Consider the following 72,089-nt stretch of genomic DNA (forward strand, 5'->3'; position numbering starts at 1 on the left):
TCCCTTATCCTAAAGGCTCTCTCATCCACAGAGAAACACATGAAACCCAAGTGCATGGGTTCACCTTCACTGCCTGACTCGGTACCAGGAGGCATGGGAGGTGAGGGAGGCACGGGTGGGACTGCAAAGCTCGAAAACAAACATACAGGAGGCTTCCGCAAGAGCTCCTTAAAAGAGAGTCTTTCTCTGAGTCTGGAGTCAATGAGGATGGCAAACGTGATCAACTTCTCCAGCTCAGTGGATATATCTCGGGCTGCTATCTCATCCTTGATGGAATCTGAGTGACCATGAAAAAAAGCAGCCACAAGGGCCTCATTGTTCCAAGCAACCTCTGCTGCCAGAGTACGGAATTTAATGGCGTAGTAGGCAACAGTTCTCGTACTCTGTTTGATGGACATAAGGCACTTGGCAGCAGAAGTGGAGCATGCGGGAATGTTAAATACCCTTTTAAAGGAAGCCACAAACTCAGAGTAACTCAAGACAACAGGTTTTTGCATCTCCCATAGAGGGTTTGCCCAGGCCAAGGCTCTCTCAGAAAGCAAAGATATCATGAAACCTGCTTTGCTTCTGTGGGAAACGCCTGGGGCAGCATCTCAAAGTATATCTCAAACTGGTTGAGAAACCCTCTGCATTGAACTGGATTGCCCCCAAATCGCTTATAGAGGTAATACTCGAGGCGGGTGCCTGCACAGAGACTGGCGCAACAGCAGGGACGGCCTGCAACTCAGGTCGTTCCGGAGCAGCCACAGTGGGAGATTCCAGGTGAGCCGTGTAACTCAGGAATGTTTGTAACACTATGGCAAACTGATCCATGCGGTGATCTTGCTCATCCAATCTGGAAAAATTATTACCAACAAGTGGATTGACTGTATCTTCTGAATTCATGGCCTTCGCCTACTGTCAGAAACCATGAAATCAGACCGAGACAGAAGTACAGTTAAATCACACTTGTTTAATAATAAAAGTAAAAGAACAAACGTAGTCAAAACATAGCCAAAGTTCAGTAACCAGAAGGGATCATCAACCAAGCCAGGAGTCAGGGATCAAAGTAGTGGAACAGCAAGCAGGATCTGTAGCCAAAAGGGATTTCAGCAAAGCCAGTCATTAAACAGGAACGCAGGAGATAGTTTTTTGTGATGTAACCAAGGCGAAGGAAGGGCTCCTCTGGACTGAACGGCTTAAGTAGGCAGGACTGACAAGCAGGATTAACAACAGCTGGGTAACTGTGGAGAGAGATGGGAGCTGGCAATTAGCCAACAGCTGAGCGGCCAGCTCAGAGAAGGAAGGGCTGAGCCTCAACAATGGTGGGATGGCTTCTTTTAAGAACAGTACCTCCTCCATAGGATAAAACCCAGAGGCCTCAGAGTCCTCAAACAGTGTTCTTTCTTAGACCCAGACCTAATCAAAGAATGGGTATATGTGTCCAAATTTTGCACGGAAAAATGGATCAAAATCATCATCACCCAAAGGAAAAAGAAATTTGAGACCTTGACTGTCAGGATAAGAGAACTGTGTGGTGACATCTCCCAATGTATCATGCAGATCCCTCATATTTGGCTTAGAACCCTTAAGAGAAATACCATAAGGCAAGAGAATGTTCTCATTGCGAACAAATTAGGGACATTTAGGAGAGAGATAGGTGATTACACCAACAATAAGGTTTTCTTTGGAAGAAAAAAACATATAATACACCATCACCACCACAGACCCCAACACCCCTACTACCCTGGCACCACAGACCCCAGCCACACTTGAATGGCAATAAGTATGTGTGAGTCACAATAATTCTATTGTGTTTTGAAATTAAAGTTATAAATCGGTTGCTGCAATCAAAAAAATCCACCAGTAATGGGAAAAATAAAAATAAAAATAATGTTGACTGCGCTACCCCAATACCTTAGTCAGATACACCACTTTTTAAATCATATATATAACAAAATTATTCCCCCAAAAAATATATATATATATATATATATATAACAAAATTATTCCCCCCAAAAATATTAAAAAATGTATATGTAAATATATAAATTATACAATGATATATGAATGTTCTTTCATTTTATCCGTGGTACTAAACAAACCCTAATTATATTCCAGCATAATATCAATATATACATCCAAAAATATCAAGCTTATAATATCCAATTATTATTATTGTGCAATGTGCAATGTTCCAATTTATACAAAGATTTTGTTGGAAACTGTCCTTAGTGAATATATTATTCTTGTGCTTTTAAATTAATCATCCGTGATTCCTTGTGACAAGTTCACCACTTCAGTGACAACACCACCACCACATGGATTGGCCACACACCAGATGCTGGTATAAATGTGCCTTTGGTTCATTTAGAAGGGATAACCACTCCACCTGCAACGTCTATCCTTGCTGACCCCAATGTTCTATGGGCATAAAGTATCCATTCTCATAGAGAAATCCTCATAGAAAAACAAACAGAAATTATTGCGCAGTATATCAATGCTGTTTATTTAAATAGATTAAAAAAGAGACTATGCACTCACATTTTTTGGTGTCCGTAAGCCAACATCAAGCTTTTCCAGCAATTTAAATGGGTGTAGAAATGTAATAATTGGATATTATAAGCTTGATATTTTTGGATGTATATATTGATATTATGCTGGAATATAATTAGGGTTTGTTTAGTACCACGGATAAGATGAAAGAACGTTAATATAACATTGTATAATTTATATATTTACATATACATTTTTTAATATTTTTTGGGGGAATAATTTTGTTATATATATATATATATATATATATATATATATATATATATATATATATATATATATGATTTAAATAGTGGTGTATCTGACTTTAAGGTGTTGGGGTAGTGCAGTCAACATTATTTTTATTTTTACACTTGAATGGCAGACCCATTGCTGTACCACCCTTACAGTCCAGTTCTAACCTGCCATATCTGGTCCCTCTCCACTCACCCCCAAACCCAAATGACCCACCAAAAAAACACAAGTCCCCCATCCCAACAGTAAGAATAGGGAGGCCTCAACACCACAGTTGATTACTCATACAGTCGCTGACCCCCATTACATTTATCCCCAGCATCTGGTCTGGTGAGAGACATCAGCATTGTAGTACGCTGCTCTAGCATCACCCCTAGCACAGGGGTTGAATCAGACACTCAGCCCAATACATACCATCCCTCCAGCATGGGCCCCAACTCTACCGGGATCAATCCCCCAACTATCAATTTCGATTTTTTAGATCTAGCCCCCCTATCCAGCGCAACCAAAAGAAAGCACGCAGGAGAGGAAGGAGGGGGTAGAGGTAGACATACAAAAATGAAAGGTACAGAAACTGTAAAGATTTTCAACCTTTCCAACCACACATTCTCACCCCAAGACATATCGCTCTTGAGTAAAGGCCTAACATTTGCACCCACCATTCACCCGAACCCTTTTACTTTGTTCAAAGATCTTAATAAATTCATTAGGGACCTTACAGTTAAGAGAATTTATAACATCAAATCTTCCCTTAATCCACCTTCTTCGGTGGAACCAGTTGAGGTCCCAAGCTCAAGTACCACTATTATGGTCAATCTTTAGCCTGGTACATAAAAAAGGTCCTTACCAACTTTATAATATTATTATCAAAGCCGCAGATAAGGGGGGTGGTATTGTGGTGCAAAACAGTTCCGATTACATTACAGAATCCCTTAGACTGCTATCAAATACCCATACATACTCCAGACTCATCCATGACCCCTTGCCAGAATATACACAAGATTGGCAAACAGTGCCTTCCAAGATAATATCATCTCTAGAAACAGAACTATCCTTCTTTGTCAGGGATTTTTACAAAACTCCATACTTTTACCACTTACCCAAAATCCACAAGGATCAACATAACCCACAGGGACGACCCATTGTGGCTTTAATGGAAAGTGTCACCAGTGGATTCTTTATGTATGTTGATTGTTTTCTCCAGCCCTTGGCTTAGAGCCTTCCATCATACATCAGAGATAGCACTCATCTATTGGACATGCTATCACCATACACATGGGATCCCACATAATTATAGGTATCCCTGGATGTAACATCCCTTTATACGTCCATCCCCCATGAGATAGGTCTCAGGGCAATGGCGCACTTTCTCTGAAGACCCTCTCATTAATCCCAGACAGGCCCATTTCATACTGGAGGCAACAAAATGTTGTTTAAAACACAATTATTTTGAATTTGATAGCACCTTTTATTTGCAGTCCCAAGGCACGGCTATGGGGGCCAATTTTGCCAAGCTATGCAAACCTCACTATGGGTTACTGGGAACTCCAGCATTTCATACACAATAATCCCTTCGCTGCCCAAACCATTTACTATGGATGCTACATAGATGATGTAGTTATCATTTGGGATGGCACTAGAGAGAGTGTGGAAGCATTCGTGCACCACTGCAACAACAACCAACCAACTGGGACTGTCCTTCACCTATGTCATGGACCCTGACAAACTGGCCTTTTTGGATCTAGAACTCTACTATAGTGAATCCAAAATAGATGCCACCAATTTTGTAAAACCTACTGCTGGCAATTCCATAATTCATTAGGGGGGATATCCCCCTACCCTTCTACAGGAAGCCTTTCTTCACCATGTCTCCAAACCTCCTCCTAAATCTAGGACTTCAGATGGCCCACAACCAACATGCTTAACAACACAATTCCATAATTGTCACAAAAGAATGGAGAACCTCCTAGCCAAACACTGGTCCATTCTGCTTGGAGATCCGTTCTTAGGTCCTTCCCTCACTCAGCAACCGAAGGTATCTTACCGAAAAGACAAAAATATTAAAAGTAAAGTAGCACCAAGTAAAATCAGCATCAGTCCTCCCACCCTTATCCCACACATTCCTCTGATTCCATTAGTTGGAATGTTTCAATGTAAGAAAAAATTGTGCTTAACCTTTAAGTTTGTCAATCATGGCCAAAAAACACACAGTGAAAGGAAAAACATGTACCATCAAAGAATTCCATAACTGTTCTAGTGAGTACATGGTGTACCGTCTCACCTGCCCTTGCAGTCTTTTTTTATGTAGGTAGGACCATTCACACCCTACGTCAACGATTTGGTGAACATAGGCAGTTTATTGAAAAAGGGTGTGATAAACACAGTGTCCCCCTACATTTTCTCAAAGAACATCAAAAATCCACAGTGGGTCTAATGCCCCGTACACACGGTCGGATTTTCCAATGGAAAATGTCCGATCGGAGCGTGTTGTCGGAAATTCCGACCGTGTGTGGGCTCCATCGGACATTTTCCATCGGATTTTCCGACACACAAAGTTGGAGAGCAGGAGATAAAATTTTCCGACAACAAAATCCGATCGCGTCAATTCCGACCGTGTGTGGCCTGTTCCGACGCACAAAGTGCCACGCATGCTCAGAAGAAATTCCAAGACGGAACAGCTCGTTCTGGTAAACTTAGCGTTCGCAATGGATACAGCACTTTCGTCACGCTGCAATGTTAAAAATGGTTTTAATACAGCGCACTCTCTTCTTCTTTATAATGTGACAAGAATTAAGTAGTTTTGCTGCTCATATTCACACACACTTCTCACAAAGTTTTATTTTTGTTTTTTTACTGGGATTCCCTGAATATATTGTTATTAGTTGTCACATCTGACAGAATTTTTTTTTTTATTTAATTTTTTGGGGGATTTTAAGCCTTTTTTTTTTTTAATGTTTGAATTTTTTCAAAGGCTGATCTTTGTTCAATGTTATTTTTATTTTTACTCCATATTTTTGTGTGTGTTTTTTGTGTCAAGTTACCCCAACACCATTGATAGCTTTTATTATTTAATCTCAAGGAGATTGTTTGGTGTTGGTGTCCCTTGTTCATTTCACATTGTATATTTGAAATGTACCTGAATCCTCACAAACAAACTGTCCTTTTTCAAGTAAAACACACATAGGCAAGTATAATTCAAAACAAAAATCCTTTATTAAGGGATCAGAACCAAACAAAGAGGAAGGCAACACTGGATCAACATGAGAAATTAGCGAAGCCTGGGACCCCCACGGCAGACATCAATTCTTGAACATCAAAATTGGTGGCCTGAGGAGTCCATATGTAAGGGAGGGCAGTCTGGTCCAGAATTCGCAGAGATCCGGATAGCAGCAGATGACATGTGTGTCCCCAGGCTGTGGTACCACAAGAGGCTGCATTTTTTGGCCGACCAGACTGGATCCAGGGTCCTCACTTTCTGGTCGTCCTTTCACGCTTCATTCTGGGCTGTGGCTGTGCAGTTGGAGATGTGGCAGGAGGAGGAGTAGGACCTGGAGGAGGACTGGGAGGACCTGGAGGAGAGGGAGGACGAGGAGGAGGACCTGCAGGAGGAGGAGGAGGACCATCACAAAGGTGTGTCTGAGCTGTCATTTGGCCCCTCATACCTTTGTTAAGAGCCTCCAATATGAGCGCCTCACACAAGACTTGTTGGCCCTCCTCCATCCTCTGCATTTTATATGCAATGACGGCAGCAATGTCCTCCTCCACGGTCTGTCGTGCTCCCAGGACCTCTGTAGCCCTCCAAAAGAGTCCTCCGGTAGCCTCCTCTAGGGCACTCCTCCTACTGCCACTTTCTCTTTTCGGGGGGGTGGAGGGACCTGCAGATCAGCCAGCCAGCTCGACCCGGCCACCTCCTGGCTGAGACTTCCCTGTGTATGAAAAAGGGACATGGTTGTAATGTTTTGCTTCATCAATCACAATCCTAAATTAGTACTCCAAACTAACATCTAGTTAACATCATTGATTGGACAAGCAGAAATATTTAGAGGAATGATATACCTGGCTCAATCTGGGCTCCTCCACATGTTGCCTGGAAGGCCCAGGTTGGGCGTCAGAAGCCTCAGCCGGGGGGGAAGGAAGCGTGGACGGAAGACTGGAGAGGGATGGCCTGGGTTCAGTCTGGCCTGCCAGAAAATGCAGCCTGTCATAGTACAACATCCTGGGGACATAGATGTCATCTGCTGCTCCTGATCTCTGTGAATCCTGGACTTTCTTGCGCTCCCTTAGATATGTGCTCCTCAGGCCACCAATGAAGATCTTTAAATAGGTGATGTCTGCCGTGGGGATCACCTGCTTCACAATTTCACACAATTGCACCAGTGCTGCCTTCCTCTTTGCTTGGTTCTTGTAATGGGGGTGTTTAAACTCCCACAGACATGGCAGCTCCCTTAGGATATCTATGAATACTGACATGAAGTCATTGTCTTTCACTAAGATATCCATGTTCGCTGCAAGACACAACACAAGACAAAGCCTAATGTCAGACAAAACTCTCCTAATCTTGTTACAATATAGGCTTCAATGTAGAAGCAGTATAGGCACAAGTTTGTCTCTTACCTTCGTTCTTACGATCGGCGTGTCCAATGCTCCTTCCTCCGCTCACAGATCGTACGTAATACGCACGCGTGTTATGCTTTATACACACTGCGCATGCGTGTAACTCCGCCCGCCCCTGACGTTCTTTCTAGTCTATTCCCCGCCCCTTTTCGTTCGGCGCAGTGGGGGAAGAGCACATGGCGGAGTCACAGCAGGTGCGTGCTAATTGCAGGAACGAGGAGGAGGAGGAGGAAAGCCCAGATCCCGACACGTCCCGATCCAGAAGGAGACGTTTTAAGGCCACAAATATGTCCTTTGGGGAGATGTTGGAGATGGTCGACATCATGAAGAAGTCCGACTATGACGGAAAGTATGGGCCTTACCCCAACCCCAATATCCGAAAGGCCAAGATCATGGCGAAAGTGATCAAAAGTCTGCAGAAGAATTTCGGGGTACGACGATCGAAAGATCAGCTCAGGAAGCGGTGGTCGGACCTGAAATTGAGAGAGCCCGAGCAGTACCGAAAGATCCGGAGAGTGCTGCAAAAAAGTAAGTAGTTGTGCTGTGTTCCTATTCTTTCTGTTTTTATTGCGTTCGTGCTGCTCCATATGCTTTTCTTAATTGCACAGTTTAAAAGGGCAACTTTAATGTTCATGGGCCCATTATTCGTTCGTATCAAACAGTTTTCTTTCAGCCTCTAAAACACCATTGTTTAGGCCATATGCATTTTCCCACATTTTTTTTGGGCCTACTTGGATGCCAAATAGTTGTTTGTGTAGATGGGTTTGTTACTAGAATGAAGTGCCAACTAGATTGTGTGTAAGGAGAGGACACTGAGCAGCTGTTTTCACATCTGGACACTGGAGCACTAGTGTGGGACACAAGAACACCATTTTTATTAGGGGGCCACACAGGTGCTCCAGTGTATACTATAGGAGGGTCTCCATCTGTGAAGCTTGTACTAAACAGGTAAAGTATTGCAGCTTGACAAAGGCCAATAAAAAAAATACACCTTGGAACTCGGCTAAAATAGACAATTGTACCCCACTTCCAAGCAATGTTTCCTATTTCTAGATCTGCCATCAAATATCTGTGTGCTAATACCATTTTTGTTTTACATAGGGGAGAAAAGACTCGGAGGACACCCCTCATCCGAGGAGACCACAGACCCTCCACCTCTGGAAGAAGGGGAACTAACACCAACCCAAGAAGAGCAGGAGGAAGAAGAAGATGTGGTGGAGATTGGCAACACAACAGGTGAGTGTCTGCGACCACAGGCTCAGGTAAAAGAGATGGATGGTGGCAGATTTTTGAGACCTGTTTTTGTTTTCTTTCTCTCTTTTTAGGTGATCGTGATGTGAGGGATCCAGAATGTTTCACATCAAAAAGTGGCCAGATCCTGATCGGGGAGATCATGGGGTGTAATGTCGAACTGCAAAACATACAGCAAAAAATCAATGATGTTATTAAAAAAAATAATAACATCATTGATGTTTTGGGGCGAATTTAAAACCCCACAAAATCACTTTTTGGATTGTGGTCCAATCTTTTAAATATTTTTGCAATGTTTTGAAAAGCCAAATTTGGAGGATGCACACAGTGTGCCAACATGTGCTATCTGCCATCACGGGAGATCAATGGACGCGTTTTGGGGGTGCAACCCCTTCCTCAATTATAAAGTAGCGTTGAGGAAGGGCTTGCTCCCTCAAAACACGTCCCTTGATCCCCCCTGATGGCAGATAGCACATGCTGACATTCGTAAATTGGTGTGCATCTTCCAAATTTGGCTTTTCCAAGGGTGATTTTCTCACATCTGAACGCTATATCAAACCCAGTTCCTAAATACTGATGTCTGATATAGCCTTCAGTTTTTACCTAATGTGAACTTTGTAAGTTCAAGTTTTTTGGCTTTCTTGTTGGTTTTACACAGGCCTGTTTTATCTGAAATGGACATTTCGATTTTTGATAATGCTACTGCAAAAATTATTATACAACAAATATGTTGGTTTGTTTTAAAAACCTTTGGTAAATGCACATGTGATTGTGCAGGTATAAAAAAGTTGCTTACTCAAGAATGTGTGGATTATTGTCTCAACACTACAATACAACACTTTTGGGGTGATGTAATTGCTGTTTTCTGCAAAAATGGGTGTTATTTCCTAAGGGCAAATCCTCTTTGCACTACAAGTGCAGTTTCAGTGCAGTTGCAAGTGCACTTGTAGTGAAATGTGTTTTTGCATTTAGGAAATAACAGCCAACAGTGCTTTGTATAAGGTTACACAATCACGACATTTTCTGGACTCAACACATTTCTGTCAGGGTCAGCTAAAACAAACACAAGCAGTAAATGTCCACCAAGAATTTCTTTTTTTTTTTATAAAAAGGCTTCACAGATTGTCTGGCATATTGATAGCCCCCCTACCCGCAAAGAACTCCAGGTAGCGTAACCGGACATCACGGGCACTCAGGGAGGGAAAGCCAGGACGGCCACTTTCAAGCGCCGTCAGTGTGGTTTGATGTAGGATTCCGGCCTCAGGCCCAACTGAGCCAGCATAGTTGGCCGAATGTTTCCTTAAAAAGTTATGGAGAACACAGCACACCAGTATAATATGGTTCAGTTTATACTCCGCCATATGGATGGGTGTCAGAAATAGTCGGAACCGGCTGGCCAGGATTCCAAATGTGTTCTCCACCACTCTTCGGGCTCTGGCCAGCCGGTAATTAAAAACCCTCTGTTCTGGGGTGAGGGTCCTCATTGGGAATGGCCGCATCAGGTGGTCCCCCAGCGCAAACGCTTCATCAGCAACAAACACAAATGGGAGTCCTTCAACATTGTCCTCTGGAGCTGGCAAGTCCAAGCTGCCATTCTGGAGACGCCTGTAAAACTCCGTCTGGGCGATGACTCCACCATCAGACATCCGGCCATTCTTCCCCACGTCCACATACAGGAAGTCGTAATTAGCCGACACCACCGCCAACATCACTATACTATTGAACCCCTTGTAATTATAATAGTACGACCCCGAGTTGGGTGGTGGGACGATGTGGACGTGTTTCCCATCAATTGCCCCTCCGCAGTTAGGAAAGTCCCACCGCTGGGCAAAGTGGGAGGCCACAGTCTGCCATTCCTGTGGAGTGGAAGGAAACTGTTGAGGAAAAAACAATAAACATTACTATTTTTTCACAGAAACATGGCAAGCAGATTAGGCACAAACATTATGTGGCAACCTCCAGATAGCATTTAGTAAGGGGAATTTAACAAGGCCAAAGTATAAGGTACACCTATCATATTCCCCCTCCCCCCTCTCATGGGCCATTTCTAACATTATAGGGGGGGGAATCTTGGACAGGTAACCCTCTTCACTTCACTGAGAGCTGAATGCCTAAATAATGGGTATTACTTGGAACAGCCCCTCCTTAGTTACGCTATTGGCAGACCACTGGACAGGTAAGAAGTGTCATAATACAAAGATATAAATACACATTGTACACATTTGAGGACATTTTGACATTCTGCTATTACCTATCAAGATAATAATAGAATACAAAAACTTGAAACAGTACCATTGGAAAGTATACAGGCAGGCCCTTGCACTACATGCTTTGGGCAATTCATTAATAAATCTGACCAGTAAAGAGGTGGGTATAGTGTGTATGGGTTTGGCAAAGTCAGCAGATAGATGATTGAGGATACATAGAGAATTGGGATCAGCTGACTTAGCAGTTGGGGGAGGGAGGGTTACAAAAAATTATTTGGGGACACCAACAAAAAAAAGCCTCTGGCACTCTGCCAGAATTTAAATCAAAAATAACATTTCCAAACATTTTAGGGGGTGTTTGGGGTAAAGCACTACTATAGAGCTGATAAAATACATTGTTAAGTGACTACATGAGGTGAATATAGGCCAGGAGACACCATGCTGGGGAGGTTATTGAAGGGCAAATATGTATGAAGGACCTAAAATTATAATTACATAAAAATCCAGCATGCATGAGAACAAAGGGGACATTCACAGCATATTACAATCATGGTAATTAGGGAATGAGGAAAGAAATACAATATATTAGCAAACATTAAATACAATAAAATGTGATATAAAAGGATAAAAATCTTACCTTCATATACTCCTTCTGCAGGACCTGTATGATGGCAGAACAGGTCTCTGGGATGATGATACCCAGAGCCTGGGGGGAGATGCCTGTCGAGAACTTCAAGTCCTGCAGGCTTCTCCCTGTCGCCAAATACTGCAGGGTAGCGACCAACCTCTGCTCCGGAGTGATGGCTTGCCTCATGCAGGTATCCTGCCTGCTGATATAGGGGGTCAGCGAAGCCAACAAACGGTGAAACACGGGGTCCGTCATCCTGAGAAAGTTCCTGAAATCATCAGGATTATTCTCACGGATCTCACGGAGCAAAGGCATATGAGAGAACTGGTCACGCTGAAGCAACCAATTCTTGGTCCATGAACTCCTCCCCACCCTGTTCATGGACTGGACTTGTGTCAAGGTCAGGACCCCAACACCAAGCCCCCGCACAGCACGAACTCTACGAGGAGTACGCATACGAAACATGGCTAGAAAACGGTCGGCTGCTCAGAACGAAGTAACAGAACGCACTGAAGAACAGCAAGGCCTGTGAAGAGCGACCTGAAAACCAGTAACGAACGAACAAGAATACAATGACTACTTAAAGTCACGCGGAACTTGCTTGCACGCACTGAAGAGCAGATACAAACCCACAAGCACAAACTGAACGGCAGAAAACGATCTGAAAGCCACGAGTCTGAAAAAGCGCGAATCGTCTCTCACCAAACTTTTACTAACACGAGATTAGCAAAAGGAGCCCAAAGGGTGCCGCGCTTGGTTCTGAACCGGCCTTTTCTAGTCTCGTCGTACGTGGTGTACGTGACCGCGTGGTTGGCGATCGGAAATTCCGACAACTTTGTGCGACCGTGTGTAGACAAAAAAAGTTTGAGCCAACATCCGTCGGAAAAAATCCTAGGATTTTGTTGTCGGAATGTCCGAACAAAGTCCGACTGTGTGTACGCCCTATAAGAGTTTGGGTCATTGAGACCTTCTCCAGAGGTCTCCCTGCTGCAGAATGCTTCAAAGGCTTTTGTCAGCAGGAGACCTACTGCTTGTTGAATACTCTCTCGCCAGGGGGACTCAACGAGGAAATAGAGACACATTCCCTATTAAAATAATAATTTTAACCCTACCAATCATACTTTGCTTGTTAAACTTTTAAATATTTTGGTTTCTTTCTGCAGGCCCTTAAGGTTGATTTTTATTTTTGGAAATCGAGTCGATCGTTGGGGGTGGTGGATTCAAATATTCATAGTAAGTGATAACAATGAACAAACCCCCCCCCCCCTTTTATGCCTTTCAATGCCTATGCTTTTAGTTCAGACAATATGCTGTCAAGATACACCAATATGTTCCATTGCATGTCTATCATGCAAGTTGAAGTGCCTTTTTAAATTATTATTTTTTTATATTCTTATATTCTTGCAATCAAGTAGCCCTTCTTTTAGATATGTTTTATTAAAATTATTGTTTTCAATTATTTTGTTCATATATTTGGTCCGCTGTGCGCTGTAGTCCAACAGCCGCGGACGTCCTGTCAGTGTACTTAAACTGCTCTCCTCCCAAGAGCAGTAGGCCAGTAGAATGAGCTGTGAGCTCTGAACGCGTTTTTTTTCAGATTGACAGCCCCTGGCTCTGATGCCTAACCTGGTCTGGTCCCAGTGATGTCACATCCGCTTCCACGTTCCTGGCTGGACAGCGTGGAGCTTCCTGCTTCCTGGGACACAGAACACAGCCAGTAAAAAGATCTACATCCCCATCAGCAAGGGGACAGCCAGCGGAGCCCACAGAGTGGCATCGGATGACCTCAGACTGATCATCTTGATAGGCTTCTTCACCTATTCTTGGACTGTGTACACTTTTCACACCTTTTTTTGTGAACCTTTTTTTATTGTGAATTTTCCACATCCAGTTGGCTCCTCCCCCACTCCTCTTTACTAAATTTTTTTTTTGGTTTTGGATAGAGTAAGGCAGGGTTATAACTAGAGGTGTACCGAATGGAAATGTTGGTGCCGAAACTGAAACCAAAAATTCAGGATGCATTTGGCCGAAACTGAAAATGACAGTTTTAAAAGAAAATATATATTTTTATATATGGTTGTATTATATTTGACTTTTTAATTAACATCATGAATTTAAATGAATATGAATTTATTGTCGGCCATTACCTTTAGCGCAAAAAAACCTTAAGAAAAACGCATCCTTTTAAATTCTATGTATGTCTTCACACTGGTCCATTGCGCTTGTTGTGTTAAAAATCTTGCTTGCAGCATTTTTGATCAGTTAACCACTTCCGGACCAGCCACCGCAGTTTTACTGTGGCAGGTTTGCTCGGCTGGGCAAATCTACGTTACCTTACGTCGCTTGTCGTTTTGGGGGGTATGCTCACGCACCCGCAGCGTGTGCCTGGAGCCGATGCGAGTGCCCAGGGGGCGCCTGCCGGGCACCCTTGATCACTCTTGACAGAGCAAGAACAGGGATCTGTGTGTGTAAACACACAAATCCCGGTTCTTTCAGGGGAGTAGAGACAGATAAGTATGAACACCGATATGTCTCTCCTCCTAGACAGTCCCATCCCCCCTACAGTTAGAACACAGTAAGGGAACACAGTTAAAAGTTAACCCCTTGATCGCCCCCGTGTTAACCCCTTCCCTACCAGTGACATTTATACAGTAATCAGTGCATTTTCATAGCACTGATCGCTGTATAATTGTCAATGGTCCCAAAAATGTGTCAAAGGTGTCCAATTTGTCTGCCGCAATATCGCAGTTCCGATAAAAATTGCAGATCTCCTCCATTACTAGTAAAAAAAAAAATAATAATAAAAATGCCATAAATCTATCCCCTATTTTGTAAACACTACAACTTTTGGACAAACCAATCAATATACGCTTATTGCGATTTTTTTTACCAAAAATATGTAGAAGAATACATATCAACCTTAAATTGATGAAAAATGTGTTTTTTTGAAAAAAATGTGGGATATATATTATAGCAAAAAGTAAAAGATATAGGGGGTTATTTACTAAAGGCAAATCCACTTTGCACTACAAGTGCATTTGGAAGTGCAGTCGCTGTAGATTGCTGTAGATCTGAGGGGAAGTTCTGAAATTAGGGGAAGCTCTGCTGATTTTATCATCCAATCATGTGCAAGCAAAAATGCTGTTTTTAGTTTCTTTGCATGTCCCCCTCATATCTGCAGCGACTGCACTTCCAAGTGCACTTTCCGTGCACTTTCAAGTGCACTTGTAGTGCAAAGTGGATTTGCCTTTAGTAAATAAACCCCATTGTGTTTTTTTCAAAATTGTCGCTCTTTTTTAGTATATAGCGTAAAAAATGAAAATCGCAAAGGTGATCAAATACCACCAAAATAAAGCCCTATTTGTGGGAAAAAAAGGACGTCAATTTTGTTTGAGTACAGCGTCGCACGTCCGCACAATTGTCAGTTAAAGCAACGCAGTGCCCTAGCGCAAAAAATGGCCTGGTCATTGAGCAGCCAAATCTTCTGGGGCTGAAGTGCTTAAAAAAAACACACCTCCACATTGAAATGCATTGAAAATGCAGCAAGAATGCCTTAATAATGCACGTGTTATGTTTTTTTCATGTGGTTTTTGAGTCACATGACCTATGAAAAACACACCATAAGCACAGAAAAATCATGGTAAAATTGTGGCAAATTCAAGTGCATTTTCGCTACTAATATTGGCACCTTCTTCTTTATCTGCAAAATGCCAAAAACACATTTCCGGCTGATATGTTTTAGCTGCCGAAATCTTGGTGCATCTCTAGTTATAACCCTTGTCAAATTTCTTTTTGCCGTCTGTGTCCCTTTGTGGAGATTTCCCTTTAATTCCTGTCCCATAGCCAAACAGGAAGTGAGAGGAAATCCTTGCAAATGAAGGGAATTTCTTTGGGACCCCAGGTCACCAGAACTAGTGTCCCCATTGGAAGATTTCCCCCTACTACTTTTCTAGGGACAACACAAAATTTGGAATTTTCTTTTACTTTCACTATCAATGGTAATGGTACACATGACAAACGAGGGTGAATCCTTTTAAAGGGGCCACAGACAGTAATAAAAATGACAGGTGTTCTACGCTGTCATTCTAAAAAAAGGTTGTAAGTTGTAGGTGAAATGATTACACTTCCAAGTGTCTGAGACCCACTATCAAATGTTTTTTTTTTTTTTTTGTAACTTCTTCTTTATTTATGAAACACTCAGAATCTTGTACAGCAACAAGAGAATAAGCAAGCAGCGATTAATTACATTATACAGATTTAGATGCTCATTTAGGTAATGTACACTTCAGTATATCAGTAAAACGAAAGCCCATCATATACCTGTGTATATTAACTGAAAGTATCCCCACTTGAATAAAATTACAGAATTGCCACCAAAAGGTATATAAGAAAGGGTAAAAACATGCTATTGAGGAGTGAAAAAGATCCGGTTACACTATTCCCTAGGTTTATTTTTTTCTTTTTTTGTGTGTCCTCAAACAGAAAATAAAGAGTGGGAGGAACAGGGCCCTGTAGATCAACAGGTCTGATAAAATAGAAAAAGAAGGTTAAAAAATGTAAAGAATTAGGTACATAGAAAGAGGAAGAAAGAAGAGCAAGCAAAGAGCTGAGTAGGCTTTAGAATAGAAAGGGTAGTGGAAAGGGAGCAAAGGATAGGGGAGGGAGTGAGCGTGGGAATGGTAGGGGAGATAGATGCAGGAGCAAGAGAGGTAAATTCCCCTAGGCCTAAAGCAGTTCGGATGCCAGGCAGCTCCTAGCAGGGTCTTACCTTCACCCATAGATGTGCACAGCCTATCACAGTAGGGTGTGCACCACAAAGCTCAAACATATTTGAGTGTGTGCATGTGTATATACAGTATAGTGACGGTGTCAGCAGAGCAATGGGCTGTGTCAGTATAGCAAATTTATAAGTGGTCTGGTGCCACCAGTGACAGACCTTCATCCCCATATCAACACGCAAAACAAAACAAAATAGCCCTGGGACTTTATATGAGGTGAACACACGTGGCCGTTAAATATGGAATGAACATACTTTCAGGATTTATTGAAGGTAGATAAAGTGATCATCATAGTACATTAAATGTGTATACAGAAATGCCAAATTGATTAGTAATAGCTACAATGTATGATACATGCTTAAAGGTTATAGATGTTGATACATGATAATTAAAAGCATGTAAATCTCAACGAGTTTCATGAGCTACCGCTGACTTCTTCAGGAATCGATGCATATAAAACATGTCTAAAAAGTAAAACATCAATTTAGAATATAAACCATGGTGGTAAATATATTGACTTGCAAATCAAAGGGCTCCCCATAAGGGACCCCATACTTACAAATCGGCTGAGCCAGAATATCCTATGGCAGCATTTCTATCTGGTGGCGGTAAGGTACGTCTGGGGTGGTGTCAGTAGGGCAGAGATCGGTGTCAGTAGGGCAGTGGACAATGTCAGCAGTTTTTATTTGGTTAAATAACAGAGGTCTAAACAGGGGGAATCTGCACCACACAGGGTAATTAGGGTGTGCCCAGGCACATCTGGCATACCCTGTGTGCATGCCTAGACCTTCACTCTAATGAAAAAAAAAAAATCCAACAAAACCATGATTTTTAATAATAGATGTGCTTGTTCTGAAAGGATAGAGATAGCTCAATGCCATGCCTGTTCAATGAAACAATAAAAGAAAACTGTTCATCTTCTGAGGTCAAAACAATGTTATTGAAGAGAATGTTCAAAGCCTGGCCCTGCACACAGATTTTTATTACAAGTTGCTAGCCTCTTCTGAAAACACTTTGAAATTGCATGGCATGTTTCAGTTCAGATTGAGTTATAAGCAGGGAATGATTGAGGGCAGGAAACCCAGTTTTCTCAAGCCTACAACATAAAAGAAGAGCAGTGATGAGTAGCCAGAGTAGGTGACAGGGTCTCAGTAATGAAGAGGATATGTCCTCCTGTACCACATTGAGCTCTAGTTAACCCCTGGATGGAAGTGAATGGCTTCATTACTGACAGGATGCTAACAATGGCAGATGAAAACGGAAGCTTCTAGGCCCCAAATGAAGAACACCTTTTGACTATTGCTTCATGAACATCCCCTAAAACCCTCCTGGTCTGATGCTCCATGGCAAAAATGTTGCAAGTGACATTGGGGTACCCTTTTATGACCCATTAGATAAGTTGAGGTTTGTTTCTGATCCCGTTCCATTTCTAGTGACTGCTTTATGGTAATACCAAATAAATAAACATCTACACATTTCTTCTGCCTCTGTGAATTCGTTTCTGCTGTTTCAGATTTTAATCTTGTTTGTTAGTTTAGATCTGTTGATGAGGATTTTATAAGTTGCTATTAATGTAACCCCCTGTCTGTGGATTGCTAATTTATTACACCAGTCTTCATTGTAAAATCTTCATTGCTGAGTTAAACTTTTATTATAACAATTCGATGAGATCGTAACCCTGGATAGCAACAGTTTCTGTTATTAATTTGATTTTCCTTATTTGGTGTTGCATCAGTGTGAAAACAGGGGCAATCTTATCCCACCCTGGTCATTTAAACTTTAATTAAAAATCACTACAATACATAGAAGCCTATTTATAACAGAAAGTAAATATCACTTTCCGATCTTTGTTATACTCAGATGGGGTGCACACACCACTTCCAGCATCTTAGAGCTCTTTTACAGCACTGTACAACTGAGTTCTCTCTGGTTAACCAGTTCCCGACCATGCTATAGCCAAAAGATGGCTACAACGCGGTCATCCAGTTTTGGGAACGCATCCATGGACGTCCTCCCAGAACCACGCCCCCCTTTAGGTGTGCATCCGGCGCCCTCTGTGATCATGGTAAAGTGTCAATCATAGCAGCCCTTTACCATGTGATCAGCTGTCTTCAATCACAGCTGATCACTTGTAAACAAACTTGCCAATTATTGGCATTCCGTTCCTCTGTCACAACTTGAGGAAAGGAAAGCTGGTAACCGGAAAGTGTGACAGGGGACAATTACACAGATAATCAGGGTAACTGGTCATCATCAGTGCCCTGATTATCAGTGCAGCCCTAACAGTTCCAATGAGTGCCCATCAGTAGTGCCTATCAGTGCTCATCAGTGCCGACTATCAGTGCCCCTCAGTGCTGCATATCAGTGCAGCCACATCAGTGCCTCCTCCTCAGTGCCCATCAGTGCAGCCTCATCAGCAAAAAATAAAAAACCCAGTGGTGATTAAATACCACTAAAAGAAAGCTCTATCTGTTTAAAAAAATGATACAAATTGTCATATTGGTACAGTGTTGTCATTCAAACTGTGACAGTGCTGAAAACTGAAAATTGTTCTGGGCGGGAAGGGGGCTAAAGTGCTCTGTATTGAAGTGGTTAAAGCAGAACTAAACTCCTATTTTTTATAGCCAAGTAAGCTGCCATCTAAACCTCTGTTTGATCTGCAGATGCCATGGTGCTGCACATGTGACCAGTTATAACGCCAGCAATTTGATGGCTTGACGATTCAGTTAAGATAATACAAATTTATTAGAATGGCATCAGCTCCCAGTTTTTTCTTTCAAAGCTTGACTGAACCAGCTGAAGTTAGAAGCTGATTGGCTACCATGCACAGCTGCACCAGATTTGGCACTCTCCAGTTTTAGTAAATCAACCTCAACCTAAGGCTGGGTTCACACTATACTACATGACGGTAGTACGACTTTCATCCTACTTTGCTCTGCAACATCAGTCCTACATTGGTCCTACATTGATCCTACATTGGTCCTACAGCCATCCGACTTTCATGAACAGGATATTTTGATCCAACTTTTCAGATAGTACACTTGTCCTTTGACCAATCAAAACTAACACACAATGGGAGGGGATACAGCAGGGGGCAGGAAATAACACAATGTCGGATGCCAAAGTCGGATGGGTAGGACAATTATCGACTTTGATCTGACTTCAATGATAGTCCATAAGCTGAAGTAGGATCAAAGTCGGACCAAAGTAGTACAGGGAGCATTTCTAAAGTCGGAACGACTTGTGTCGGACCAGCTAGGACGCCTCCCATAGGGAAACATTGAATTTCACACGTCATGCGACATGAGCTCCCAATGTCGGAGCGTTTGTCGGACCAGTATGAACCCAGCCTAAAACCATACTAATTTTTGCACAACAAAAGTCCAACTCCAGTATGAGCAGAAACACTATGTATTTTAACAATAAAAAAAAGTCTAAATAGACTCTTTTGGCTAGTTTTGTGACATCCAGGGTCCTCTTCTTCCCAGACAGTGGTTGGTCTTCAATTATGCAGACAGTGTCAGCTCTGATCTCTGCAATATTGAACTGTGAACCCAGGTCAATATGGTGACACACAGAAAGGAGAGGGGCTAAATGGGTCCCTGGAATGCCAACAGAGGGAGAAGCTGCCACATATTTTGATCAAAATAGTACAAAAAAACTTTATTGAAATTCTGTATAAAACAGTTATAAAGGATCCCACATCTGTGGGTCAAATCCATACAGGTGGGATCCGTTCCTCCACAATATCAAGAGACCATGAAAAATAAAAAAGCAAAAAACAACATTGTATTAAAACTAGACAGTGGTGGGTCGACCCACCTACCCCCAATACCCCCTCCAAGCCCAAACTGCCCCAGGGAGAGCAAGCAGTAGTATGCTGGTGAAATTGCTATCTCAGATTCCACCTGCTGGAAAGAATGCCGCCAGGTGCAAAGATATGGGCTGTGATGCCCAGTAGCACCTGTAATTGGACTTATGTGTATAATGCACGTATATTTGTGAACAGCCACTGAATGGGCAATTAGAAGTCCAAGTCCTAGCAGTGCAGTGATAAATCAACAATATGAATGCCTGAAATGTCCATGATAAGAGTGGCTGTATTGATCAAGTAGATGACAGGATACAAACGGTGTAAGTCCCTGGCCAAGGTAAGGGCCGGTGTACTTAGTGATGACCTGGGCCAAAATTAGATAGACCACAGGAATATGATTGCAATAAGGTATGTAGGTTACCACAAGGGACGTTACACCAGCGTCATTGCATCAGCATACACATATATAATCACTGTAGGATGCCTATAGTACCGAGCATAGGGTATATACACAGTTCTTACCCCTCCTGTCATTCAGCTCGTTAACTGGCCGGCTCCCTCCACGAATTCGGGTCCAGATGAAGTGCTAGTAGTTTAGCACAAAATGCATCGACAATTCGATGCCATAGACGGATTTGGGAGCTTGTTGTGACCTTCTGGTGAATCACAGTCGGCCTCCTACTGCACATCTGCAAGACTGAATGCTGCCATGAGACTGGTCTTGCAGCTGAGGACAGGGAGGGGACAGGACAAGGGCCATCATTCTCATGTATGCAAGTACTGCGGAAGTGGGAGTGGTACATGTCAAAAAAAGGTACTAGCATCTTGTAAAAAAATAAATAAAATATTTTGTTGATGAGGAGGGGGCAGGAGGATGAGCAGTACTTGAGTGAAGGTCCATTTTAACAAGGAGATCTATATAATATAATGCTCCTCCCAAATATGACTTTTTGTATATTGCAGTATCTCATTAAGTCTCCAGATGTCACTGTTGCAGTGGCATGTTATAGAAAGTATTTCAATAACAGGTATATAACACAATAAACAAAAACACAAACTGTTAACAAAGCATATGATTAAAGAATGTTTATTTCCAGTGTTTATTTAAATGTATTTTACTCTAAAAAAAAAAAAAAATTATGGGGCATTTCTGAATAAAACATACATTGTGGTAAAACTCAAATATAATCTTTTTAATCAAAAGGAATATTATAATAAATGACAAACTATTCATGCTTATTGAAGAGCAAAATGCAAAGCACTTTATTAGTCTGGCAAACTGCACAAGGAAAATGCAATCCCTGACAGAGGTAGAGTGCAAATAGAAATAGTTTTAAATAATAGATGGAATGTTTTACCATACAGTACTGTGTTGATCAATAACACATATGGGCTGGTTTACTTTGGAAAATAGACTGTGCACTTTGAAAGTGCAGTTGCAAATTCATTTGCTCCAGAGATTAATAAATGAAGGAAAGCTCTGCTGACTTCCCTCATCCAATCACGCGCAAGCAATAATGTTATTTTTGATTTTCTTTGCACGTGATTGGGTATTCTTTGTAAAGCTTTACTTCATTTACTAAGATCTGGAGCAACTGCACTTGTAAAGTGCACAGTCTATTTGCCCTTAGTAAACCAACCCTTTGTCCTTGTGGAAATATGGGACAACTTGGGATCTAGCAATCACAGGATGATCACATTTAGCGTAAAGCATAGGAAAAGGAGGCATAAGGGTAGTACAAATATACAAAATTTTAAACGAGCAAACGTTTCTGAACTGCACTCAATACTACAAGACATGAATTGGGACCAAATTCTAGAAACAGTGAACATGGAGGAAAAATGGGAATGCTTTAGGAACATAATAAACAAAGGTATCACACAGTGCATTCCAATGGGCAATAAATATAGAAAAGTGAAGGTTAAATCTGGGTGGCTAAACCATAATGTGCAGTAAAAGGTCTCATTAAAGAGAAAAAAATGACCTTTAAAAAATATAAAGGGGATGGGTCATTATCAGCATTTCAACACTATAAGGAATGCAATAAGAAGTGTAAGAAAGCAATCAGGGTGGCTAAAAAAAGACTATGAGAGACACATAGCAAAGGAGAGTAAAAAAATCCCAAAAGCTTTTTTAGATATACAGTATTAACAGTAAAAAAGCGAGGTCAGAGCACATTGCCCACATAAAAGTTGTTGAAGGGAGGATGGTTACAGATGACACACAGAAGGCAACTGTACTGAATGCTTTCTTTTGCTCAGTTTTTACACAGGAATAGGAGCGGTATACCAACCACGACTGTATTGTTAGTAACACATCTCAGGATGTACCCTTGTGGCTTACAGAAGTCGGTGTCCAGAAAAGACTAGAGAAGCTTAACACAATTAAATTACCAGCACTGGATGCTTACACCCAAAAGTCCTCAAAGAACTCAGTCAGGTTATAGCCAGACCATTATTCCTAATCTTTATGGACAGCTTATTGACAGGAATGGTACCAGCTGACTGGAGAAAAGCCCATGTGGTACCAATATTCAAAAAAGAGACATTTATCTGGAAACTACAGGCCAGTCAGCCTAACATCAATAGTATGTAAACTATTAGAGGGAATGATATGGCACTATATCCAAGAATTTGTTGATGAAAACAGTATCATTAGCAGTAATTCAGCATGGGGTTTACGAAGGGTCTTTTCTGCCAGACCATTAACATTCTATGAGGAGGTGAGCTGCCATCTAGATAGGGGAAAGCCTGTGGATGTGGTGTAACTGGATTTTGCAAAAGCATTCAATACAGTTCCCCGTAAATGCTTATTCCACAAACTCAGGTCTGTAGGCATGGACCATAGAGTTTTTTCATGGATAGAAAACTGGTTACAGGGGCGTGGCCAATCGGTGGTGATAAATAACTTGTACTCAGACTGGTCTTGAGTGGTAAGGGGGGTAACCCCAAGGCTCTGTCTTGGGACCAATTCTATTTAATTATTAAATGATATAGAGTTCGGTATAAATAGCTCAATCTCAAAATCACGTTTTTGTGGACGACACAAAAATAAGCAGGGCAATATCTTCACATCAGGCTATAGAAATTTTACAGGAAGATCTGAATAAAATAATAGAGTGGGCAAATACATAGCAGATGAGGTTTAATGTTGAAAAATATAAAGTGATGCACTTGGGAGCTAAAAATATAAACGCAAACTACTCACTAGGGGGCGAACTTTAGGGGGAATCAAGGATGGAGAAAGATCTGGGGGTCTTGGTAAAATAAAGATAAACAAAAATTATGTGTCGCGCAAAAATGGTGACAGAAGAATAAAAATAAATATATATATATATATATATATATATATATATATATATATATATACTAAACTACGAACCTTGCTAGAAGATATAAATTGGGATAAAATCTTAGGAACAAAGAACACGGAGGAGAGATGGGTTCACTTTAAGAGCATATTAAATAAGGGCATTAGCCAGTGCATCCCATTGGGTAGTACAGTTAAAAGAGCGAACAAAAGTCATGGATGGCTTTACTCCAATGTAAAAATGCATATAAAAGCAAAGGAGAAGGCCTTCAAAAAATATTAGGTTGAGGGATCATCATCAGCATTCAGACTTTATAAAGAATGCAACAAGAAATGTAAGGGTGCAATTAGTGCGGCTAAGATAGAACACGAAACACACATAGCGGAGGAGAGGAGGAGAGGAAAAAAATCCCAAGAAATTCTTTAAGTATGTAAACAGTAAAAAAAGGGAGGACAGACCATATTGGCCCCATAAAGAATGAGGAAGGACATCTGGTTACAAAGGATGGGGAGATGGAGAAGGTATTGAATTTATTCTTCTCCTCAGTCTTCACGAGGGGGCTTTAGTAACCAAGACTGCAGTGCTTATCCTCATGACACGACACAGGAAGCACCCTCATGGCTAACAGAGGACCGAATTAGAATTAGACTTGGGAAACCTAACATTAATAAATTACCAGGACCAGATGGCTTGCACCCGAGGGTACTTAGGGAACTAAGTCAAGTACTTGCCAGACCATTGTTACTAATTTTTACTGACAGTCTACTGACTGGAATGGTACCAGCACATTGGAGAAAAGCCAGTGTAGCACCAATATTTTAAAAGGGCCCAAAATACATCCATGGGGATTACAGACCAGTTAGCCTAACATCAATAGTATGCAAGCTCTTGGATGGCATGATAAGGGACTATATACAAGATTTCAATAATAAAAATGGTATCATTAGCAGTAATCAGCATAGATTCATTAGGAATCATTCTTGCCAAACCAATCTATTAACCTTCTGTGAGGAAGTGAGTTGCCATCTTGCTAAACAAGGCCCGTAGACATTGTGTATCTGGACTTTGCAAAAGCATTTGACACAGTTCCCCATAAACCTTTACTATACAAAATAAGGTCCGTTGGCATGGACCATAGGGTGAGTACATGTATTGCAAACTGGCTACAAGGGCGAGTTCTTATTCTTTACCGATTCTTTCCAAAGCGTTTTGATTAAAAATAGTCTTCCTCAGGGGATATTGGATGGATCAAACCTATGCAATATATAGAAACAATGCAAACTATACAGATCTAATATGATTGCATGATTAAAAATTTTGTAAATTCAATACCCAAGGTAAGGTAACTTACATGTATAGAAAGATGAGGCTGCAAGGACAGGTAATTGCTGCAGCACATCCCAATGGGGGACACAAGACAGGGCAATGTGGTCAACAATTGCCCACCAGGGATGGGGGGGGGGGGGCAGATGCACTCAAGGCAAGCCCACCGCAAACTGAGTGTTCACCAATGTCTGAAATAAATGGTATGCATAATAAGTGCCCGAAGACACAATGGAAAGTAAATATGAGTATTATACTGCATAAAAAAACTAAATGAGTCCGTTCATACCTGAGGTATAACCTATCAGGTGTGGGAGAGGTGAAGGATGATGAATGATATTAATGGCATTCACTGTTGGATCCTAAACACAAATAAGTATGGTTCAATAGAAAAATATGTTGTTGAAGATCCATTGGATGCTTACAGTAAAAAGCAGAGACTTAATAAATTGACCTGGTAGTGTCCAAATCATGCTGTTGTTAACAGAGAATACTCTGCTTACCTGTGTAAAGGAGGTTCCCCTATAGAGGTATGGCTCAGGCAGCTGGAGCTGCTGATAGAGGTTGTCCTATTTAAAGGGCATTAATAAGGCACAGGTGGGCTGCCCGTTGGGCGCGTATTCATCCATCTTGAATATGGTGAACCCACGCACAGAAATGTGCATTAGAGTGCATTCTAAAAGTGGTGCATCATGAACCAAATTTAGGTACACGTTCTAGACAGGTATATGATTTTTGGCGTTTTCTTCACCACTTTTAGAATGTATGAGTGACACTTTAGCAAAATCTGTCTGCATGAGTTCTTATGAATTTAAGGGAGTGTGTTTTGAACATGGTGCAGGAAATATTTGCATGGAATGCGCTTTTCCTGAACCATGTTCTAGTGTTCATTATCTGTTTGTGATGCTTTTGGAGAGTTCCTCTCACTTCCCATCTGGTAAAATGTTGTCAGTAGGACAAGAATTGAGGGGAAATATCTCTAATGGAGCCTTGATTACCAGTAAAACTCTGACACTGGTTCTAATCTTTCTCCACTTTATCCAACACTAAAAACTGCTAGTTTGACATACACTTTATGGACAGTTACACTATTGTCCCCAATAACAGTGCCACACAGAGAGGTTGCTAGGGGGCCTCATCCATATTTTTTTATGGGGTCTCATGATTTGTAACCCCACCGTGTAAAATTCAAAATGCTAACCATAACATACAAGGCCATTCACAACATCGCCTCCATCTACATCACCAACCTCATCTGCAGATATCGCCCAAATCGCCCCCTCCGCTCCTCCCAGGACCTCCTGCTCTCTAGCTCCCTTTTTACCTCCTCCCATGCTCGCCTTCAGGACTTCTCCAGAGCCTCTCCCATCCTCTGGAATTCCCTGCCCCAGTATGTCCGATCAGCCCCTACCCTGTCCACCTTTAGGAGATCCTTGAAAACTCATTTATTCAGGGAAGCCTATCCCACACCCACATAACTGTCCCTGAGCCACCCCCATCAAATCATTCTTTGCAGCTATTACCTTTTGTACCACCACCCCTTCCCTTTAGAATGTAAGCTCTACGAGCAGGGCCCTCCTGTACCTTTTGTATTGAACTGTACTGTAATTGTGTTGTCCCCCTTATACATTGTAAAGCGCTGAGTAAACTGTTGGCGCTATATAAATCTCGTATAATAATAATAATAATAATTTGTAGTTTTATTCCTGTAGACCTGTTTGATAAATATATAAAAAAATCCAGTTAATCCTTCCAGAAATCCTGTGAGGTGATTACTCCCTGTGCGTTCTTCCTCTGCTGTTAGCATTGTTCCTAGCTGTCTCTGTAACTACCAAATGTCTCTCCCCCCATGTTATGAAGAAAAAGAAAGAGGGAGGTGTTCCATGGCTCTGTCTTGAATGAAAAATGAAAATGCTGCTTTTCCATAGATACAGTGTAGTGAGTGAGTGTTGTCACGCTATGAGAGAAAGTGACTTACCACCACCATATCTAAGGACTGGCAAGCTGCAATATATTATATTTTTATTCTTGGCTTTAATTGTCATAAACTTTCAACATGCATTATTCAAGTAGATAACTGGGTATATAAAATGTGAAAAATAAAAATAAGGTGTTCAACATGAATTAAAAACCATTGGAGTCAGAAATCAAAAACCTTTAGCCCTAAGCCTCATACACAGGATCGGATTGTTGGCCAACAAAACCGTGGACTTTTGTCCAAAGGGTGTTGGCCCAAAATTGTCTTGCATACAAAAGGCAAGGAATTGTCGGCCAACAAAAACGAACAGTAGTGCCATACTACGTGGTTTTTCAGCTCTTTAGTGCCACCCTTTGGGCTCCTTCTGCTAATTTTGTGTTAGTAGAAGTTTGGTGAGTGGTGATTCACACTTTTAATTTTGCGCTTTTCATTTCGCACTTTTCATTTCGCACTTTTCATTTCGCGCTTTTCATTTCGCCCTTTTCAGTTCGTTTCTGAACGGCCATTCGTCAACCAGCCATGTTGCGGAATCGGAGGAGATAATGTGTTATTTATTATTGACCTTGGAGTTATTGCTTTGACCCAAGTCCAGTCCAGGAACAGGAGGAGGAGGAGTTCTTGGACCAAAAATTTGTTGCTATTAATCGTGACCAATTATGTCATATGCCTTTGCTGCGGGAGCTCCAGGAGAATAATCCAGATGTTTTTCAGAAATATCTCTGGATGACGGACCCCTGCTTTCACCAACTCTTGGCATTGTTGACCCCCTATATTAAGAAGCAGGACACATGCAAGAGGCTTTTCTTTAATTTTTTTGGTTGAATAATAATGATTTGATTTGGTATATTTTCTATATTTTTGGATGCATAGAATGCACTTTTTGGTTAAGTTCTGTTGGCAGATAGCATGTCTAATTTTATTTGTTTTCTTTTTTTAATGCACAATAACAAAAATTGTGGAGAATAATACTTGGCTATGTGTTTTACTTCAAATGACAGTTTGGGAGTAGGCAGTTACATTTAAAAAAATACAATGTAAAATTGACAAGGGACACCAACATAGTTGTATCTTTGATCTTAAAAACTATGGGATAATGGTGTTGTGGTAACTTGTCCAAATAGAAAAATAATAATAATTATTCTTGATATCACTAGGAAAAAAGCCTTTGAAAATGTGTTCGCAATAACTCCATCAGTATCACCAGCAAAGCAGCTTCATTATTATCCCATTAAAGAAGAAGAGAATGTGCGCTGCATTTCGAGATTTCATAATTTGCCACATCACGAATGTTAATTCTCCATTACGAACGCTAGTTTACAAGACCGACCGCTTCCGGCTCACCCTGGCTTCCGAGCATGCGTGTTTCTATTTTGGACTTTTGTCCAACGGACTTGTGTACACAAGCTCAAAAAATCCGACAACACACATTTGTCCGCGGAAAATTTTAAGGCCTGCTAACCAACAGATGTCCACGTAAATTTTTAAAACCTGCTAATCTAACATTTGTCCGTGGAGAATCCGACAACAATTGTCCGATGGAGCATCCAAAGGTCGGATTTTCCGCCAACAGCCTGTCATCACACATTTCCTGTCGGAAAATCCAATTGTGTGTACGAGGCTTTAGAGTAAAATCCTATCTGGTACATATATACAAGTAGATATATGTAGAAGAGCAGACTCTTTCACTGTGGACAATGTGGGGTTTTACAGCTTTGTCAGCAATGGGTTAAGCATGTGAAATCAAGAATCCACAAAGCAATGCCCTAAAATGATGGATTGGAAGCCAAGGAGGCATCTGACATTTGGGTGATTGGTGTTCTTCAAAATTTGTACTGCTGGCAATATTTCCACATTAAAATAAGCTCTATTCCCAGTGTAAGTGTCTTGTAATCGAGCTGAATTTCTTTAGAGTGTTCTACGGGTCTCTGAAGAGCGTCAATGCAATACTGACCAGCTTCTCTTTCTATGACACAAAATAAGTGGAGTAGTCAGTGAAGAGAGGAAAAGGAAATCAGATTTATTAAATAGAGGGCATTGCATACAGATTGTGTTAAACCCTTTTGTAGATCTAAGCAACACTGTCTTACCATGTAATGTTTCACTTAAAAATACAGTATCTAACAAAAGTGAGTACACCCCTCACATTTCTGTAAATATTTTATAACATCTTTTCATGTGACAACATTGAAGAAATGACACTTTGCTACAATGTAAAGTAGTGAGTGTACAACTTGTATAACAGTGTAAATTTGCTGTCCCCTCAAAATAACTCACTTAGGGGTGTACTCACTTTTGTTGCCAGTGGTTTAGACATTAATGGCTGTGTGCTGAGTTATTTTGAGGGGACAGCAAATTTACACTGTTATACAAAATGTACACTCACTACATTGTAGCAAAGTGTCGGTGTTGTCACATGAAAAGATATAATAAAATATTTACAAAAATGTGAGGGGTGTACTCACTTTTGTGAGATATTGTATATGTTACCCTGACAATTCATACACTCACCAGCCACTTTATTAGATACACCTGTTCAATTGCTTGGTAACACACATTGCAAATCAGCCAATCATATGGCAGCAACTCAATACATTTAGGCATCTAGACGTGGTGAAGATGACTTACTGAAGTTTAAAATGAGCATCAGAATGGGGAAGAAAGGGGATTTAAGTGACTTTAAACGTGGCATGGTTTTTGGTGCCAGTCAGGCTGGTCTGAGTATTTCAAAAACTGCTGATCTACTGGGATTTTCATGCACAACCATCTCTAGGGTTCACAGAGAATGTTCCAAAAAAGAAAAAATATCCAGTGAGCGACAGTTGTGTCAACAAATACCTTGTTGATGTCAGAGGTCAGAGGAGAATGGGCAGACTGGTTCAAGATGATAGAAAAGCAACAGTAACTCAAATAACCACTCGTTACAACCAAGGTATGCAGAATACCATCTCTGAATGCACAACACATCAAACCTTGAAGCAGATGGGCTACAGCAGCAGAAGACCACACCAGGTGCCACTCCTGTCAGCTAAGAACAGGAAACTAAGGCTACAATTCGCACAGGTTCACCAACATTGGACAATAGAAGATTGGAAAAATGTTGCCTGGTCTGATGAGTCTCGATTTCAGCTGCGACATTCAGATGGTAAGGTCAGAATTTGGTGTAAAAACATTGAAAGCATGAATCCATCCTGCCTTGTATCAACTGTTTAAGCTGGTGGTGGTGGTGTAATGGTGTGGGAATATTTTCTTGGCACACTTTGGGCCCCTTGGTACCAATTGAGCATTGTTTAAACACCACGGCCTACCTGAGTATTGTTGCTGACCATGTCCATCCCTTTATGACTACAGTGTACCCATCTTCTGATGGCTACTTCCAGCAGGATAATGCCCCCTTTTACAAAGCTCAAATCATCTCACCACTGGTTTCCGGAACATGATAATGAGTTCACTGTACTCTAATGGCCTCCACAGTCACCAGATCTCAAATCAATAGAGCACCTTTGGGATGTGGTGGAACAGGAGACTTGCATCATGGATGTGCAGCCAACAAATCAGCAACCCTAAATGGGTAGATATACAGTGAAGGGGATCACCAATATAAAGACCTATTCATGGATAGGAAGTCCTGATATAGGTGTTTATGGCTAAAAATGACAATGTTTAGTCCTTAGGTAAACATATTATAAATGGGTAAATCCAGTGTCCCAAAACGGCAGATCAGCTCACTACCACCGAGAGAAAAGAAGGCTTACCAGATGTGGTGTACCCGACAGGGCATACGCCGAATTGGGTCAGATAAGGCTTGGGTGGTAAGAGGCTGTGGATGTCTGTGGTATCGCAGATTGCTGGATTCCTCCGACTGGTGCCCGGGTCCTGGAAGGTGTGCGGAGTCTCAAGAATATGGATGATTCTGTAGATCCCAGGGGGGGGGGGGTGAGGTGTTCCGTGGATGGATCCCTCAAACCAGCATTCATTAGGTTAAGGTGATGATATTAATGTGGAAAAAAGAAGAAAGGAAGGGCCACATAGTGTAAATCCGAATATAAAATTTTTAATAAAAACTGTAAGGAAATACACTCACGTATAAGTCCAAAGAATAATACAGCGCTGTGACAAAGTGGCGACAATGGGGTCCTGCAGGACCCCATTGGTGATCCCCTTCACTGTATATCTACCCATTTAGGGTTATTTAAGATATGGTTTAGCGCTACACTTTTGTTGTTTTTTTGCATATACACTTTGTTGGTTGTGTTAGCTGCTTTTTCTCCCTTATGAGCAGCGCAGGATTATTTTGCATATATTGAACAAATCAGCAACAACTGCATGATGCTATCATGTCAATATGGACCAAAATCCCTGAGGAATGTTTCCAACACCTTGTTGAATCGATGCCACAAAGAATTAGGGCAGCTCTGAAGGCAAAAGGGGGTCCAACCCGGTACTAGCAAGGTGTACCTAGTAAAGTGGCCAGTGAATGTATATTTAATTTGTGCCTGCTGTACCATATACTTGTAGGAAAAAGTATCCTGTTCTCTTTTATTGTTTCCTTTTTGTGAAATACCTGGTGTTCATGTCAGTCCTTGTGTTTTCCTATTAACAACTGACCACACTAGGCATTAGAGCACAACGTGGTCAGTTTTCTGGCTGTGCTGGGAACTCAGCCTGCTCTCCTCCATTTATTAGACATGTGCTGACATGCCCCCTCCCCACCCAGCCATTCACTGAAAAGATCAGTGCACTGCTGCTTCTTCTCCCCCAGCTCTCTGATCTCCATATGCATTTGAAAACAGAGGATATGTGATCACTTAAAAAAAGGGAAAAAAGATATTTATAATGTTTTTATATGTATAAATGTTTTGTCTTTCATTTATATTTTAAACTAAATGGGTTGTTTTACAAATTGAGGGTTTACATATACTTTAACTGGGGCTTGTTCAATTAATATGGTAAACAATAGCAACCAATCATTAGTCTGTTTGCTATACATTGGAAATATTAGTGGTTATGTTAAAGGTATGTAAGCAGCTGCAGTTTGTCATCCATCCAGTAGGTGGCAATTTACCACTGTACAGATTGAGCGGAGGCTTAGAGGAACATTTTTCCTTTACAGGCTCCACATGTGTCTCAGAAGGAGCAGCTGTCTGATTGGACGTTGCAGCCTCTGGTGACCTTCAGTTGCCATCTTGGGTGAGGCAACTATGTTTAAGTAATGGTTCCCAGCTCATTTTGATGCGCATGGAGTGAGTGGACAGATCAGGGACAGAGGCCCCGCTTGTTAGAAAAATCGTTAGTGAGGGAGAGGTTCCTGTTGGAGGAGAGATGCAGGGGCAACACTGGTGCTCTGATTACATTCTGGTTCCTGAAGTAGATTTTAAAATACCTCTCTTATCAGCACAGAAGAACAGCTATTTGGTCTTGCAATTAGTCACCCCTATAGCAGAAGCCGTGCTCTGGTAAAGCGGGCTCAGGATGGAACTCCTTACTGCCATTACATAGTTACATAGTTGGTAAGGTTGAATAAAGACACCAGTTCATCCAGTTCAATCTGTGTGAGTGTGTGTATGTATTATGTCTATACCACTTCCCATATGCCTTCCTATACCCCTGTATATTGTTTTTAATAAGATGCCCATCTAAGAGTTCTTTTTTAGTTAGCAACATTACCCACTAAAACCACCGATTGTGGAAGAGAGTTCCACATCCTTATCACTCTAACAGTAAAAAAACACTTACGCAGTTTAAGGTTGAACCTCTTTTCGTCCAACTTCATTGAGTGGCAATGTGTCCTGTTGAATGACCTAAAACTGAATAGTTCCCTCCCTATGCTGGAATCACCATTACAATATTTGTATATTGTTATCATATCCCCTCTTAAGCATCTCTTCTCCAGGGAGAATAAGCTTAATGTTTGAAATTGTTCCTCATAGCTAAGATCCTCTGGGCACGTCCTTCCTGAGGATTGGTGACCAGAACTGGATGGCATACTCAATATGGACCAGAGTTTTGAACAGTGATAGAATTATAGTTTTATCCTTTGAGTAAATACCCTTTAAATGCATGCTTATATTCTGCTGGCCTTACTTGCTGCAGCTTGACATTGCATGCCATTGCTGAGTATGTCATCATCCAGGACCCCCCAGATTATTTTCTATCCTACATTCCCCAGAGGTTCTCCTCTTAGCCTGTAACTTGCATCCATATTTTTGACCCTCAAGTGTCTTACTTTACATGTCCCTACATTAAACCTCATTTGCTATGTGTTTGCCCACCACTCCATTTTATCGGGGGCTTCCTGCCCCTGCCCCAAAGTACCCACCCCCCCATATTGAGGGCGTTTGGCCTGGTATGGCCTAGGAGGGGGGAGAGCGCTCGCCCCCCCTCTTCTTGACCTGCTGAGCTGAATGCTCAGATAAGAGTCTGGTATGGATTTTTGGGGGAACCCAATGCCGTTTTTTTTTTGGTATGGGGTTTTCCCACAAAATCCATAACAGACCAAAGGGTCTGGTATGGATCTCGGGGGGGACCCTACATCATTTTTTTTTTCCATTTTGGCGTGGGGTTCCCTCTTTAGATTTATACCAGACTCAAAGGGCCTGGTATGGATCTTGGGGCGGGGACTGCACATGATTTTTTTTTTTTTTCATTTTAGCGTGGGGTTCCTCTTCAAGATCCTCAGAGCACAAGTCACACCACAAGTTGGATCATCATCATCCGACTTGGATGTGACTTCTATTCAAATCCATGGGCTCTCATAGGGAACCATTGATTTTGACATGTCAAAAAAAATGCTTGATGCTGCTTAACGCTGTATCCAGCCTTTAGCAGCATCAGACGTTTTTACAGCTGTAACACCGGTCCTCAGAATGCGCTGGCCCTGGGTTTTTTTGCAGCTTTAAAACGCCTATGCCACTTACAGCTCCTAAAAGCCTGTGTGTGCATGAGGCCATAGAATAACATGGAGAGGTGTTTTTAAGCTGCAAAAAAAAGTCTGACACTGGTAAAAGCAGCCGTAAAAACTCCCTGTGTGCATGAGGATTTTTCTTTTCCATAACTAAACCTTAACCTCTAGCCTGATTTCCTACAGCAATGGCCAAAAGTAGAACATTTACGTCTGATACTGACCTTGGAAATACTGGAATTTAGGCATTTGTTTTGGCAGAGACATTTATTTTAACAGCTGTATCTAAAACACAGCTGAAAGGTGCATTTAGTAAACTGATTATGGGTTGCAAGTGCCAACATCCTAGCAACTGGACTTCCCCACTGGATGTTGTTCAGTAAGGGTTATCAATGCAATAGCATTACTTGTTATCCTGTGTGTGCTAAATTATTTTAGTCCTCAAAGTCATTGCTGAATGCTAGTCTTTAGCTGAGTCTTCTGATTTAGGTTTGAAGATATACAGTGGGGATGGAAAGTATTCAGACCCCCTTAAATTTTTCACTCTTTGTTATATTGCAGCCATTTGCTAAACTCATTTAAGTTGCTTTTTTTTCTCCTCATTAATGTACACACAGCACCCCATATTGACAGAAAAACACAGAATTGTTGACATTTTTGCAGATTTATTGAAAAAGAAAAACTGAAATATCACATGGTCCTAAGACCCTTTGCTGTGACACTCATATATTTAACTCAAGTGCTGTCCATTTCTTCTGATCATCCTTGAGATGGTTCTACACCTTCATTTGAGTCCAGCTGTGTTTGATTATACTGATTGGACTTGATTAGGTCCAATCTGGTCCAATCGGTCCAGCTGTGTTTGATTATACTGATTATGACTTTACAGCTCACAGTGCATGTCAGAGCAAATGAGAATCATAAGGTCAAAGGAACTGCCTGAAGAGCTCAGAGACAGAATTGTGGCAAGGCACAGATCTGGCCAGGGTTACAAAAAAAATTCTGCTGCACTTAAGGTTCCTAAGAGCACAGTGGCCTCCATAATCCTTAAATGGAAGACGTTTGAGATGACCAGAACCCTTCCTAGAGCTGGCCGTCTGGCCAAACTGAGCTATCGGGGGAGGAAAGCCTTGGTGAGGTAAATAAGAACCCAAAGATCACTGTGGCTGAGCTCCAGAGATGCAGTCGGGAGATGGGAGAAAATTGTAGAAAGTTAACCATCACCGCAGCCCTCCACCAGTCGGGGTTTTATGGCAGAGTCGCCCGACGGAAGCCTCTCCTCAGTGCAAGACACATGGAGTTTGCTAAAAACACCTGAAGGACTCCAAGATGGTGAGAAATAAGATTCTTTGGTCTGATGAGACCAAGATAGAACTTTTTGGCCTTAATTCTAAGCGGTATGTGTGGAGAAAACCAGGCACTGCTCATCACCTGTCCACTACAGTCCCAACAGTGAAGCATGGTGGTGGCAGCATGATTCTGTGGGGGTGTTTTTCAGCTGCAGGGATAGGACAACTGGTTGCAATCGAAGGAAAGATGAATGCGGCCAAGTACAGGGATATCCTGGATGAAAACCTTCTCTAGAGTGCTCAGGACCTCAGACTGGGCTGAAGGTTTACCTTCCAACAAGACAATGACCCTAAGCACACAGCTAAAATAACGAAGGAGTGGCTTCACAACAACTCCGTGACTGTTCTTGAATGGCCCAGCCAGAGCCCTGACTTAAAGCCAATTGAGCATCTCTGGAGAGACCTAAAAATGGCTGTTCACCAACGTTTACCATCCAGAAAAGAAATATAGAAAACCGCGCTGAAAAATGTATACAAAAATTGATAATCAGACTTGGTGAGAATATATAATCCTATACAGAGAAAAGTCCAATAATCACACGGTGAATAACGTGAAGTTCTTCAACAATTCATATGTTTTTGGGTGAAAATTCAAATAAAACAAATCTATGTGGTGAAATGCTTACCAGAAAGTAAGCCAAACAGGCAAGTGGCTTAAAACCCAGCCTGGGCCTTTGTGGAAACGATCCCAATGAAGCAGGATAAGTCACACTCGTACCGTGTATTCAGATCCATGAAGGATTACCCAGAAAATATTTTAAAAAACATAGCGTAGTACTGACAAAAATTTGAAATCCAAAAAAAGAAAAATTGTGCAGCACTCAACAAAAAACAAAATCATATATGCTCATAGGAACACCCAGTGTATGCAAACACACATAGGATCATAATGTGAGTGACATGCAATCATGCAATAAAGTGTATAATCCCCAATAGGGGAAAATGGTGCATAAACTTTACAAAGAATCTGTTTACCAGATATTATAAACAAGTGAGCATGTAGTTGTCCCCCAAATGAAAGGTGGGAAAGAAGTACCAGAAGGTGCAGCAAACCACATAAAAATCCTGCTTACCAGATGGCAATTTTAATGTGAGCAGATTCCGCACAACCACAGACTATCCACCAGAAAAAAGTTGCAAAGGGGTACTAAAAAATGCAGCGAACCTCATAAAAATCCTGCTTACCAGATGCCAACTTTAAGTGAGCAGACAATCACAAACACAGACCGAACTTCATGGCAGGAGCAGCGTAGATACGTCCTGGCATCCATATCCCGAACTCAGCAGTGCATAATGTATAAAGAAGCAGCCAATAGTGTGATACTGTATCAAACTAAAATTTATTATATCAAAATAACACTTACAATAAAACCGAAGTATAAAAAGCGATGCGGGTCGGCACTCAGACAAACTCCCGTCCTCAACAGGGCGACGTGGTGACGTCAGCACGTCCCTTCCAGACACGTTTCGTCATAAGGTGACGTTCTCAATGGGGAACGGGCAGCGTGCTGAACCACCACATTATATGCACCCACCAAGCCTCGCTCTGAGTCCCGCTACGGGAATCACAGAGCGCCATCTTGGATGTGGGCACAAACAGTATAAAATCTTAAGGCAAAGAGGGAAAAGAGCCGAAATAACATGAAAAATGCCACAAGACTCACATGCCTTCTAAATCATCTGAATAAAAAGAAGTCAAACAAAAATATAAACAGCGGGTGACTGGCAATACTAAAAATTACAATATCCTTATCCAATTAATACAATATTGCAATAAGAGTTTCTCCTTAGATGCCAGTGCAGGAGTTGCCAGGCACCATATTGATTATGGGCATAGCCATTACTCACATTACATCTCAATTAAAAAGAACCAGTTTTAACTCCTAGGAAGGTAGAGATAAACACAGGTCTAAAAAATAAAACAATATAAGGCAATCATTTCAATTATGTTAATAAAAACACACCTCGAAAAATAACCTCATAATCAAAAATAAATAAATTAAATTAAATTTCTGTGAGAAAAATTTTTTGAAAAAATTTTTTCTAACTAAAAAAATACAATGTTTATATAAATCAACACTTCAAGGCACCCCAAAATAACGCCAATACTCAGGAATTATCAATAAAAGCGTTGACATCCACCTCTATGTTTAATCCATGGGGCGTATAACTTTTGATCCTATGGATCCAAGACATTTCCAATTTGGAAATCTCTCGCACCATGGAACTCCCTCGCCAGTGAGGTTTATACCTATCAATCCCTAAAAAAAGGGTATTGGAGGGATCTCTATTATGTGCCAAACGATAATGTTTGGAAACCGAATGATTCCTAAAACCTGTCAGAATATTGGTGATGTGCTCATTGAGCCTCACTTGTAGGGGACGTTTGGTCCGCCCCACATATTGCAAGTCACAAGGGCATTGCAACAGATAGACCACCCCAAAGGTAGAACAGGTAATAAATGGGGTGATAGGATGAGTCAGACCAGTCCTTGTTGAGACAAAAGACTGGGTCCTCCTATTGGAACAAGAATTGAAAGAACAAACCCGACACTTATTACACTTATAGAATCCAGTTAATTGGTCAAAAAAGGTTGTCTTGTTCACTGGGGGATCCAATATATTGGGGGCCAACCTATTTCTGAATGAGGGAGCCCCTCTAAAAACAATTTTTGGTTTTGGTGGTAAAGCTTCCTTAAGGACTCTATCGTTGGTAACAATGTGCCAATGCTTAGAAACTAATTGTTTTACTTCCTTGTGTTGGAGGGAATAGGTGGTAATGAAAGGTACTCCTAAATTGTGACCTGAGCTCTTGGTCTGTGATTTATCTCGCAATAGGAGCCCCCTATCCATCTCCCGCACCCCCTTTAGAACGGGCAACAAATTCTCACTGGTATATCCCTTTTCTTGGAACCTCCCAGTGAGAATGTTGCTCTGTGTTAGAAACTTATCAAGATCCGAGCAATTCCTACGCAATCTCATATACTGGCTTTTAGGTATTGAATTTATCCAAGGTCTGTAATGACAGCTTTCTAATGAGATGTAGGAATTGTGATCACTCTCCTTAAAGAAGGTGGATGTGGACAGAACACCCCCCTCAATGGTCAAAGTGAGATCCAAGAAGTGAATCTGGGTCTGACTCATCTCAAAATTGAGATGGATCCCATCCAACCTGACAGAAATGGAGAGGATCTGCAAGGAAGAATGGCAGAGGATCCCCAAATCAAGGTGTGAAAAACATGTTGCATCTTTCCCAAAAAGACTCATGGCTGTATTACATCAAAAGGGTGCTTCTACTAAATACTGAGCAAAGGGTCTGAATACTTAAGACCACATGATATTTCAGTTTTTCTTTTTTAATAAATCTGCAAAAATGTCAACAATTCTGTGTTTTTCTGTCAATATGGGGTGCTGTGTGTACATTAATGAGGAAAAAAATGAACTTAAATGATTTTAGCAAATGACTGCAATATAACAAATAGTGAAAAATTTAAGGGGGTCTGAATACTTTCCGTCCCCACTATATTCACATAGCTTAGTCTACTCTATTTAAATCTATCTGCTGTCTTGTGGTGTGTTAACTAGTGCACAGAAATACACAGGGTTGACTTACCAAAGGCAAATAAACTGTTCACCTCCCAAGCTAATGTTTTTTTTTTAATTATTTACCTTGCATGTGTTTGTGTATGCTTTGTAAAGTGAAATTTCACCTCATTCACTAAGCTCTGGGGAAAAATCCTCTTGCAAAGAGCTGCTTCCCTTGCAGAATGAATAGTCCTTAGTAAATCAACCCTATTGAGTCACGTGTTAACATTATGTTATGACGGCCAATTTAATCTGATTGAACTGCCAAAGCACCAATATGTAACCAATGTCAGAAGTACTCAATTTTTTTTTTTTTACTGGCACAGAACGCCTGTTCCCTGTTGTATGTTACCATGGCTTAGAAAAGTGCAACTTTTTTTTTTTTTTTTTAATAAACTGAATTTCTGCTATGGGCCTGTTGCACCCCACAGGCCTCCTACCCGAGTCCAGTCTGGCAGTGTTATCAGTTTCCAGTATGCTGCTACTATGGCTGGAATTAGTTATTATAGGGGCTGAGAATATATTTGATTTAGCCAGAGGGGAGATATATCCTATGGGAACCAGATTCCAAATGTCAGGTTTCTACTGCAAAATGAATTGAGAAGGAAAGCAGATATTAGATTACTATGGATGCTACTACTTTCCCCCCCAGAGTTTCCTTTAATGAAACTTTCTAGTTAGTACATAATCACAATCCATGTTTGCACACCAATACACTACATACATCACAGCATGACTAAGAGAGCTTACACACAACTAGTAATTGCTGTTCTGTGAAAAATCTTCATTAATTATGATTTATCAGCCCATGTTGTTATCCCATCACAGCCAATGGCACAATTTGGTTTTAGGCACTCTTAATTAAATTATTTTAATTAATGTCATTTATTTTTAACATATGACTTTATTTCCCCATAAATCATTAAACAAAATCAAGTAAAAAAGAAAAGGGGGAAAAAAAACTGACGTCGACTTTTTTAATTATGCCAAGATAATCAGATTGAATATTTTTCATCACATTACCACTACAATGGATCAAAGCCACATTGTTCTACCTAAAGGCTTTGCTTGTGAAATCAACAAGCCATTAATGATCATTTAATGTTTTAAGTAGCACAATTAACTTTTATTAAAATGAATTTAACCGCAAAGTGCAAGGGAGCCTTGTTGTGTCAGTGGAGACCGTGGCAGAAATAACAGGAATTACTTATTACTTGCATTGGTGACAAATCTGTTTGCAATAGATATTTTATCTCTGCCTCTTTTCAAAATCCTCCAGGTATGACCCAAATGAATGTGTTTTTTCCACTTAATTAAAAATAGACTCTATTATAATCCTTTGCAGCAAGAAGTGAGACAAGCTAATGATTTGCATTACAATTAGAACGCCCTGCATATTCAAAATAAGTTTGAATAACAACTAATAATGTTTGTTTACATGGTAAGAATTGCTTCCCAAATACCTGGTTATGCATCCAGGGAATGAGACAAATCCAGCATGCTCTTGGTCTCCTGCTGTTGGCAAATGAGGCAAGACTGTAACATGTAAGATGTATAGTAGAATATGGTGAGCTCCAAGCGATTTCCATCCAAAGAGAAGCAAGTACCTGGTTTAGTAAATCTACCGAATTGAGGGGAATTTATGAGCACTGGAGCAGGCGGAATCTGGAGCAGCTGTGCATTGCGGCCAGTCAGCTTCTATCATTTACTTTCAAAGCTTACCTGAACAAGCTGACAAAAGAGGCTTGGTTCGCACTCAATTCGCATCCAATTCGCATGACAGGAGATTGTGACCGGTTCTCTATGGAGCCATTTCACATATCTCCGAGCGGCTGAGGAGCAGTTTGCAGAAGAGTCCTGTGCATCTTTGGCTCCATTTCAGGGCTGAATTCAGGCAAAAATTTGGCCCTGATTCGTCCCTGAAACAGAACAGGGATGCACCAGACCCCCACTGTGAGCCACGGCCGTCTTAGGTGTTAACCCAGCCTGAAGCTGGTTGGTTGCTATACACAACTACTTCAGATTCTGGCTGCTTCAATTTTGATAAATTACCCCCACTGTATGCATAGTGCAAACAAAAATGAAGCTTTCACTTAAAAATAAATTCCTTATTTAAAAAAAAAAAAAACGCAAAAAGTGTATGTCAGGGCAGAGCTACCATAATTGATAATAGCAACACAAACACACTGCATCACAGGTCAGTAGTGACATGGAAATTTATAGATAGGCAACTCCTATCCTCATATTGATTAGTAGTTCCAAATTAATAATAACTACTGCAGTAGGAAACAGACACAAAAGATACACTCTGCATCTTTCCAAATAACTGTTCTGCTTTATCATAACGCAATTGAAGGTTTTTATACACATGATTACGTAGGTACAACATTAATATTACAAATGTACATTTATGGTAACAATGGGCGTAACATAGGCAGACTAATTGTAACCTGGACTAAAATGAATACAAACATGTAATGAAAACATTATTAGTGCCGTGTGCACAGTGAGGGCAGTTTGCAATACATACAAAATAGAATACAATTATATACGGAACTTATAAATTTCCTTTACAGTCTCCTCTCTTTTTATCAATATTTTGATCACTAACCGTACCTGCTATCACCTTTAACGTGGAACCTCCACACGCTTAGGTGGAGGTAGTCCTGGCCAAAGAGGCAAAAACTCCATTGTGGAGAATATAATAGCTGAGCAGCTTTTTCATTACAAAATGACTTTTCCTTGTCAAAAGAAGTTTATTGAGTATACAATGTTATAAAGATACATAAAGTAAGTTTACAAGGATCTATAAAGTAAGCTTATTGTTTTACAGTAGGGTTTATATAGGTAAATATCATGAAATTTCAAATATTAAACATTGGGTTCACGTAAACCTAAATTAAAGATATATATCATTTCCTTAGTTACTTTTGTAGGTATTTAAATGATTTATACCTACTATACATATTGTTTACAAGTAGAGTGTATATAGGTCAAATAAATTCTGATAATGAGCTTTAATCGTAAGGTGGAGAAAAGGAAAGAGAAAGAAGAAAAAGGGTTGAAAGGTAGAGGTATGGTCCACAAGGTTGTCCCGCTCGTCAGTTTATTATTCTTTTTAGTTCCCTTTGAAGCCTTAGAATGGGTGTCTCTGTAAGTCATTTAATCTGTTACCATGGCAACAGGACAGAGTCATTGAAGTTTGACAGGAACTGTTGTTTTATCTAAGGATGCCAAAGTTTTTCAAATTTTGGAATTTGATTTTGATCGATGGCTACCATCTTAGCATGGGACATTGTATTATTCATTCTGTGAATTGTTTCTGCTAGTACCAATGTAGGAGATTTCCATGCCTTGGCCACTGTTTGTTTTGCAGAAGTTATTAGTTGGATCATAAGTTTAAATTGAGAGAGTGTTAACCATTCCGGTTTTAGATTAAGTAAAGTTAAATATGGATCTGGTTGTATTATTTTTTTAAATATTTTAGATGCAATCACGAAGACTTTCTTCCAGAAGGTTTGGATTACTGGGCACGTCCACCATATGTGTAAATATGTGCCTATTTCTGGGCATCCTCGAAAACAAAGAGCTGAGGTATTAGGTGAATATTTTGCCACTCTAGCGGGTACAAGGTACCAGCGAGTTAGGACTTTATAATTTGTCTCCAGTGCTAAGATGTTGGGTGAAGATGACTTAGATGTGAGCCATATGTTAGACCAGTCCGTGTCTTCTAAAGTTCGTCCCAGGTCCTCCTCCCACCTCTGAACGTAAGAGGGTCTATTAAGATTTGCTACTCCATATAATTGATTATAAAGTGATGAAATTGTACCTTTAGCAAATGGATCTTTTGTACAGATTGATTCAAAAATGGATAATTGGGATAATGGTGTATCCCCCTTTAGGAATGGTGTATAGAAATTTTTGATTTGGAGATATCTAAATATCTCAGAGTTTGGTATATCATATTTTTCTCTAAGCGATGGGAATGAAAGGAATGATTTAGATGCTATGAAGTCATTTAGTGTCTGAATGCCTGATGTTGTCCAAGCTTTAAAAGAATTTGGGTAGATCCATGCCGGATAAAAGGCCGGATTTCTGATAAAAGAAAGGAGAGGATTGTGTGGAGATTGTAACTGATATTTGGTTTTTAGTTTATCCCAGAGAGATAAGAAGTGTTTAGTTATGGGATTATGAATTTTAAAGCGGTCTTTAGGATCAAGCCATAATAAATTTGATATTAATAGAGGGTCATTTTCTGAAGCTTCTATGAATACCCATAATGGGATTTCCTGTTTTGCATGGTATTTGGACAGACTGGCCAAATGTGCTGCTCTGTAGTAGTTAGTAAAATTAGGGTATCCCAGGCCTCCTTTATTTTTGGGAAGATGTAGTGTGTGTATAGGTATACATGGTTTAGAAGCACCCCATATAAACGAAGTTGCTCTTTTTTGTACTATTCTCAAAAAATAGGAAGGAATTGGAATAGGGAGGACTCTGAATAGATAAAGCAATTTGGGTAGAATAGTCATTTTGATTGCATTAATCTTCCCTATCCAGGATAAAGGAAGTTGCGACCATTGTTTTATTAGATTTGTGATCTGTCTTAATACAGGAGGATAATTGGTTGAGAATAAGTCAGAATGAGATGCTGTTAAATGAATTCCAAGATATGGGATTGATTTTTCTGCCCATGTGAATGGGAGTGCAGCCCTAGCCGGGATCAATTCCATGTTTGTGAGTGAAATATTAAGCACTAGGCATTTCTTAGGATTAATCATAAGGCCGGATAGGGCTGCAAATCCATCAAGAGCTGGTATTAAGTTAGGACCAGAGACCTGTGGTGATGATAGAAAAAGTAATATATCGTCTGCAAATATACATAATTTGTGTGTAATACCTCCTACTTCAATGCCAGTTATAGTTTGGGTTGTTCTGATGTATTGGGCAATGGGTTTGAGTATAAGGGCAAATAATAAGGGAGATAATGGGCAACCCTGTCGGGTACCTCTTTCGATATTAAAGGCTTCAGATTTGTATCCAGCATATTTTATATAGGCTTTGGGTTTATTATATAATGCTTTGATCCATGTTAAAAAGTGGGGTCCAAAACCCCATTTTTGTAATGAATATTGCATATATTGCCAGGATACTGTGTCAAATGCCCTCTTAATATCGAGAGATAGAAAATATAAAGGGATTTTCCGTTTTTTAGCAATATGTGCCAATAACACTGCCCTGCGTATATTATCGCCTGCCTGTCTATTTGGCATGAAGCCTACTTGATCTCTATGTATTAATTTTCCTATAATGCTATTGAGGCGTTTTGCTATTATTTTTGCTAATAATTTAATATCAAGGTTTAACAGAGAGATAGGCCGATAATTCACACAGGAAGTATCATCAGAAAGGGGTTTTGGGATCATACAAACAATTGCCATTAGTGTTTCTTGCCGAAAAGAATGTCCATCTAGAAGTTTGTTAAAAGTTTCAGTGAGAATGGGAGAAAGTATTTCTGAGAATGTTTTATAGTATAAAGCCGAGTAGCCGTCTGGGCCTGGTCTTTTGTTAAGTTTTAGGTCTTTTATGACGTTAGCAACTTCATCTATAGTTATAGGCTCATCCAAACTGCTTTTTTGATTCTGAGATAACTCAGGTAAGGTTATTTTTGAGAAGAAGGATTCAGCCTCTGTAGGATTAAATTCATTGTTTGTCTTGTATAAAGTTGCGAGATGTGAGTGAAATTTATGGACTATTTTAACTGGATTACAAGTGTAAACATTTTTTGATAATTTCAAACGTATTGGTTTGAAAGATTTGTTAGTTGAATTTAATGCCCGAGCCAAATATGTACCTGGTTTGTTTGTATTCATGTAGAAATTGTGTTTGGAGCGTTTGAGGGATTTATCAACTGACTCAGTGAGAAATAGATCGTATTCCAATCTAGATTTTTCCAGATGAGATTTTGTACTCTGAGATGGATTATCTTGAAATGATATGTAGGCTGCATTAAAATTGAGTTCTAGTTTTTTTGCTAGATTTTTGCGTTCCCGTTTAAATAGTGCCATTTGTCTTTGTATTGTACCACGCAAGACAGGCTTATGAGCTTCCCACAGTGTTATTGGGGAGATGTCTGTTGTATTATTAATTGATATGTATTCCTTTAAAGCTTGTTCAATGGCCATCTGATGTAGTGGGTGTTTGAGCATTATGTCCGGTAAGTACCACGTTGGGTCATGCGCTTTTGGTATGGCTGAGGCTATAGTAGTGTATACTGCATTATGGTCAGACCACGGAATCGGAATTATATCTGATGCAATAATTTCTGGTATCATTCCTATTGTTAGAAAAATATGATCTATTCTGGTGAAGGTTTGATGAGGGTGCGAGAAATAAGTGAATTTCTTTTTCATTGGGTTACTTTCTCTCCATGAATCTACCAGATTGTATTTGGAAAGAAGTTGAGAAAAAGGTAATCTAGAGGTTATTTTGGATGGTGTAAAAGGTGATTTATCTAGAAATGGGAGGAGGACCTGGTTCGAATCCCCACACATTATCACTGTTCCTATTTTGTGTGTATTAATCACTTGTAATATATGTGAGAGGAATGGTGTAGGTTGTTTGTTAGGAGCGTAGTAGGGAATCACCGTGATTGCTGTATCCATTATATAACCCATGAGTATCAGGTATCTACCTTCTGGGTCTTTAATTTCTGATGATAAGGTGAATGGTGTGGATCGGTGAAATGCAATTAGAGTTCCCCTTTGCTTGATACAGGCAGAAGCCGTGTAAATTTGTTGATAAAAAGGAGAAATATATTTTGGAGTAGAATCTTTGGTGAAGTGTGTTTCTTGGAGGCATACTATGTGAGCCTTCTTGTTATGGGAAGTACGGAAGGCTTTGGTCCTTTTTTGAGGGACATTTATTCCCTGAACATTCAGGGAAAGTATATTCAGTGGTGCCATGGCAATAGATCAAATAGTTTTGACTTACTTTTTGTTATGCAGAGCTGACTGCGCAGATCAACCTGTGTGGACTGAAGAGATGAATAGATAGAAAAGAAACCAGTGAATTCTGGAGTAAAGAGTAAACAAAAAACATATGAGATTAGATGATACACTGTATAAATTATTTTTTGCAAGTAATCACAATTTACCCGTGAAAGAGAATAAATATCTCTCTCAGGGGAATAAGTGCCTTCGTCACACTCCCACATAATATGATTGGGAGAATGAGGAGGGCTAATGGGGGTACACGGATCTTCCGCTTACAGGAGAGAAGTGCTATGTCAAAAGACATCAAAATGATGTTTCATTAATTGGAGTGCAGAATATAGTTTTTGTTGAAATTATTTATTCCAGGGTGGTTGTATATGGTTAGTCTTGCCCTAGGCTAAATAATTCAGTTAGAAAGGTACTGTTAATAACTTTGGTATTGATGAAGATAGTTTGAATTATTTTGGGATTTTAACCCTTTTAGAGTAAACAATTACATATTTTATTCATATGCAACTGTTTAGAAATGTTAACTCATAAAATTGAGGTTGTATTGCTTCAGATTAGAATAAACAAAAACATAAATCTAGGAACTAGTTAGGTAATAATATATTTGTTTTAAGAAAAGAAAGAGAAATCTTCCATTACTTCTGGATTATTGAACATATTTGTCCTAAAAAGTAATAAATCTATTGTTATTACCTGATAATATATAACTGAACAAGAATTTCCTTATTTCACTTATATATTCTAAGGCTATATGAATCAGAAGTAATAAGAAATATAACTGGAATGTAACATGATCCCACACAGTGTGTGACTATCAGAATGCAGTTACATTCAGTTATAAATACAGGTTTTTTATAGAGAACCATCTCTTAGTATAATAAATGAAGAGATATCAGGAATTAGGATGTCAGTCCATTGAATCTTCTTGGTCCATGGATGATGTGGCATAACGGCCTCTTTTGTGAGAATGATGATTCCCATTTTGTTCTGAAATTTTCTGGGTGCTGCCTGAAGGTGAAGATGATGCCATTCTTCTGCATGTGGGAGTGTTGCTGCTTGTGGGTTCTGTCAGATTTAATTTTAAAAGGGTTTGTTGTAGTTCATCTGCTGATCTGCTTCTGTAAATTGTACCTTGGTAGTTAAATCTGACTGAAAAGGGGAAGCCCCATTGATACATAATGTTGTGGCGTTGCAGTTCCATTAGTTGGGGTTTCATGGATCGTCTTTTAGTAATAGTAAGTTGGGATAGGTCAGCAAAAATTTGATAATTGTGTCCTTGAAAATTAAGTTCCTTTTTTTCTCTTGCAGCAATTAGTATTTGTTCTTTCGTTCTGTAATAATGAAATTTTGTGATTAAATCACGTGGGGGTCCATCTTTCTTTTTGGCTGTGAGGGCTCTGTGTACTCTGTCCAGTTCTAAACGTTTAATAGGGATATCTGGCTTTAGTTCTTGTAATAGAGCAGTAATAGTAGATTGCAGGTCTGTCACAGTTTCAGGTATTCCCCTTATGCGCAAGTTTGAACGTCTGGCTCTATTTTCGTAATCTTCGAGCTTAGTTTGAAGTATTAAATTCTCTTCTTTTAATTGTTCCAATTCTGTTATATTTTCCTGGGTTGTAATTTCAATTTCATCCATTTTTATTTCTAAGGCTGCGGTGCGGTTTCCCAGCTCTCTTATTTCTTTGGTTAGGCTTTTTGTTATTTGGTCTGAGGTTTGTTTTAAAGCCTTATGAAGCATCTTTTCAAATTGTAATAATATTACTGGGGATACTGAGGAGTCTTGTGGAGAAGTTTGTGAGAGGATTTGTTCTGTATCTGACTCAAATGGAGAGTCTTGCTGTGACATTTTCTGTCTGTGAGAGCGCCCTGATGCTGTATCTTGTGAGGTGACTGGAGCTGCTTCAGCTGCAGTGAGTGCCTGTGAGCTCTTTGTGAGGTGATTTTTATTTCTGCCACGGTTTCCTCCCAGTACCATATTTCCTGCCCAAACTTTCACAGTTTGTTCCCAGGGGCAAAAAGGTTCAAATGGATACCTTTTGAGCCTGCAGGCTCCGCTTTGTCCTTCTCTTCTCTCCTCAGCGGTGTGGAGCTCTAACAATGCATGTCTGCTCTGCTAGGCTCCGCCTCCTGCCCCCACAAAATGACTTTTCATTGTGAAAAACAAATGATTGATAAGAAATATTTACAGAGCATTGGATGTACACTCCTGTTGCCATAATGGCCTTCTAGGTTAATTGTTGGCATGCTGACTTATCAGCATATGTAAACACAGACAATTCTACACAAAACGGAAGACGTACAAAAGACAAATATGGCTTCAACATGGTTAAACTACTTAATATATATATATATTCCTTACAATTAAAGTATTCGAAAAAATAGTACCCTAGACTGTGATTCCAAAAGGGAAACAAATCAAACACAGAGATTTCTTTAATTTTGTCATTTTTGCAGTGTCTGGTGTGGATCCAGGTGACTTTTCCTTCAAGTTTTGCACAACTGTACATAAAATAGATGCTGTATTGAGTCTCCACATATTTCCTTATATATAAATGGCTCTTAAGAATCCACAAGTCACCTGGGAGAAAACACATAAATGAGTTTGTCAAAAACCTTAAAAGGTCAGCAACATTCTCTGTGAGATCCAAATTGAGGACTTCAGCTGCTGAGACAAAATATAAGCAAATGAGCAACACACTTCCAAATAAAATCCCATAGGGAGAGAGTCCAACTTCCCCTTAGGGGCTTGATAAAATATAAGAAAACATTCAGGCAAACGTTTTCTAGTTTCTTACTCTACTTTTTCCGCTACAATGTAGATAGTAGGGGGTGTAAAAATAGAACCTCAAAACTTCTAGTAAGGACTCTTCTATAAAAATTATTTCCTTTGTTACTCTCTGTAGATTCTGGCACTCTGTACTTACAAACTACTTCTGATAACACTTTTTACTGTGGCCTTTGCAGTAGCATTTGCCACTGGACATCCAGAAAACATGTCCATACAGACAAAATGCATACTCGTAAGATCCTGACTTGGGCATCTGGATATATCTTTTTGTAATCTCTGGAAAGGATGTTCAGCTTTTGGTAACACCTTTGGTAACAGGTAAAACAAGAAGTGGTATGTTATAAAAAAAAAAAAAAAAAACAACTGTGGAGAACCCTTGCTCTATCCCATGCTCATTTACTAAGGCAGCCATAACTGCTTGTGACTGATGACACGGTTAATGTGTCAAGCTGGAGGGAAAAGAGTGACTGGCAGACATAAAAGATCACATTTTTCCAAAGTCCTGTTTCATAAGAAGTTGCCCCCTGTGGACCACTTGTTCTTCTCATTCTGGGGTCCTTAAAGTTGAATTATTAATCCCAGCTATACTGGGCCAGAACTAGGGTGGAATCTGTGAGTTGCACAGACCCAGCAAGTGTCCGGGGCTGTAATATAGCATCCTAAGTCGCCTGGTCTGCTTCCATGTGTGAGTTTTAATGTTAGTATGGCTACCTCAGCAAGAAGCTAAAAGGCTGAAAACAGCCAATCAAATAACTTGGCATGCTTTATTGGTTTACCTATTGAAGTAGAAACATACTTCTGGCCCTGCAAATGGAACCAAAAGCTCTATATTTTGACTATCTCTATAAATATATATATACTCTTTTTTATAGCTCACAGGCTCTGCTAAAACATGGAGCTCTGCTTCTTGAGCTGGGGAAAAGGATCCAATGACTCTGAATACAGAGTATCCTTCTGGGTGATAAACTGCATACTCAGTATGGGTATTGCCATCCACAGTATAAAGCCGGAATCAAATCTACAAAAAATCAAATATCTGGGTCTTCAAGGAGTGTGTCCTGCAGTGGGCTCACAGCAGCTGATTCTTACGTCATCAATTTAACATATGTGGTTTTCCTTTGTCTCCAGCCTCCTCCAATAGAGACAATAAGGTGGCTGGATTTAAATGTACACATTTTTCATTGTTAGATTTCTACATATACAAACAAAACAAATTTATATTTTGAACCTTTCATTAGACAAACATTTAGTTAGCTGTATATTTGCTATGCAGAATGTGGAACCATTAAAAATTTAATATTTGACCAAAATAATGTCTGTAACTTTGTCTAGTAGCACTTTTGCATAAAGCTACAGCTCTGATATATCGGGGTGAACCCTTCATTACTTCATTACCCTTCATTATTAGGTCCAGCTTGCATAAATATATTACAATGGCTTGTTTTCTATCATGCTGTTCGTGTAAGAACTCCAGTTTCATGTTTCAAAAAGACAACTTTTTCCTGGCACTATTATAATTTCTCATTGCTTGCTCTGTTGTTAGTTTTAGCTGTTTAGTTTTACACAAGTCCTTAGTTTCTATCTGACATAAAATTTTTCTGATGTCATAACATAATAAATAAAAACAATACCCTGCGGTCATGCAGAGATGTCCATAAATGCAAAATATTCTTCTGCTTATACCACTGCACAAGGAAAGGGGGCACATCATTTCTCAATCCACACATTCTGCTTTGGATTTCAAAAATAAAAATAAATAAAAACAAAAGGACCAACAATCTGTATATGACAGAACAGAAAGCTCTCAGCCAGATCAAAAACTATAAAACTGGCTGCAGGTGGCATCTATCCTAACAGGGTGTGTGGACTAGATGTGATGGGTCTGTTATATTTAAATTTTATTTATTATTACTCTCACATCATGGACCGCACATCACGTTATTATCAGACCTTTAGATTTCATTTTTGTAGAAAAATTAGAGTTACGCTTACCGGTAACATCTTTTCCAGTAGTCTTTCAGGACAGCCACAATGAGAGACCTTGGCTTTTCCTCTTCCTTTGGAAACACTGAGCCAGCCCCCATAAATTTTCACCTCCCCCTGCCATCCTTATTTTTTTCAAGAGCACCTCCGGTCAGCTGGGGAGACACAAGAACACATTAATAACATACCATCACACATTACTATTGTGCCTGCGTTTAGGTCTTCCTCAAGACCCCCCAAAATAATTTGGATGGGTAACTAGGGGTGTCCTGAAAGACTACTGGAAAAGACATTACTGGTAAGCGTAACTCTAATTTTCCCTCCCTGTCTTTCAGGACAGCCACAATGAGAGGATAGACAAGCACTTACCACTTAGGGTGGGACAACGGCTTGCAGAACCTTTCGCCCAAAGGCTTGCTCATTTGCAGACACCAGCTCCACTCTGTAATGTTATACAAAGGTGGTAAAACTGGACCACATTGCTGCCTTGCAAATTTGCTCTGGCATTGCTTCATCTCTTTCTGCCTGCGAAGCTGTTATAGCCCTAGTAGAGTGTGCTTTAATTCCCATAGGAGCCTCTTTCCCTGCCAATTTGTAGGCCTGACTAATGGCTACCCTGAACCATCTGGCAATGGTGCATCAAGACACCTTCTGCCCCTTCCTTGTGCCACCAAACAAAATAAACAGAGAGTCTGACTTTCTAAAAGTCTTCGTCAGCTCTAAATACCATAGGATACATCTCCTTACGTCTAAGGTATGAAACCTAAATTCCCCTTCACTTGAGGGATTAGGGCAAAAAGTGGGCAAAATTACCTCCTGGCTTCTATGGTATTTAGAAGCCACCTTCGGTAAAAAAAAGCTGGATCTGTCTTAAAAACGATCTAATCCAAAAAAATAACACAAAAGGGGGTCTAACTGAAAGAGCCTCTATCTCGCTGACCCTCCTAGCAGTAGTCACTGCAACCAAAAAAAAGTTTTGAGTGTTAGGTCCTTTAGAGCACAATCTTCTAAAGGCTCACATGGAGTTTGGGTTTTAGTACTTCCTCTTCAGTAGCCAGGCCGCTAAGTTCCAGTGGTGTACCTGGGGACAGAGAACTGGGCCCTGTGAGAGGAGATCCTTTCGAAGTGGAAAGAACCAGGGGGGTTCCACTGACATGCGAACCGACTCAGCAGAAGCATGCGCTATATATGCTACCCCTCCCAATATAGTTGGAAAGGATGGCAAAATGGTCTCTTTAGCTGTACCTGCCTCAATGTGGGCTTGAATAAAGCCAGTGCTCGAGGTTGCAAACTACCACTGTGACCGCCATTTTAGATTACCAAGAGTTGATTCCCAAGTCTTTTTCAGAAGGGAATCTTTTCTCTTGTCCATGGTGTCTGCCAGAACCCCCATATCCTCGAAGACCAGATCTGTGTGTCTGGAAACCTACGAGAAGGCTACGTCCAGTTTGGGGTTCTTGTTCCAGACTGACGCTGAGTCATCAGAAAACGGGAACCTTCTTTTCAGGGGCCTGGAAAAAAAGAGTTTCCACTCAGGATCCTGACATTCCTTTTTAACTGCCTCTACCAGGACCTTGTGAACTGGGAAAACTTTCTTTTTCTGTTCTCCCAGGCCCTTATACATCTGGTTGTGGAGAGACATGGGTTTCTTATCCACCTGAATACCCAGGGTGGTATAGACTGCCCCTAAGAGGTCCCCTACCTTATCAAGGGACAGTTTGTATCTTGAGGTTTTCCTGGACTCCCGTCCCAGTTCTCTCCCTCTGATTCATCCTGAGAACTGGAGGTAGCTCTGTCTGGTTCCTCCCTAGCCTTCTTTCTGGAAGCCCCCGCAGTTTCCTCTGCTAAAGCAGTGGCAATAGGTTGGGAAGATGCAGAGCCCTGTGCAAGAGGCGGGGCTGTACTCTGTGATGCAGGTGAGGGATTATCGGGAAATTGTAAACCCTCAAACAAGGTTTTGAAGGAATGAAAATTTGAGGATAACATCAATACAATCTTTATATAACACTTTCTTCCAAGCCTCCCCTAGGGTGTCCCTACAGGAGGCACACTTTCTTTTAGAGCTATGTGTGGCTTTTTTCTCAGTAGCTTTCTAAAAAATACATGCAAAAACACAAATCAATATCACCATAAGACAACCCACAGAGATACAACCATGGGGAGTACCTAGCCCCTTCTGAAAAATAAGGCACTTGGTCTCCCCCCCGACCACCTAGAGGGGTTCCCCCCCACTACAGGAACCATCGTGGTAGAGGGAAATCCTAGGCAGAGAGGACCCTTCCCCAGGGTCTCTTACCTTCGGATGGCTGGAGCTGCCATCGCTGTACGCTGTCTGAACGTCTGCTTCCGACATACTGGTAGTGCTGCCTATGGAGTCTTCTCACCGCCTGTGCTGTGTTCCGACTTGTCTCCAGCCTCTGCCTTGCCCCCTATCAGCCCCGCGACCCAGAACCAGAAGTCCCAGGTAAAAGGGAAGCATCCGCCCAACCCCCCCAGCAGAAATGATGTCACCCACTGTCCGGCCCACCTGGTTCCAATCTGCGGCCTGTACCCTGTACAGGGGGAATGGTGGTGCGTCCCTGCAAACAGCCCTGTGCTGTGATAGCGGGCCCACGGTCTTCCACCTGCGCTCAGCAAAGCTGGGGAGGCAACAATGCGGTCGGTGAGTACCATGCCACTGCCCTGGAAGAACCCCTGTCTCCTTAACAGGGACTGAAAAATAAAGCCCCCAGTCTCTCTGACTGTCTTAGGCCCGGTTCCTGCACACTGTCTCTCCACCGGGGAAACACAAATAACTGAGGCTGGCAGGGGGAGGTGAAAATTTATGGGGGCTAGCACAGTGTTTCCAAAGAAAGAGGAGGAGCCAAGGTCTCTTATTGTGGCTGTCCTGAAAGACAGGGAGGGAAAACTTCTTAGGTATCCCATCCATCTTCGCTTTGTTAAATATTATGGCAGCTGTATTCCAATTAACAACCTCATCTTAATTTAAACTAATCCCATTTTACAAATTTCCCCAATAACCTGGATTTCATTTCCAACCAAAGGTTGTCTAAACCAATTACTATATATCTATATTATTAATAAAATTGTTAAACTCATATTAGCAATTAATACTCAAGTGAAAATATCAATATCACACACTAATACTAATATATATACACAGATTTATTTCCTTAAAGGAGGACATTTTACTTACAGTAGATTCCATTTTTTAAATGCACTGTTTCCACTATCAAAGGATATTCGATTTGGGTAATAAATGGTTAAATGTAACCTTCATTTTACCATGTTTGGAAAACAGATTCATAATAATTGTGATCACATTGTTTATCATTAGATTAATTAACCCGGCATATTTTGTTATTAATGTTTTGTCTAAAATACAGAAATTGGCATGGTGTCCTTCCAGCTTATCACTGATCTCTCATCCCAGCTACATTCTTTCATGAGAGCATAAAGGAAGGGGTCACATCTGCATACATGACATACACAAGAGATAGAACTAAAGGTTCCAGCATTCACACACATACACGAATATCTCTCTAAAATCACTTACATTTTTCCCATTTGTACACAACACATGCATATCATACTCTCACTTTCTTTTAACTCTTTAATATGTCCCTGCTTAAATTCTGCTTTCCTTATTTTGTTCTGATATCCTTTGCATCCCATACTTCACATACTCTAGCTTCTATGATTCTATGATCAGATGGGCAGCCATAGTTCTCACCCCATCTTCCCTCTCTGACAACATATAAAGTATTCTGTTTTGACTTTACTAGTTGTAGTGCCTGACCCCAAATTCATCCCACAACTTAACATGAAAATGTTTCTTTCTGTCTAGTGTTAATTGTCACCCTTGATCCATCCTACTCACATAGATAGCTGTTTCTCTAGCTGTATACTCTGCATGATTCTTAGTCCCTGTGGACTTTGGTGGTAACCCAGTTACCCATTGTGGATCTCTGTCCACTCTAGGGGCTCAGTATAGGCAGAACCGCACCTTCGGTTCATATATTTTATAGCGCTCCTCTTGCGCTGGGCATTTTTGAGGGTCTCTTACCCTTCATTCCCTTACTTAATTTAATGCCCATAATGACTGGTCAGTCTTCTCTATGTGTGCCTATACCCTCTTGCCTCTAAACTACTTATCTAGCAGATGTACTACATATACCTGTGAACAGCACTATTCTTCCCTTTCTTATCTATAACACTCCGATGGACAGTAGACAGTGACAACATAACATATAACCACCAATCAATACAGTTTGATTAAGGAGAGTAAAATAGGTTCCCTTTGTCCCGAAAATGCCTTACCGATCAAGGAAGTCTGATAACTCAAATGTAAGCAAAAGGCTTACCTCAGCTGGCTGATTTATCAGAAATTCCCGGATCGTCTCAAGCTCCTCATTTCAGATTCTCAGGGTCACCTGTAAATCTCCTAGGCAAAGCTCGCCATCTGACATGGAAATTTATAGATAGGCAACTCCTATCCTCATATTGATTAGTGGTTCCAAATTAATAATAACTACTGCAGTAGTTATTATTAATTTGGAACCACTAATCAATATGAGGATAGGTGTTGCCTATCTATAAATTTCCATGTCAGAAGATACACTTAGGAAATGAACAGTCAGAGTAATTATCACATTACTACACATACATACATTGATTTCTTTTCAAAACAATGTTGCTGCCTTGAATCCCTTTCCCTGCACAGTGTGTAGGGAAAGGGATTTTGGGAAAAGTAGTTCTGAGGACATGTCTGTATCAATATGAACGCAGCTCCTAGCAGCTGCCCCTGCAAACGTTTACAAATAAAGCTGTAAAAAGATATCTCAGAACTGAACCCACTTTTATGCAAGGAAAAAATACCTGGGGTTCCCACCTACAAAGATTAAAGCATAACTCCACTTTTGCTGAGAAAAAAACATTCTCCCTGAGTGATCTATGTACATTGCAAGGCTTATAACAAACTTTATTGCAGATTCCTACCTTTTGTTATTCTGTCTGTGCCTCTGGGCTGAGTAGGTCTAATGGAATTTCATAATTACCAGTCAGCTGTGGCAGCTGCAGGACACTAATGAGGAAAACTGCTGGGCCTTCATGCCCTTAGATGTGTTCCTATTGGAAATATCTCACCAAAAATTACATTTTTGTTGCAGGGGATGCCTGAAATCTGACTTGTATCGTAGGCAGACTTCTGGAAAAATTGGTGAGCCAATCACACAAGCAGGAAATTATGTTTCTGGAAAGTGGTCAGTACACATTCTGTGTACAGAAAAACTCCATGTAGCCATGTTGCTTTGCATTTATAGAAAATTACTGCAGCTGCAGATTGAAAAGGAAAGGTAATTTTTAATAACATTCAATTACAATATGATTTGTATCACAATTGTACATGCTATATTATTTTTTCTTTATTTGTTTTTTTTTTCCCACCACAAAAGTGGAGTTACCCTTTAAGGCTAGGTATGAGCAAATTTGTTTAATCCTGCTTAAAATTTACCAACCTTGACTTTAACAGCAAACCCCGTTGAAGTCTATGGGGGTGAATACTTTATATGGATGCTGCCCATTTTCTAAGCTAATAGGCAAGCTATTGTCAAATTGGACAGTGCGATGGAGAACATGTAAGAAAGCAACAAAACAAAAAAAAGGGAGATGATTTTTTAATGTGACTTCTAGGCTGAGATGGGAGAAATGCCAATCCTTTAAATTTTGTGTAAGCTGTATGTGGTTTTATGGAACAGCATGATTTTCAAGGACAGAGTCAGTGACACCATAATCTGGCATCACACATTTTGGATATGAAATTTATTTTTAAACACACACAAAGAAAAGAAAATGCTTAAACAGTGCTTCCCTGGAAACAACCTTTGAGTGTAAAAGTATTTTAGTTCAAAGTAAAAACCTAATCAAATAACCAGGTGGATATAAATTGAGAGAAGTTTGTATGTTTTAAAAACAAAAAGTATATATATATATATATATATATATACATATATATGTAAAAAAGATTAAAATATACAAGTAAGTTCCCAGCGGTTAGGAACATGGATAGTGCTATAAAATAAGTCTCTGTCTATCACTGATTTTGATTGAAAATGTATACTTTATTTTGCATAAAAATATACAAAAAACAAATACTACAATGGGGCATTTTCCACCCTGTACTGCGACACAGCACATGAATACACTACATGACAATACAGTTCCAAGCATACAAACAAATTACATTCATCCTTCGGTATGATGCCTAACGTGTTGTGCAGAGTACTAATACCCTGAAACCTCAAATCATGCATGACGCCGCATTACCCCAAAAGAATTAACTAAAAAACATGTTACTAGATAGCAAGTCATATAATGTTTCAGTCAAATTGCATTTCATCAGGCAATGGGTGTGATGGGGGTAGGAAAGGGGGATAGGGGAGGGGAAAAAGAGTTCACAGGCCCAAAGCTTTATTGAACTGCCAAGGATACACGGGGGGAGGGGAAATCTTCAAACCTAATCTTCTTCCTTAAAGTCTGTCAAGTTATAGTGTCTGAGCAAACTGTGGACCAGTTTGCAACAGTCCTTAACTACTTCAGCCCCGGACCATTTGGCTGCCCAAAGACCAGAGCGTTTTTTGCGATTCAGCACTGCGTCGCTTTAACTGACAATAGGGAGGTTGTGAAATGCTGTACCCAAACAAAATTGACGTCCTTTTTTTCCCACAAATAGAGCTTTCTTTTGGTGGTATTTGATTGTTTCAGCGGTTTTTATTTTTTGCTCTATAAACAAAAGAGCAACAATTTTGAAAAAAGTGCAGTATTTTTTACTTTTTGCTATAATAAATGTCCCCCAAAAATATATAAAAAAAATATTTTTTTCCTCAGTTTAGGCCGATATGTATTCTTCTACATATTTTTGGTAAAAAAAATTCACAATAAGCGTATATAGATTGGTTTGCACAAAATTTATAGTCTCTACAAAATAGGGGATAGTTTTATGGCATTTTTATTTAAAATTTTTTTTATTAGTAATGGCGGTGATCTACAATTTTTATCGGGACTGCGACATTATGGCGGACACATCTGACATTTTTGACACATTTTTGGGACCATTGTCATTTATACAGAGATCAGTGTGAATAAAAATGCATTGATTACTGTGTAAATGACACTGGCAGTGCAGGGGTTGACCACTAGGGGGCAGTGAAGGGGTTAAGTGTGTCCTAGGGAGTGATTCCAACTGTGAGGGGGCTGGACTTGAACACACAGGACAGTGATCACTGCTCTAGATCACTGTCCTGTCACTAGGCAGAACGGGGAATGCTTTGTTTACATAAGCATCTCCCCGTTCTTCCTCTCCATGACACAATTGCGGGCACCCGGCAGACATCGAGTCCATGGGACCTGTGGTCACGGAGGCTGTGGCGTGCGCCTCTGGTGGCGTGCACACTCTCACGACACTGCTTCTTAAAGGGGACGTACCTGTATGCCCTTTTGCCTGCCAGTGCCATTCTACCGACGTGGACATTCTCTCCCACTGGTGGATGAGGCGCTGTCTGGCACACCATAAAGCATCCTTAAAGCAACACAGCACCCACTAGGTGCTGTCAATGTCCTCCTGTGAATAAGTTCCACAAAAGAGTCCGTTCAGCACACCAAAGTGTGTGATGGCCGTCTGTGGCACAAAGTCTTTAAGTTCGGGTTCCAAGGCCCTCAATAGGCCCTGTGCAAAGGAGTACTTCCAGAAAGCGTGCAAAGCAGTTTCCTCCTGGGTGATATAAAAAGGGCAGTGCCTGTATCTGCACAGATTTCTGGCATGTATGAATGTCCTGAGTGGCAACCCCCCTTGGACAGCCTCTGACTGTCACTAATGATACATGCAAGCCTGCCTTCTCAATGAGGACTGGGAATCCATGAACTAAAAAAGGGAAGGACAGAGAGGCGCCAGGCAGGCATAGTGTGACACTGTTTAAGAATTTTTTATAAACACTAATAGCACTCATATGGTGGAAGGGGAGACAGTCTGTAGCTGGAGATAACTAATCCAGGGCAATCCAAGTGTGCTTCGGTAGGTGTTCAGGAAGGAAATGTAGACGGTGACCCGAGGAGACCCAGCAAGGCACAGATTCAGTGTCAAGGTAGCTGATACTGGTAAGACCAATGACCACCGTATTGCCGAGCCAGGATGAATGTCCAGGGAGAGGATCCTCAGCTTGGAGAAAGTGCTGTCAGCCTGACCAGTGTGTTGACCAATAGGGACGCATTTTGAAGGCAAGCCACTCCTTCTTCATCAGCCTATTGCGTACAAGTAACCTCTGGGATTTTATAGAAGCAGCAGATTAGCCAAATAACTCTCAATGGAGTGAGATAATTAGCGGGATTCGATTAACCCAATGTTGGAAATAAATAACAACAAATCTAGGTTAAGCTGCTGATAATAATGTCCATTTAAACATTTGTAACAAACCAGCTTATTTATATAGAAAAAAATAAACAACTTATCACTAAATACTAAAAATTATTTATCAAAAAGGTAGTAAAAAGATAATAAGTAATAAAAAAAGAAAGGATATATATGCAGTAATATTTATATCATACAAGAAACACACAACCTGCAGATTATGAAGTATATGGTATCTAAATCCATGACTAGTAGTTATATATTCAAAAAATATAAACACAATAACTTAAAAATGAAAAAAAGACAAAAAACAAGAAGCAAAAGGCCCAGCCAGAAGCAAAAAGCACTCAAAATGAAAAATAAGGAAAAATTGAAATAGAGATTATATATATAAGGAAAAATTGAAATAGAGATTATATATATATATATATATATATATATATATATATATATATATATATATATATATATATATATATATATATATATATATAAACAATTAAAATAAATATAAAAATATAAAAATGTGAAAAGTGAAAAAAAAAAAATTATAAAAAACAATAAAGAATATAATATCAGAAACAGATTAAAAATGCTCTATGATGGAAATGTATATAAACCTTATATAGTATAAAATCCTTGGATGACAACTCATGGACGGCTATTCAATCGATCCCAGGTAACACATCTGAAGGGGAAAGATTTAGAAACATACTGGATATATATATTAAATAGTTTAACACCTGAAGGCCTGAATAAAGAATTGGAAGAAAAGACTATTATTTAACCACTTCCCGCACGGCCTATAGCAGATTGACGGGCGGGCAGTGGTTGTGTTATCCTGACTGGGCGTCATATGACGTCCAGCAAGATAACCCCCCTAGCGCGTGCCCACGGGGGCGCACATCGATCAGGGACGACGTGTGTCCCTCGGACACAGCGCTTCCCTAATCAGGGTAAACAGCCAGTGAATTTGGCTTTTACCACGTGATCGGCTGTGTCAAAGTCAGAGCCGATCACATGTCATAACAAACTCAGTGGCGCGCACCGTGCGCACCGCTGGAGGAGTGCAGGGCAGGGATCAAGGAAGGCGGGTGTCCCTTGGACACAGCTCTTCCCCGATCAAGGTAAATAGCCAATGAAATTGGCTGTTTACCACGTGATCTGCTGTGTCCAATCACAGCCGGTCACAAATGTAAACACAGAGGAGCAGTTACCATCTGATCTCTGCTCTCTCATCATACACCGATCGTGTGAGGAGAGAGCAGGGATCTGTAAGTGAGATTGTCTGTTACCGTGTATTACCTGTACCATACCACAGTGCACAACACAACCCCCCCAATAAAGAGGACCTGTCACACAGCCCAGTCCATCTGTCAATCAGCCCATCTGTCAATCAGCCCATCTGATCAATCAGCCCAGCCAATCAATCAGCCCATCTGTCAATCAGCCAATCAATCAGCCCATCTGTCAATCAATCAGCCCATCTGTCAATCATCTGTCACAGGCCCACCGATATCAGTACAGCCATTGGTACCACCACACAGGCTACCAGTACTGCCATCGGTACCACCGCCAGTCCTGCCATCAGGCCCACTATCAGTACCGCCATCAGTCCCACCGCCATCAGTACCCCCATTGGTACCACCACACAGGCTACCAGTACCGCCATCGGTACCACCGCCAGTTCCGCCATCAGGCCCGCCATCGGTACCGCCATTAGGCCCACCATCTATACAACCACACAGGCCCGCCACACAGGCCTGCTACCAGTACCGCCACCCGTACCGCCACCACCACCTGTACTGCCACCACCACCTGTACCGCCATCGGTACCGCCACCACCACACGTACCACTACCTGTACCGCCATCAATACCACCACCACCCGTACCGCCATCTGTACCGCCATCGGTACCGCCACACAGGCCCGCCACTAATACCACATCGGTACCACCACTACCACCAGCAGTACCATTACATAGGCCCAGCAAAAAGCACTACCATAATGTCGCAAAGGGTTTAAATACCTGAATAGGAATATGCCCTTCTTACCATGTCGGATGACGAGAGCACCGGGGAGCTCCCATCATCCGATTCTGGTTCAGAATACAAGCCAGTGGAGGATAGTGGATTGGAGTCCGAGTCCTCGGAGGAAACCGCCCCTCCCAAAAGAATGAGATCAGGACCAAGATCAGGACCAAGATCAGGACCAAGATCAGGAGATCTGCCCACCACCAGCAGCGCCAGACCCCAGGAAGAGGAGCCCAGTACAAGTACTGGAATCACATGACCAACCCAAAGAACTCAGTCCCAGTCCTACCTATCCGATGCCCTGGCAAACCCCTTATGGTCGCCTGCCAACTCAGGATCCGCTATCCCCCCTTTCACTGCACAGCCAGGTGTACAGCCCGACACTAATTTTTGCTCAATTTGATTATTTTTGTTTATTTTTCCCACAAGATTTGCTGCAGAATATGGTGGATAAAACTAACCTGTATGCATCCCAATTTATTGCTGCCAACCCCAATTCTTCCTATGCCCACATGTTCCAGTGGCGACGCTTAACACTGGACGAATTTAAATTGTTTTTGGGCCTTACATTTACTATGGGGCTTACAAAAAAGAACGAAGTCCATGCATATTGGTCCACCAACCACATCCACCACATGCCCATATATTCCGCTGTCATGTCCAGGACAAGATACGACATGATTATGCGTTTTCTCCACTTCAGTGACAATTCACAGTGCCCTCCCGGAGATCATCCCAACCATGACAAATTGTACAAGATACGCCCCCTAATCAATTCCTATTCCCAGCAATTTACAGACGTTTTTATCCCAGACCAAAAAATTTGTGTGGACGAGTCTCTCATACACTTCAAGCAGCATATACCAAGCAAGAGAGCCAGGTATTTGCTGAAATTAAATAAGTTATGTGATCGAGCCACTGATTATGTCTTCACATTCCGGATCTACGAAGGCAAAGACTCCCAGCTCCAGCCCCATGATTGCCCCACATATATTGGAACCATGTGTAAAAATTTAAAAAAAAAATAAGAATTGCGCTAGGTGCGTGAATAATGTGAAAAAAGTATATATAACACGAAAAATATCCTGCAGCTGAACACTATAACCCCGATATAAGGGCACAAGAGATATAGATAAAGGTAAAAGTGCAACGCTGGATAAATACCACAAGTAATTAAATTGTGTATGATAACAATGCAATATATACCAGTAAATCAATAGTGTTAAATCAAGTGCGAATAATACTGATAATAACATTTAATAATAGTCCATGTGAAATTAATCAACTGACAGTGCATAAATACAAAGCACAAAACATAAAATATATTAAAAAATGTGAAAAAAAGTGGGTAAAAAAAGTTAATTAGTGAAAAGTATCCAGATGAAAATATCCAATGGAAGACCCTGGGTCCAAGCTTTCACCATTAGTGCTGCCCGTCACCTTCACAATAATTGTAATTAGAATTGCCAAAATGCTTTCCACATCTACCCTGTGTGGAGCAGGTGCTCTTCATTGTTGCTGACCGGTCATCTGCGAAGGAAGCCTGTGAGATCCCAGCAGTATCCTGTTGTTCCTGCTGTTCTACTAAGCCTGTTTTGACCCCCCTGAAGGGTGGCCGCAGGCTTTTTGGTAAACCTCAATTGCTTTATTGTGAAGGTGACGGGCAGCACTAGTGGTGAAAGCTCAGACCCAGGGTCTTCCATTGGATATTTCCATCTGGATACTTTTCACTAATGAACTTTTTTTACCCACTTTTTTCACATATATTTTTTTATATATTTTATGTTTTGTGCTTTGTATTTGTGCACTGTCAGTTGAATAATTTCACATGGACTATTATTAGATGTTATTATCAGTATTATTCGCACTTGATTTAACTGGTATATATTGATTTACTGGTATATATTGCACTTATTGTTATCATACACAATTTAAATACTTGTGGTATTTATCCAGCGCTGCACTCTTACCTTTATCTATATATTGGAACCAGTGGGAAAATTGTCTGGGAGCTGGTATACCCCCTGTTCGACAAAGGATACCATTTATATGTCGACAACTATTATACCAGCCTGCCTCTTTTTCGTCACCTTTATAGTAAAAAAATCTCAGCCTGCGGTACTTTAAAAAAAAAAAAACGGAAGGGATTCCCACAAAATCTGTTGACAAAAAAAATTGCAAAACGGAGAATCGGCATTCATGAGGAACGAGGAGGTCTTGGCCATGAAGTGGAGGGACAAGAAAGATGTCCACATCCTCTCTACCATCCACAATGACACCGTGGTGGAGATCCAAAGAAGAGGCGGCCCCATTGTAAAGCCCGAATGTGTCCACGATTATAATATGTACATGCGGGGTGGATTTAAATGATCAGATGCTACAGCCCTATTTATCAACCAGAAACTCCTGTTATTGGTACAAGAAAGTTGAGTTTCACCTGTTTCACATGGTCCTTTTTAATTTGTTTGTCTGCTACCAAAAAGCAACTCAAAACCAACAAATCACCTACCTCAAGTATATTGAAGATATCGTCACTGCCCTCATTTACCAACAAGGTCCCACCCCAGTAAGCATTCGCTCTGATAGCGCGAGTCGACTTCACAAGCAACACTTTCCCTATCACATTCCCCCCACAGAATCTGGAAGAAGACGCCAAAAGAAATGCTGTGTATGCAGCAGAGGAGGAGTAAGAATAGATACCAGCTATTATTGTCCCCAATGTCCCTCCCAACCTGGCCTGTGCATCGGAGATTGCTTCAAAAATTATCATACATCCATCCATTATTAGTTCCCCTTATTATTAACAGACTGCCATTTCCCCATTTGCCTGCTACCATGTTAATTAACTGACCCTGGCCTGTTTACCGACGATGTCTTTGCTTGCCTATTTAAACCATGTTTCTGACTTCCACGTGCACCAACCTCAGCCTGTTTACTGACGATGCCTTTGCCTGCCGATTTAAAATATGTTTCTGACTTCCACGTGCACCGCCCTTGGCCTGTTAATCGTCCATGTTTTTGCCTGCCACTTGGTCTGATCTTTTGGCCATCTACTTCAGTACACAGGGGTCTCAAATATGTGAGGGGCTTCAGAATAGCGTTCTGAGTAGAGAAAACCAGTTTTTCGTTTTCTGTGCTCCCAGAACAGGGTCTGGTTGCCCAGAGGCTTCAAAGCGATTTGGATGGGAGAAGCCTCTACCCCTGTCCAACTGGCCCTAAGCTTGATGGTGCTTCCTGCTGCCTGGACCAATACTTTGGCTGTGCTGACCATATTGCTGTCTTTAATGACCCATGACTTTATGGACCATGTTTCTTTCTGCTGCTTGGACCAATACTTTGACTGTGTATCTGCCTGCTGCCTCTACTGACTTTGGACAGTATTTCTGTTAGGACACCTCTGCCTGCTACCTGGACCTGTGCTTTGGCTGTGCTCTGGCTGTGCTCTGGCTGTGCTGACAGTATCTCTGCCTGTACGAACTATGGACAGTATTCCTGCCTGCTGCCTGGATGATTGCTTTTACTGTCGCTGACCTCATTCCTGCCTGCTACCTGTACCGATTCTCTCCTCTGTGGACCACTGCACTTCTAAAACCACAGGTAATCTTTTGTTATTTGGTATGTACCTGCTATGTGTTAGAAATATGAAGGGCCTGAAACCTATGAGACTGAGCAAATATAAGAGGATGGAGAACGTATGACACCTTGTCTTTTACCTCCAGACTTTCAATAAGGTTCTCCTCTAGGTTGGTTGGTGAATGACTGTGATCTGCAATCAAGATGTGCACGTGAGGGATTACAGTTTGCATGACGGAGCTTGAAGACACAGAATATTCTTTCCCGCGGACTTCACCATAGCCTCCTCTAACGTCCCCTCAGAAGAACTGCAACGAAAACTGTGAGGACTTCATCGGAGCACTTGGAACCCTGTCACCACGGCCTCTGACCTTCCACGGGTTATTTCGTTTCGTCATAACGCTAGTAGCACTGAGGACGGACACAAGACCTGTCACTTCCCTGTCACTGAAGTGCATTTCTTTGAATGTAAAGGGTCTGAACCTGCCTGAAAAAAGATCGCAAGTCCTCTCATCTCTGTCTAAGCACAGAGCTCATTTCATATTTCTACAAGAGACCCATTTTCGAACGGATGCTGTCCCCAAATTGTCAAACCACATATATCGCCAGGTATTTCATGCCACTAATGCTGAAGCCAAGACCAAAGGTGTCTCTATACTAATTTCCAGACATGCTAACTTCCTCATAACAGACTCCCTTATTGACCCGGAGGGTAGGTTCATTTTTCTTAAGGGTACTTACGCCTCAAAACCACTGACGTTAGCTAATATTTACAGTCCAAATGACCATCAGGTCTCTTTCTTTCAAAAAGTATGTGACAAACTAGCAGACTTCCAGAGGGGATTGGTCCTAATGGGGGGGGACTTCAACATACCCCTAAACCCCCTACTAGACTCTTCCACGGGATCCTCCAACCTAACATACAAACCACTAAGACAGATCAAGCTAAACTTACAACACCTGACTCTACATGATACATGGCGCACTATGTCACCTTCGGTAAAGGATTATACTTTTTACTCGGCCCCTCATCAAAAGTACTCGAGAATAGACTATTTCTTCCTCTCCCAGGCAGATCTACCATATCTAAAAGAAGCCACAATAGAACCTATGTTCTTATCAGACTACCATCCGATCACGGTAACTCTCACCTTCCCGGAAGTAGAAACGAAGTCGAAAATCTGGCGTCTGAGCCCATCCCTACTTAAAGATATCCCTACAATAGAACACATTCACACGCGCATACGTCAGTATTTCCAGGAAAACACAAGTCCAGAAGTATCTCCAATCACTTTTTTGGGAGGCACATAAGTGTGTGATTCGGGGTGAATTTCTGGCCCTAGCATCGAAATTCAAAAAATTGCCCCTGATTCCAGAATTCATCTCCACAGACCAGGTGGGTTTTGTTCCTGGACGAGAAGCCAGGGACAACACGATTCGTACCCTTAACCTACACCATTGGCTTGCATCAACTAAAACACAAGGTTTCTTTCTGTCACTAGATTCCGAGAAGGCGTTCGACAGGGTGGCCTGGGATTATATGCGAGAAACTCTCCTAGCCATTGGCCTGGGAAGTCGTATGCTTGCGTACATCATGGCCCTATACTCGAATCCCACAGCGGCGTTGAGGACGAACGGCTACCTGTCGAACGCCTTCTCCATCAATAATGGCACACGCCAGGGGTGTCCACTTTCCCCCTTAATTTATATACTAACCCTAGAACCTTTTCTTAATAAACTTAGACTAAACCCAGACATTCAGTGAGTAACGGTAAATAAAAGGGAATTTAAAGTAGCAGCGTTTGCCGACGACATTCTACTATCCCTGAGAGCACCTAGAACATCTCTTCCGAATCTGCTTAGAGATCTATCCGAGTTTGGTAAAATTTCAAACCTTAAAATTAAATAATAAAACTACGCAAAATCTCATGCCCTTAATGTTACTTTAACAACTCAAGAAGTCGCCCACTGTCGGAACTCATTCTCATTTCACTGGGAGAAGAGGGCAATTACCTACTTGGGAATTAAGATCCCCACAAAAATGTCAGAACTTTATCTTTTGAATCATCACGCGGCTCTCCTTAGAATCCAAAAACTTCCAAAAGGGTGGGCAACTTTAAATGTATCGTGGTTCGGGCGAGCAGCGCTACTCAAAATGATGATCCTGCCCCGATTGCTATACATGATGCAAGCGGTCCCGATTCTCCTACCAGCTGGCTTTTTCTCTATCTATAGAAAAGCTTGCTCTGCTTTTCTCTGGAAAGACGCTCCTCCCCATATCAAATTTACACATCTGACACTGGCCAAACAGAGAGGAGGTATAGGTTTGCCAGATCTACATAAATATTATATAGCCTGCCACCTTACCAGGGTCACAGACTGGAATATCCATGCTAGTGAGAAAGCGTGGGTCTTCCTAGAGAAAGCCTTCTCAACCCGACCCTTGCATCTGCTACCCTGCCTGCATCCAAGCAGCTGGCCACAGATCCTATCTACACATCCACTTATCCATCCTTCGCTCCTAGCATTTAAGAGGATAGGCCGGAATGCGAATCTCACTACTATCCCAGGCCCTCTGACAACGTTAAGAGGGAACCCGGCCTTCCCACCTGGGGAGCTTAAATCTTTCCTGCGTAAGGAATGGCCTTTTGAAGAGGTTCTGGCCCAGCAGTTCAATAGTAATAACAAACCTATCACATTAGAGAAACTCAAAACAATGTCAGTGTCATCCACTTTCTCTTTCTGGACCTATAGACAAATTAGGCACTTCTTAGAAACCCAAGCGCACCCTAACACCGTTCGAGACCCTTTGCCAACTCAAAACCCATCAGCGACACCTGATCTCACTCATCTACTCGTTCCTCTCGGAGGACCCTGATCATTCCCCAGCCCCGTCTCAGACATCTTGGAACAATGAATTACAAGCACACTTGATAAATGAGGACTGGACCACAATCCATGAATATTTCACAAGAGCTCATTGAATGTGGCCATTCAAGAAAATGGATACAAGATTGTCACTAGGTGGTATAGGACCCCCTCCCGGCTCCACAAGTTTTCGGCCGACATTCCTGATACCTGCTGGCTCTGTGAACGGGACGTGGGTACTATGCTCCACGTTTGGTGGACATGTGAAAAAATTCAACCGTTCTGGAAACAGGTCCACGACCTCATTTCTCATGTCACCACATTTTCCCTTGACTATACTCCAGCTCAATTTCTCCTGCACCACACCTCACTTTCCAGGAAAACATATTACAAGTCTCTAGCCATGAATATGGTAAACGCAGCAAGATTATGCATTCCTAAACACTGGCGCTCCACAAGCATACCGACAATCAGAGAATGGTTCTCAAGAATATCCATGATCAGGGATATGGAGGAACTGATCCACATATCTCAAGACAGAATGCACAAATTCTCAATTATATGGGCTTGCTGGTCTCACTTCACTACTACAGACAGGTACCGTCAATACACCCAATAAAAGTATTGGGGGACGAGTATGCCGAACCTTGGGCAGCCCGTGGCGGGTGGGCGAGGAGCGGAGATTTCCTAAGATCTTCCCCATTTCTGGGCCTTTCCCTTCTACTTCCTTTTTCTTTTAGTGCTAATCCTCTGTCTTTTAGTTTATATCTTTTCTTTACCCCCTGACTGTTCTGAAACATTGGTAAAGCATTGGTTTCCCTTTGGAAACAGATACTTAGTTTAATGAGGGAGCACGGTACTACATATACCCTCCAGGACCCGAGCGGGCTGATTAGGTTCCTGCTCGGTAACGTTGGATTACAAGCACTGGCTTAATAGGCTCTCCTGCCCCCTGTATTGAGCAGGGGGAGGAAGAGGGGGGAGGTGAAAATTGAGAGTATGATCCTCTGCCCTCAGATGCTTTTTATGCATTAATAAATGGAAAGAGCACTCTGACAGCCCTGGAGGAGGCCTATAAGCAATTTCAATTTTGATTGCCTCACATTTTGATATGTGTACCCCGTTGTTTCCCCCTTTTTCAGTGATGCTTCCTTTTTGTTTGTACTTATTTCTGTTTGTACGAATACATGTAAACTTAAACGTGATACAGTTGTTTATCTTGCAAATTTTGAATAAAATCTTTATGGAAAAAAAAAAAAAAGAAATATGAAGGGCCTTCAAAAATGTGATCGGTTGTCAGAAAATGATATGTGTAATTAATGCTGCTAGAATGCCTGGAGATGCTACTTGGATGTTGGGCCTCTGTATGTGGCCAGGCTGTGTAAAAGTCTCAAACATGTGGTATAGCCATACTCAGGAGGAGCAGCAGAATGTATTTTGGTGTGTCATTTTTGCTATGTACATGCTATATGTTAGAAATATCTTATAAAGGGACAACTTTGTGTAAAAAAAAATGCGTTTTCAAATTTTTTTTCCACATTTTCCAAAAACTTCTGGAAAAAAATGAACCGTTCAAAAGACTCATTATGCCTCATAGATTATACGTTGGGGTTTGCTTTCCAAAATGGAGTCATTTTGTGGGCAATTCCATTGTCCTGGTGCTCCAGGGCCTTCAAAAGTATAATAGGTGGTTGAGAAAGGATATGTGCAATTTATGCTTGTAGAATGCCTGAAAGTGCTACTTCAATGTTGGGCCTTTATATATGGCCAGGCTGTGTAAAAGTCTCACACATGTGGTATCGCCATACTCGGGAGGAGTAGCAGAATGTATTTTGGGGTGTAGTTGCAATTATGCATATGCTGTGTGAGAGAAATAACCTGTTAATATGACCAGTTTGTGTAAAAAAAAAAAAAAATCTTAATTTTCCCAAGAATTGTGTGAAAAAATTGCAACTTCAAAAAACTCACCATGCCTCTTACTAAATACCTTGGACTACTTTCCAAAAAGGGGTCATTTGGGGGGTATTTGTACTTTCCTGGCTTGTTAGTGTCTCAAGAAATGAGATAGGCCTTCAGTACATCAGGTGTGATCAGTTGTGATCAATTCTCAGTGATTGACACCATAGTTTGTAGACTCTATAACTTTCACAAAGACCAAATAATATACATTAATTTGGGTTATTTTTACCAAAGATATGTAGCAGTATAAATTTTGACACAAATTTATGAAGAAAAATTACTTATTTGCAAAATTTTACAATAGAAACTAAAAAAAAGTGTGTTTTTTTCAAAATTTTCGCAGTTTTTTCGCTTATATCGCAAAAAATAAAAAACCCAGCGGTGATTAAATACCACCAAAAGAAAGCTCTATTTGTGAGAAGAAAATGATAAAAATTTTGTTTGGACACAGTGTAGCATGACTGAGTAATTGTCATTCAAAGTGTGAGAGTGCTAAAAGCTGAAAATTGGTCTGGGTGGGAAGGTACATAAGTGCCTGGTATTGAAGTGGTTAATCCAGCTCTTTAGCTAGTCTACAGGGCTTGCAAACAGTATTTTTATTATCATTAAAGTGATTGTAAAGGATCGTTTTTAAAAAAAAAATAACAAACATGTCATACTTACCTCCAATGTACAGCTTGTTTTGCTCAGAGTGGCCCTGAACATCCTCTTCTGGGGTCTACCGGCGGCTCTCACAGCTCCCCCCGCATCAGGAGAAGCGCTCTCCCAAGGGTGTTACCTTGCGGGCGTGCTCCCGAGTCCAGCATTTGCATCCACAGTCGTGGACTCAGCCCTGCCCCCCGACGCCCGCATCATTGGATTTGATTGGCAGCAGCGGGAGCCAATGGCTGCGCTGTTATCAATCTATCCAATCAAAACCTGGGACCCCGTGGAGAGAGGGACAGCGTGTCCCCGCCGAAGAGATGAAGGGGCTCAGGTAAGTAAAACGGGGGACTGGGGGGCTGGTGACTGCCAGGTGTTTTTTCACCTTAATGCATAGGATGCATTAAGGTGAAAAAACATGAGGGTTTACAGCCCCTTTAAGGATGAGCCAAACACCCCCCCGGTTCGGCTCACACCAGAACTTGCGAACAGGCAAAAAATTTGGACGAACACCGTTAAAATCTATGGGACACGAACATGAAAAACCAAAAGTGCTCATTTTAAAGTCTTATATGCAAGTTATTGTCATAAAAAGTATTTGGGGACCCGGGTCCTGCTTCTGGGGACATGTATCAATGCAAAAAAAGTTTTAAAAACGGCCGTTATTTCGGGAGCAGTGATTTTATTAATGCTTAACGTGAAACAATAAAAATGGAATATTCCTTTAACTATCGTGCCTGGGGGGTGTCTATAGTATGCCTGTAAAGTGGCACAGTTTTCCCGTGTTTAGAACAGTACCAGAGCAAAATGACATTTCTAAAGGAAAAAAAGTAATTTAAAACTGATCGCGGTTGTAATGAATTGTTGGGTCTCAGCAATATATATAAAACTCATTGAAAAAAAAGCATGTGTTCCCCCCCAGTCCATTACCAGGCCCTTTGGGTCTGGTATGAATATTAAGGGGGACCTGAACCAAATAAAAAAAAAATGGCATAGGGGTCCCCCCCAAAATCCATACCAGACCCTTATCTGAGCACGCAACCTGGCAGGCAGCATGAAAAGAGGGGGGGACGAGAGAGCACCCCACCTTCCTGAACCATACCAGGCCACATGCCCTCAACTTGGGGAGGGTGCTTTGGGGTCCCCAAAGCACCTTGTCCCCATGTTGATGGGAACAAGGGCCTCATCCCCACAACCCTTGCCTGGTGGTTGTGGGGCTCTGCGGGCCGGGGACTTATCGGAATCTGGAAGATGACCCCCAGATCCCCACCTTCCTCTGACATCACGTGGCATCAAAGGGGGGGCGGTTTCACCCATTTACGTCACTGGGTGGCCCCGCCCTCAGCTATGTAATAGCTGTCATTGAGAAGAAGCGTCACTTGGCGGGCGCCTCCCATGGAGGCGGAGCTGTTGCTTTTTTTCTTTTTCAGGTCATCGGGCTGCATGAGATGGATAAACATTGTGAGACATTTTTATTTTTTTATTTTTTAATAAAGGACATGTCCCAAAGTTTCTCCTGCCTTTTTTACTATTTTTGACACTTTTTTGTGAATTGGCAGGGGTACAATGTACCCGTTACCAATTCACATGGGGGGGCTGGGATCTGGGGGTCCCCTTGTTAAAGGGGGCTTCCAGATTCCTATAAGCCCCCGGCCCGCAGACCCCCACAACCACCAGGCAAGGGTTGTGGGGATGAGGCCCTTGTCCAAATCAACATGGGAACAAGGTACTTTGGGGACCCTTAAGCACCCTCCCCATGTTAAGGGCATGTGGTCTGGTTTTTTATTTTGGCGTAGGGTTCCCCTTAATATCCATACCAGACCTGAGGGGCCTGGTATGGATTTTGGGGGGACCCCACACAATTTAAAAAAAAAAAATTGGTTCGGTGATCCCTTAATATTCATACCAGACCCAAAGGGCCTGTTAATGGATTGGGAGGGGAACCTATGCCATTTTTTTCAATTAATTTTATCTATATTGCCGAGACCCGACAATTCATTACAACCACGATCAGCCCCGGAAGTTTATACCCCCTTCCTGACCAGAGCACTTTTTGCGATTCAGCACTGTGTCGCTTTAACTGACAATTGCACGGTTGTGCGACGTTGTACCCAAACAAAATTGATGTCCTTTTTTTCCCACAAATAGAGCTTTCTTTTGGTGGTATTTGATCGCCTCTGCGGTTTTTATTTTTTGCGCTATAAACAAAAAAAGAGCAACAATTTTGAAAAAAAGAGCATTATTTTGTACTTTTTGGTATAATAAATATCCCCATTTTTCTTTAAAAAAAGCAATTTTTTTCAGTTTAGGCTGATATGTATTCTTCTACATATTTT

This window comes from Aquarana catesbeiana, linkage group LG03 (genome assembly GCF_042186555.1).
Source record: "Aquarana catesbeiana isolate 2022-GZ linkage group LG03, ASM4218655v1, whole genome shotgun sequence".
Lineage (NCBI taxonomy): Eukaryota > Metazoa > Chordata > Amphibia > Anura > Ranidae > Aquarana > Aquarana catesbeiana.